Source organism: Arachis hypogaea, chromosome 6 (assembly GCF_003086295.3).
Source record: "Arachis hypogaea cultivar Tifrunner chromosome 6, arahy.Tifrunner.gnm2.J5K5, whole genome shotgun sequence".
NCBI lineage: Eukaryota > Viridiplantae > Streptophyta > Magnoliopsida > Fabales > Fabaceae > Arachis > Arachis hypogaea.
Genome location: NC_092041.1, coordinates 28,344,044 through 28,416,132, shown reverse-complemented (window position 1 = coordinate 28,416,132; position 72,089 = coordinate 28,344,044). Strand labels below are relative to the sequence as shown.

At 36.5% G+C, this 72,089-nt stretch overlaps 2 protein-coding genes, 1 long non-coding RNA gene and 2 other non-coding genes across 7 annotated transcripts; 1 reads left to right on the top strand and 4 right to left on the bottom strand.

Moving 5' to 3' along the window:
* Positions 1–9,766: 9,766 nt before the first annotated feature.
* LOC112805480 (uncharacterized) lies at positions 9,767–11,518 on the top strand. The gene is made up of 4 exons (XM_025847859.3): positions 9,767–10,189; positions 10,503–10,594; positions 10,701–10,761; positions 11,289–11,518. Exons 1-4 carry the CDS (start codon positions 10,033–10,035, stop codon positions 11,516–11,518), a joined length of 540 nt encoding a protein of 179 aa, XP_025703644.1. The 5' UTR covers positions 9,767–10,032.
* A 1,970-nt stretch (positions 11,519–13,488) lies between these two features.
* LOC112700018 (small nucleolar RNA R71) lies at positions 13,489–13,596 on the bottom strand. Its single transcript, XR_003152944.1, has one exon. It is a non-coding gene; the product is annotated as a small nucleolar RNA R71 (small nucleolar RNA).
* Positions 13,597–31,187: 17,591 nt separating this feature from the next.
* On the bottom strand, positions 31,188–31,296 carry LOC112700286 (small nucleolar RNA R71). The gene has a single exon (XR_003153196.1). It is a non-coding gene; the product is annotated as a small nucleolar RNA R71 (small nucleolar RNA).
* Positions 31,297–35,393: 4,097 nt separating this feature from the next.
* Positions 35,394–41,407, bottom strand: LOC112696508 (uncharacterized). 2 transcript variants are annotated; one of them, XR_011862258.1, is made up of 3 exons: positions 39,897–41,407; positions 39,673–39,806; positions 35,394–36,061 (listed from the first exon to the last, which is right to left on the bottom strand). It is a non-coding gene; the product is annotated as an uncharacterized lncRNA (long non-coding RNA). The 2 variants fall into 2 exon arrangements; XR_011862257.1 differs by lacking the exon at positions 35,394–36,061 and having other exon boundaries at positions 39,404–39,806.
* A 5,161-nt stretch (positions 41,408–46,568) lies between these two features.
* Positions 46,569–49,047, bottom strand: LOC112696507 (zinc finger protein JACKDAW). Of its 2 annotated transcripts, XM_025749305.3 has the most exons (4): positions 48,738–48,938; positions 48,314–48,542; positions 47,841–48,237; positions 46,569–47,760 (listed from the first exon to the last, which is right to left on the bottom strand). In XM_025749305.3, exons 2-4 carry the CDS (start codon positions 48,477–48,479, stop codon positions 46,860–46,862), a joined length of 1,464 nt encoding a protein of 487 aa, XP_025605090.1. In that variant the 5' UTR covers positions 48,480–48,542; positions 48,738–48,938; the 3' UTR covers positions 46,569–46,859. The 2 variants fall into 2 exon arrangements, with proteins under 2 accessions (XP_025605090.1, XP_025605089.1); XM_025749304.3 differs by having other exon boundaries at positions 48,314–49,047.
* Between the last annotated feature and the right edge of the window lie 23,042 nt (positions 49,048–72,089).

Genomic DNA, 72,089 nt, shown 5'->3' with positions numbered 1-72,089 from the left:
AATCACTCTTGACACACATCCAACATTACCTAAAGCTCCTGAATACAAGCCTAAGATACCATATCCTCAGAGACCTCAAAAGGAGACCAAGGACAAGCAGTTTTCAAAATTCTTGGAAGTCTTCAGAATGTTGCAAATCAATATTCTTTTTGCTGAGGTTTTGGAGTAAATGCCTCTCTATGTTAAATTCATGAAGGAGTTATTGTCAAAGAAGAAGCCTTTAAAGGGAGATGAGACAGTGGTCTTGACTAAGGAATGTAGTGCCATAATTCAGAATAACTTGCCAAGGAAGGTGCCAGATCTAAAGAGCTTTCAAATTCCATGTACCATTGGGAGCACCACCTGTGAGAAGGCCTTATGTGATATGGGTGCAAGCATAAATCAAATGCCCTTGTTTGTGATGAACAAATTGCAAATCCAAGAGGCACAACCCACAAGGATAGCATTATAAATGGCAGACAAATCTCTAAAGCCTGCATACGGATTAGTGGAGAACGCCTTGATCAAATTGGGTAAGTTCTTCTTCCCAACAGATTTTGTGATTCTTGACACGGGAGGGGATGAGGATGCCTCTATAATCCTAGGAAGACCATTCCTAGCCACTGGGAGATGTCGAAGAATGTGAATTAGTGCTTAGAGTGCATAATGAGCCACTGATCTTTCATGTCTTCAAAGATATGCATTCAACAGGTGAAGAAGAGAGGTGCATGCAAACTGAGCTTATTGATCCAAACCCTCAAGAACCCCCTGATGATGCACAACAAAATCTGCAGCTCAGACCTCCTTTGGTGACAATCAACAAAATTTCCCCTGACATCAAACCTAAGTTTGGTGTCGGAAATGCATCACCCACCAAGGAGGAGGTTCTCAAAAAAAAAAAAGAATACCCAGGGGATGGAGAAATAAAAAGATTCCCACTGAAGACTTTTCCCCAAGAATGAAGGAGGTGATCACTACATGCTCAATCCTGCCTCATACAGCGAACAGGATCCTGTCTCTTGAGCATATAGAGTTGATCTATTAAAGCACAGGAAAGAAGTTCACAGTGAGCAGTGAAGAGCTAAGCCCCTATGATTCTCCTCCTTCGAGGAGCAGACCGTCAAGCTAGTAACGGTAAAGAAGCGCTTATCGGAAGGCAACCCAATATTTTCGTATCCTTAAGTTTGATTTTTTATTTTTGATTTTTCTTATTTTTAATTTTATTAGTTTTGTTTGAGTTTCTACTATTTTTCTTTTATTTTATGTATATTTTGATCATGCAAAATATTAAGAATAGGAACCAGTAAACTTAGAAGGAATTTTGACCACCCTAAAGAGTTTGATTCGGCCTGGGTGGCGCTAAACTTGGGATTTCCAAGTTTGGCACCACATGATGCGCATACATTGGAAAATTGTTCTGGAGGGGTGGCGCCAAACTTGGAAAATTCTAAATTTGGCACCACATTCGGTGTAACTTGGTGGAATTGAGGAATGGGGTGGTGCCAAACTTGGCTTCTTGGAGTTTGGCGCCACCATCAAGCATTACACAAAGATATCTCTCTGCCAGGGGCACTAGACTTGGCCCCCTGAAGTTTGACTTCATTAAAAATAAAAACAAACATCAAGGGTGGTGCCAAACTTGAAATACAGTTTGGCGCCAGGTGAAGCTATTTTTACTGAGCATGCGGCGCCAAACTCCAACTTTTCCATGTTTGGCGCCTGCATGCGAATCCATTCCCCATTTATTCCACAAATCAAGCCCCTTTATATATACACATATACACGTCCCCCTCCCTTATATATATACATATATAAGTCGCCCCCTACCCCCCTCTTATATATATATATATATATATATATATATATATATATATATATATATATAATTTAAAAAAATTTTAAAAAATACAAAATATATACATTTAAATTATTTTAACCCCTATTATCCTTTTATCATTTTATTCTTCTTTTGCAATAATATTTATTTTTACTCCTTCGTGCGTCTTTTTATATCCCTCCTTATTTTCAGTTCTTCTTTACTTGAGGACAAGCAAACTTTGAAGTTTGGTGTTGTCGCTTCGATTGTGGCTTTTCTGTTTATTTTAATGGCACCAAAGAGAGGTGAATCATCTTCACGGAGGAGCACAGCCTGAAGAATGAGACGGCCACTATGATAACCGAGGTGGTTGAGTTCCTTTTATTCTATATTTTCTCCTGTTCTTATTATGTTAGATTCTTGTTTTCTGCTATTTTACTTGGTTTCTGCATGATCCTTTGTTATTTTAATTCATAGGTTCTAGTTTGATTTGCTATTTTAATTCTGTTATTTGCTTTAAGTTCTAAAAAGTTGTTTCATGTATCGCCCACTGAGCTTAAATTCAAAAGAAAAGAAAAGAAGTGATGTATTGCATGAGAAATTGAGTTTATATTTAAGAGTAGTCTTATTTACTTAAATATGGTGGTATTATTTGTGATTCTGAATGCATGATATGAGCAGTGCATAGTTTAATTTGAATCAAAGGATGTTGGTGCATAAGGAATAGGAATTTAGAGAACTGTTATGAATTATCTGAATTAAACAAAAGCTTAATCCTTGAAGCAAAAGAAATAGCAAAAGAAAAATAAAAGAAAGGTCCAAAGCTCTGAGCATCAATGACAAGGAAGGTCAGACATGATTAAAAGCTCAAAGAGTTGTTTTCCTAGTCATATGCTTGTGGTGTAATTGTGTTAAGTAATCCTTGAGACAGAGCACTAAGAGTCGAGATCAAGTGCATTTAATAGAGTATGCCAAAGGTTTTGAGCACCACTGTCTGGGAGTAACTGAAATAAAAATCATAACCAAAAGAGAGTTCTCCAGTAAAGTGCTTGTGGTTGATGAGCGGATAATTTATACGCTTTTTGGCATTATTTTTAGGTAGTTTTTAGTAGGATCTAGCTACTTTTAGGAATGTTTTTATTAGTTTTCATGCAAAATTTATATTTCTAGACTTTACTATGAGTTTGTGTATTTTTCTGTGATTTTAGCTATTTTCTGGCTGAAATTGAGGGATTTGAGCAAAAATCTGATTCAGGCTGAAAAAGGACTGCTGATGCTGTTGGATTTTGACCTCCCTGCACTCAAAATGGATTTCCTGGAGCTACAGAACATTAAATAGCGCGCCCCCAATTGCGTTGGAAAGTAGACATCTAGAGCTTTCTAGCAATATATAATAGTTCATACTTCATTCAAGTTTAGATGACGCAAACTGGCGTTTAACGCCAGTTCCATGCTGCATTCTGGAGTAAAACACCAGAAACACGTCACAAACCAGAGTTAAATACCAAAAACACATTACAACTTGGCGTTTAACTCCAAGAGAAGCCTCTGCACGTGTAAAGCTCAATCTCAGTCCAAGCACACATCAAAGTGGGCCCCGGAAGTGGATTTCTGCACTTAGACTTATTTCTGTAAACCCTAGTAACTAGTTTAGTATAAATAGAACTTTTTACTATTGTGTTTTCATCTTTGATCAGTTTATGCGATCTTAGACATTGGAGGCTGACCTTCGGTCATGCCTGGACCTTGTTCTTATGTATTTTCAATAGTGGAGTTTCTACACACCATAGATTAAGGTGTGGAGCTCTGCTGTACCTCGAGAATTAATGAAATTACTATTGTTCTTTTATTCACTTCAAGCTTATTTTTAATCTAAGATATCACTCGTATTTCAACCTGATGGATGTGATGATCCGTGACACTCATCATCATCCGTCCTTATGAATGCGTGCCTGACAACCACCTCCGTTCTACAATCAAGAGCTAGAGTGTGTATCCCTTCCTTGGATTCCTGATGTACGACGCATGGTTGCCCTCGCCTTACAACCGAGCCTTCCATTCCATGAGATCAGAGTCTTCGTGGTATAAGCTAGAACCTATTGGCAACATTCTTGAGAATCCAGAAAGTCTAAACCTTGTCTGTGGTATTCCGAGTAGGATTCAGGGATTGAATGACTGTGACGAGCTTCAAACTCGCGAGTGTTGAGCGTAGTGATAGACGCAAAAGGATCAATAGATCCTACTCCGACATGATCGAGAACCAACAGCTGATTAGCCATGCGAGAAACTGTAGAGGACCATTTTCACTTAGAGGATGGGAAGTAGCCATTGACAACGGTGACACCCTACATACAGCTTGCCATGGAAAGGAGTAAGAATGATTGGATGAACAATAGGAAAGCAGAGATTCAGAAGGAACACAGCATCTTCATGCACTTATCTGAAATTCCCAACAATGAATTACATAAGTATCTTTATCTTTATTTTATGCATTATTTATCGTAATTTTCAAAAACCATTATAACCATTAGAATCCACCTGAGTGAGATTTAAAAGGTGACCATAGCTTGCTTCATACCAAAATCTCTGTGGGATCGACCCTTAATCACGTAAGGTTTATTACTTGGACGACCCAGTACACTTGCTGGTTAGTGATGCAAAGTTGTGAAGAAAGTGTTGATGATCACAATTTTGTGCGCCAAGTTTTTGGCGCCGTTGCCGGGGATTGTTCGAGTTTGGACAACTGACGGTTCATCTTGTTGCTCAGATTAGGTAATTTTCCTTTTGTTTTCAAAAAGTTTTCAAAAATTTTCTTTTCTTTTTTGTTTTTCCAAGAAAAATTTTTTTGAAAAAAATACAAAAATCCAAAAAATTAATAAAATCATAAAAATAAAAATAAAAAAATATATTTTATGTTTCTTGTTTGAGTCTAGAGTCAATTTTTAGGTTAGGTGTCAATTGCATATTTTGTATTTTTCTCAAAAAAATTTCGAAAACTCATGCATGTGTTCTTCATGATCTTCGAGTTGTTCTTGGTAAGTCTTCTTGTTTGATCTTCATATTTTCTTGTTTTGTGTCTTTTGTTGTTTTTCATATGCATTTTTCATTTGTTAGTGTCTAGGCATTAAAAATTTCTAAGTTTGGTGTCTTGCATGTTTTCTTTTCTTAAAAATTTTTCAAAAATAAGTTCTTGATGTTCATCATGATCTTCAAAGTGTTCTTGGTGTTCATCTTGACATTCATAGTGTTCTTGCATGCATCATGTGTTTTGAACTAAAACTTTCATGCATTGAGTTATTTTTGTGATTTTCTCTCTCATAAACAAATCAAAAAATATCTTTTCCTTATTTTTCTCACAATTTTCAAAATCTTTGGATTGACTTAGTCAAAAAATTTTAAAAATTTGTTGTTTCTTGTTAGTCAAGTCAAGATTTCAATTTCAAAAATTCTATCTTTTCAAAATCTTTTTCAAAAATCAAATCTTTTTCATTTTTTATTATTTTCGAAAGCTCTTTAAAATTGATTTTCAAAAAACTTTTTCTTAATTTTATCTTTTATTTCACTACTAGAAACTAGTTATTACATATGGATATTTCCGACGGATTTTATCCCACTGAAATACAGAGAGAATTTCAGAGGGATTTTTTTGTCGGAAAACAAAAAAAATGGATTAGCATAAATTACAGACGGAAAAGAGAATCCGTCAATAATTCCGTCGGAAAAATTAATTTTTTCAGTGAGAAATGGTTACAGATGAAAAATCCGTCTGTAATTAAATAGATAAAATACTGCGTTTTATTAAATTATTACAGACGGAAAATCCGTCTGTAATTTAAAATTTTCCGTCGGAAAAATTGAGTTAAGCTTATTTTATCCCACCCTCTGGATCCATTCACAGTCACACTCCACAGTCCACACAAATCAAATGAGTCTCTCCGTCACCAGTTGCTTCTTCTCTCCATTGCACCAGCTTCTCCCACCACTGTCGCCGCTGCTCGCGTCACAGGATCTCTTTGTGTCATCCCTTGCGTCACACGGGCTCCCTCCGCCGCCGCTCTCATCGCATCTGGAGCGATTCATGAAACTTATCTCAACTCGGTGAAAACTCGGTGGTTATTGTTGAATGGCGAAGCTTGAAGCGAAGCTTGGAATGATAGTTGACTCCGTTGGTAACTTCTTCTCCGGCAAAGACCAGCTTCTCCACTAACCGAATCAAATCGAATCAAACACTTTATATATAGGGTTAAATAGATCTTCAATCTTTTGATCTATTCGCACTCCACTAACCAAGTTAGCCCTAACTCCATCCCTTGTTTCTCTCGCTAATTTTTCATTCCAAACGCGTTATTGTGCAGTGTCTTGCTCTAGTCTCAAAATTTGATTTGAAATAGTACCGATTAGTGGTTAATTGCTATCAATTTTGTATAGTTGAACATATCTCGAGAAAAACTGTCTAATTTGCTAAATATGAGAAGTTAATGAGGGCCAAATATAATTGGAATGCTTAGAAAAAGTAGTTCTTATTTTTTTAAGACTCTTAGGGTTTTCTGAATTCAGCATCGTGAAATTGTGATCATTTGATTCTGCCATTACTTGTTCTTTTTTGTTCTTTTTTGTTCTAATTAATTGTTTATGGTTGTGGTATTATTTATTTTCAATTGATTGAACCTCACTTTGGCTGCTTTTGGTTTTGCTTTAACACTTGGAATATCATAAAACTGAAAAGTGATAAGAACATAGTGATAAGCACAGCCTTTGTGTTGATGTGATGCTATTTTTGCTTTTGCTTTAGTTAGCATTATCATTATTGTTATTAATATTGTTTTTTCCTAAGTATATATATATATATATATATATATATATATATATATATATATATATATATATATATATATCAGACTAATTTGGAAACTGACTTAGCATGGTGGAGTGTTGTGTGTGTTATCATGGATATCATTTCTCTCTGTTGCTACTTAATTTGATAGCTCAAGATAGTGCTGCCATGACTTGTCCCATTTACTTTCACCTGATTCCTTTTTTTCCTCTTTATTATTCTAGTGTACGAGCTGTGACAACTGCACTTTGGTGTAACTTTCTTGTTTTCTCTCTCATGTTTGGAGTGTATTTTGCTACCTCTATCCATGTTATGTGAGTGAATAACATGCACTACTTATCATTCATTATGATGTAAGAGACACAGATCTGAAATCCATTTTCACATGATTTTATGCTGAATTGACCATGCAGGTAGCCATAATTCTTATCCAGAGAAATCGACATGCTATTAAAACAATTAATTCTGATGATGGTTTCAAAACAGATTTTAATGGAGTTATGGTGGTGCAAAATTATGCTACCGGAAATGTTTTTGTGCCTAAGGTTTGCCTTCGAACATAATTTAATAAGTGTTTCTAGGATTCCATTTTATGTTGTATAGTTTGGTGCTAATTTATGTGCTCTGCTAATAACAATATCTTGTGATTCTTCAAGTTGAAAACTTCTTACAACTTAGACATAATTGCTGATGTCGAGTCATTTAATATGTATTAACCTAGTTTTGAAGTCAGAGTCCCTACACACACTACAAATAGTTGATTCTGATCTTGTTGATCCATCTTTTGAGCCACTAATACTAGTAGAAGATTCCACTATATAGCTTGTAAGATCAACCATCCGGTTCTCGAGGTTGTCTTCTGCACTTGTTGAAGCTGTTAGCTCTCCCTCACTTGGAAGATTCCTCGGCTGTAAGTGTCCATTTTCCTCAATCGGATGAATCCTTTCCAAATAATTTGGTGATGTTGTGTCTTTGTCCCTCTGGTCCTTGCCACCACTAGATTTTTTAGATCTTTTTGTTTTATCCTTTGAGTTAACTATGGGGTATACTGGAAGAAAATTGGATGATGTGTTTTGATAGCGGAGAACATAAGGTTGTAAAAGAGGATGGCGTAACAATTCAGCAGCCTGGTAACAAAGAAGCAAAATCAGAATAAAATCACTGGTTCCATCCAAATTATAACACAAGACTAGCTTTAAAGATGAAATTCACTGTTGGTCTATGTTCTGGGTTTTTCCTCAGCATGCTCTTAATAAGTTGTTTCTTGTTGCATGCAAGTCGGCTTCAAATGTTATCATTATAATGAAAAGGCTTGCTTGGCTTGAATGATTTCATATTCTCTTTAATGAAAAATGGAGAAATGGAGGATCTGTTAATTTTATTAATAAGTCCAGCCATATCCTGTTTCATTCATTTAATCTCAAGTGTCACACATTTTCTTCAATTAGCTCTGCCCATTTCACCATAATGTTGTGAACATCTCCTTTTTCTCCAGTGTTGGATTTGGAGTATATGTATGCTTATTACTGAGTGAATCACAAAATGCCTAGCTAGGTTTTGTTGTTCATTTTGATCATGCTTAGGTGTGTTTATGTGTGCTTATATGGTTTCATGGTTTCTGTGTCTTTCAAAGCAATTATTAATTGGGAGTCGTAAAAAATTCCTCTGATTCTTTCAATGATTCTGTTAAAAACATAAAATCATTTTTCAGGTATCTACTTTGAATGAGGCAAGACCAGGAAGTGTTAAGTCAGTTTATAAAGCTTGGGAGGAGCATCTGAATTCTTCTGGGGTAATACATTCATGCGTTATATTAGTTAATGATATTAGTTGGATAAAACTCTTTCTAGTGATACTGAATAATTTGAAACATACATTGAAAATAAAGCTTGTCAGAGTTTGTAGTTTAAGTTGGAAAGGGGGACAAATCTGTGGGGGACATATCCGTGGAGTTAGAGGCTGTTCTCAAAGAAATGTGGATTTGGTAACATAGATCTGGATTTTAGCTACATATATTGTACATAAGCATAACTATGTAAGAATTCCCAAATTTTCCATTCTAATTCCAGGAAGAAGCAACTGAAGTAATTACTATTGTTTTGGTGTTTTTTTATTTAATGTTAAGCAGGTGTTTAGCGTGTAATTATCTAATTAGGACTAAGCTAGCGTTTGCCTTTGATTTAGTCTCTTCTGAGGAAGAAAACACTATGTTGGTTTAGTCTCTTCTTGAAGGTGAGGATATAAATATGAACATTTCACATGTTGCTGATTCTATTGGTTTGAAAGAGATGCCAAGATATGAAGTTAAAATTATTGAGGAGGATGACTGGATGAAAGGAGCTCATGTCAGTTTGCTTCTTTTCTAGATCAATATCTACGCAACTTCCTTGCTATTGAAGTTCTACATTATTATGCTATATTCACATTTCTTCAGCCATCTAGTCTCTGTTCTATGATATTCACATTCTGTTTCTGGTGGTGTTGATGAGCAGGTAGCCAAGGATACACAATTGATAGATTCCATTGCTGAAAAACAATCCCAGATATTTTCAGAAAAATGTAAATTATTTCCAGCAGATGTGCAGATTCAGTCCATATATCCATTGTAAAGGATTGCTTCCTTTAGTTTTTCTATAAATTGCAAATATATACTATGGGAATCCAAGAATCTAATAGAATACACTTTTTTCATTTTTATTTATTTTCATTTCTTTTATTTCACTTCTGTGATGATGACAGTTGAGCTTTCTATGTTTTCGGGATACATCTTTCCTATTTTTTTTAATGTTCTTGCAAATGCCAAATTACTGGTGGAAAATGATTTAGGAAAATATCTGTTTTTACTTGTTTGGTATAATAATTACATGATCAATTTTGCTAAATTTCAGGTGCTCATCCTATGGTTCATGGAGGGATGGGGGTTGCCACTAGTGCATACCCAATGACTGAATCAGTTCTCTCGAGTTCAATGCGGCATGGTGGGATGCTTGGGCATTATAGTGGAAGTTCTACTACTTCAGCTGATAAACCTAAAATAGGCCTGGTATTTGTCGTATACTTGTATATAATGCTGGAGCTCAGGATTTCTTATTTATATGATGGGTGAAGTATGCCCTTTTTGCTCCATTTTTTTTATCAATACATGTATATTGCCTATTCAGTTCCAACTATCACGCTAGATTTTTGGAATTGATGTTTCAACTGAGGAATCTATATTATTACTGTTTATTTACTGGACATGGTGCCATTTTGTCGTTTTGAAACTTGGAGGAGGAAAAATAAAATAATAAATAAAAATTATATGAAAATGCTGTGAAGTTGGTAATGATAGGATTAGTTTAATTTAGTTAGGATGAAGTATGAAGTATCAACTGGATTTGGTGCACTGTTGTGATTAAATGTAATGTGGTTTTTACAGATATGCTTGCGGTGTCGACGGCGTGGTCACCGAGCTAAGAATTGCCCCGAAGTTCAAGTTGGTTCCAATTATGACAAGTATTGTTACAATTGTGGAGAAACTGGTCATTCACTTGCAAATTGTCCCCACCATGTTCAAGAAGGTTTGTTATCTATCATGCCTTTGTGATATATATTGGAGCTAGAATGGTTTAACTTTAAACAAGATAAGTTGTGAATGATATAACATGAACATTGTTAGTTTCAGGGTTTTCTCTTGAAAAATGGAATTCTTATTAAGCAGTTTACCACAGATTTATAATCATACTCTTGGGCTTTCTAGTTTACTGAACAATGAAACATTGTTACTTAATGTCGTACCTTTGATAGAATATTAGAATGACTTTTTTTTGTTAAGCTTTTGGTTGTGTTCCAATTTGTTTTCTTATGAGATGAAGTGTTTCAATGGTGATGCAGGAGGGACAAAGTTTGCAGAGTGCTTTGTCTGTAAACAGCAAGGACACTTGAGTAAAAACTGCCCTCAAAATGCTCATGGCATCTATCCTAAGGTATTATTGTTTCTCTTTCTGGTTTGCCTTGTCAAATATATGATGATGTATTAGCCAAACACTTGAATCAACTGTCTAATCTATATTAAGTAATTGTTTATACTAGGGTGGTTGTTGTAAAATATGTGGTGGCGTGACACATTTGGTAAGGGATTGCCCCGAAAAAGGCTTGTATATTAGGATTTCTTGTTTGCATTTCCAAACATACATCTGATATTGTTTATGTTTTGCTGCTATTTAGCTGCATTTAGATCCAGTCTGCAAGTAGAATAATGATTGACCATAACCTCAAGTACATGCAAGTGGTGCAGGTGCACTGCTTTTGCTTGTTCATCACCTTATGATAACTAAAAGAACTGCTGCTAAAAAAATTAGTGCTATTGTTTGCTCTAAATCTAATTTATTCTCTTGTTGGGTGTTCTAAATTGATACTATGGAGCCATAAGATATCATGGCATGGCTAATCATTTTTTATATTGGTGGTTCTAGACTCACAAATTATGCTTTAGTTTCCACTGTGAACTCAAATTGCATATCCCAAACCTTAAATTAGAGGAAATAATTATATGTTTTGGAGTAAAATAGGTACTTCAAATGTGATTTCTTGCAACTCTTTCTGTATTTCTCCAGTTTAATTGCATTCATTAGCTGATCTCCTGATAAATTGAATTGCTAAAAGTTTTATATCTTGAAGAATGGTACTTGTATTATGCAAAGCTTATAACTCCATTTCTTCCTTCAGCAATGAGACTGAGAAATGAACAGAGGCCTTGTGGAACGGTAACCAAATTTGTGAGTGGGGATGACATTGAGGATGACTTCATGATAGATGACATAAATAACAGAGACAAGGACAAGTCCTCAAAGTCCAAAGACGGTCAAGCAAAACCAAAAAAGGGTCCTAAAGTTGTGAACTTCAGCTAATGACCATTATGGTTATGCTTTCATTTGTTATGTGGATATGGGCTATCTCATACCATTTTTTCTTATTCTATGGCTAACCGCCAGATACAAGGTCCCTCTTACTACTATTCGTTGCAGTTTGCAGACTCACTTCCAGGATGAGCATTAAAAGCTTCTGCAAGTTTGAAGTTGCCTAAAAGTTTGGAGAAGAAGTTACAACATAACTAAAGTACAATTTCATATTTTTGATCGTTAATCTTAGCAGAGTTATGAAAAGGGAAACAAAATGTAACCATAGTTTTTCTTTTTTTGCTACAATCACTAGATTACTGTCGCTATTTGTATTATATTGGCTTCCTTGTAAATTACTTTTTTCTTTCAATTTGATAATACAATAAATTTGTTTCTTTTTTGAAATATTATAAATATTCGAATACAAATTAGATAAAAAATTTTATTTATTAAATTTATATTTATTTTGTATGAAAAAAGGTGTATTTTGCAATGAAAAAATTCAAAAAAAAAATTACCTTGCTGATGGATTTACAGACGGATTTTCTGTCTGTATTCAAAGTTTGAAAAATCCGTCTGTAATTACAGACGGAAAATCCGTCGGAAAGTTCGTCGCCTTCGAAAAAATGGATGCAGAATTTACAGAGGAAAAATCCGTCGGTAACTGGTAAAAATCCGTCTGTAATTTTCCGACGGAAAAAAATCCGTCGGTAAATAATTTCCGACGGGGCTTTTACAGAGGGACAAAATCCGTCAGTAATTTCGTCGGTAACCAAAAATCCGTCTGTAATAAAGACTAAATCCGTCTGTAAATCTATCTGTATTAATCCATTTTCTAGTTGTGTTTTCGAAAATTATGCTAACAATTAATGCGATTGATTCAAAAATTTCAAGTTTGTTACTTTCTTGTTAAGAAAGATTCAAACTTTAAATTTTAGAATCATATCTTTTAGTTTCTTGTTAGTCAAGTAATCAATTTTAATTTTAAAAAATCAAATCTTTTTCAAAATATCTTTTCAATCAAATCTTTTTCAACCATATCTTTTTAATAATATCTTTTTCAAAAATTTGATTTCAAAAATTTTTTTCTAACTTCTTATCTTTTCAAAATTGATTTTCAAATCTTTTTCAACTAACTAATTGACTTTTTGTTTGTTTCTTATCCTTTTCAAAACCACCTAACTACTTTTCTATCTCTAATTTTCGAAAATCACTAACCATTTTTCAAAAACAATTTTCGAAAACTCCTCTCTCTCTCTCATCTCCTTCTATTTATTTATTTACTAACACTTCTCTTCATCTAAAAATTCGAACCCTCTCTTCTCCTCTGTGTTCGAATTTTTCTCTTCTCCTTCTTCTATTCTTTTCTTCTTCTACTCACATAAAGGAATCTCTATACTATGATATAGAGGATTCCTCTTCTTTTCTGTTCTCTTCTTTTTCATATGAGCAGGAGCAAGGACAAGGACATTCTTGTTGAAGCAGATCCTGAACCTGAAAAGACTCTAAGGAGGAAGCTAAGGGAAGCTAAAGCACAATCCTCTGGAGAGGACTTGACAGAAACATTCAAAAAAGAAGAAGATATGGCAGCTAAAAATAACAACAATGCCAGGAAGATGCTTGGTGACTTCACTGCACCAAATTCCAACTTACATGGAAGAAGTTTCTCAATCCCTGCCATTGGAGCAAACAATTTTGAGCTAAAGCCTCAATTAGTTTCTCTGATGCAACAGAATTGCAAGTTTTATGGACTTCCATCAGAAGATCCTTTTCAGTTCTTAACTGAATTCTTGCAGATCTGTGACACTGTTAAAACCAATGGGGTTGATCTCGAGGTCTACAGGCTTATGTTTTTCCCTTTTGCTGTAAGAGACAGAGCTAAAGTATGGTTGGACTCTCAACCTAAAGACAGCCTGAACTCTTGGAATAAGCTGGTCACGGCTTTCTTAGCCAAGTTCTTTTCTCCTCAAAAGCTGAGCAAACTTAGAGTAGATGTTCAAACCTTCAGACAAAAAGAAGGTGAATCCCTCTATGAAGCTTGGGAAAGATACAAGAAACTGACCAAAAAGTGTCCTTCTGACATGCTTTCAGAATGGACCATCCTGGATATATTCTATGATGGTCTATTTGAATTGTCTAAGATGTCATTGGACCATTCTGCAGGTGGATCTATTCACCTAAAGAAAATGCCTGCAGAAGCTCAGGAACTCATTGATATGGTTGCAAATAACCAGTTCATGTACACTTCTGAAAAGAATCCTGTGAGTAATGGGACGCCTCAAAGGAAGAGAGTTCTTGAAATTGATGCTTTGAATGCCATATTGGCTCAGAACAAAATATTGACCCAACAAGTTAATATGATATCTCAGAGTCTGAATGGATTGCAAAATGCATCCAACAGTACTAAAGAAGCATCTTCTGAAAAAGAAGCTTATGATCCTGAGAACCCTCCAATGGCAGAGGTAAATTACATTGGTGAAGCCTTTGGCAACACCTAAAACCCTTCATGGAGAAATCATCAGAATTTTTCATGGAAGGATACACAGAAGCAAGGCTTCAATAATAACAATGGTGGAAGAAACAGGTTTAGCAATAGCAAGCCTTTTCCATCATCTTCTCAGCAACAGACAGAGAATTCTGAGCAGAGCCCCTCTAGCTTAGCAAACATAGTCTCTGATCTATCTAAGGCCACCTTAAGTTTCATGAGGTACAGATACAATAGCAAAAAGTCCTATTTATAGTAAACTAGTGACCTAGGGTTTACAAGAATGAGTAAATGATGTAAAAATTCACTTTCCGGGTCAACTTGGTGTGTGCTTGGGCTGAGCATTGAAGCTTTCATGTGTAGAGACTTTTTTTGAAGTTAAACGCCAGCTTTTGTGCCAGTTTGGGCGTTTAACTCCAACTTTTGTGCCAGTTCCGGCGTTAAACGCCGGGAATTCTTTAGCTGATTTGGAACGCCAGTTTGGGCCATCAAATCTCGAGAAAAAGTATGGACTATTATATATTGCTGGAAATCCCTGGATGTCTACTTTCCAACACAATTGAGAGTGCACCAATTGGGCTTCTGTAGCTCCAAAAAATTCACTTCGAATGCAGGGAGGTCAGAATCCAACAGCATCTGCAATCCTTTTTCAGCCTCTGAATCAAAATTTTGCTCAGGTCCCTCAATTTCAGCCAAAAAATACCTAAAATCACAGAAAAACACACAAACTCATAGTAAAGTCCAGAAAAGTGAATTTTAAATAAAAACTAATAAAAATATAATAAAAACTAATAAAAACATACTAAAAACATACTAAAAACAATGCCAAAAAGCGTATAAATTATCCGCTCATCACAACACCAAACTTAAATTGTTGCTTGTCCCCAAGCAACTGAAAATCAAATAGGATAAAAAGAACAGAATATACTATAGACTCCAAAATATCAATGAAACTTAGCTCCAATTAGATGAGCGGGACTAGTAGCTTTTTGCCTCTGAACAGTTTTGGCATCTCACTTTATCCTTTGAAGTTCAGAATGATTGGCTTCTATAGGAACTCAGAATCCAGATAGTGTTATTGATTCTCCTAGTTAAATATGTTGATTCTTGAACACAGCTACTTCATGAGTCTTGGCCGTGGCCCAAAGCACTCTGTCTTCCAGTATTACCACCGGATACATACATGCCACAGACACATAACTGGGTGAACCTTTTCAGATTGTGACTCAGCTTTGCTAGAGTCCCCAATTAGAGGTGTCCAGGGTTCTTAAGCACACTCTTTTTGCTTTGGATCACGACTTTAACCACTCAGTCTCAAGCTTTTACTTGACACCTTCACGCCACAAGCACATAGTTAGGGACAGCTTGGTTCAGCCGCTTAGGCCAGGATATTATTCCTGTAGGCCCTCCTATCAACTGATGCTCAAAGCCTTGGATCCTTTTTATTACCCTTGCCTGTTGGTTTAAAGGGCTATTGGCTTTTTCTGCTTGCTTTTTTCTTTCTCTCTCTTTTTTTTTTGAATTCACTGCTTTTTCTTGCTTCAAGAATCATTTTTATGATTTTTCAGATCCTCAATAACATTTCTCCTATTTCATCATTCTTTCAAGGGCCAACAATTTTAACATTCTTGAACAACAAATTCAAAAGACATATTCAGTGTTCAAGCATACATTCAGAAGACAAAAAGTATTGTCACCACATCAAAGTAATTAAACCAATTTCAAAGATGAATTCGAAATCCTGTACTTCTTGTTCTTTTGTGATTAAAGCATTTTTAATTTAAGAGAGGTGATGGATTCATAGGACATTTATAGCTTTAAGACATGAACTTTAAATTTTATTAATCATGGAATAAGAACAAGACTCAAAGATAATTATAAGAGAAGACTAATAATAATAGAAAACAGAAAATTAAAAACAGAAATTTAAATGACTCTAAAATTGATTCCTAATGATAGAGGTTATCACAAAGTTAGGACTCAACAACCTTGATTTTGAGAAGTGGATGCTCCCTCAACTTGTGGGGTGTTTGACCCTTCAAGGGAGAGCTTCTGGCGCTTCAAATCCTGTAGCTCACGCCCCTGCTTCTCTTGTTCCTTCAGCAGTTTGCAGAGCATGCAGTTTTGATTTTGCTGTTCTTTCTTAAGTTGTTCCATAGCTTCTTGCAGCTTGGCAACAGATGCTTCTAGGCGGGCCCAGTAGTCAATTTCATGAAGTTCAGGGGGGAACTCCTGCGGCATCCTTTTGATAGAGTTATCTTGCATTTGTCCTTCTATTGACTTCTTGGTGATTGGATATTCAATTGGGATGAATTCATCTACTCCCATCCTTACCCCAGCATCTTTACATAGCAAAGAGATTAAGCTTGGGTAAGCCAGTTTGGCTTCAGTGGAGTTATTGTTTGCAATTGTGTAAATCTCACAAGCAATCAGATGATGAACCTCCACTTCTTTTCCCAGCATAATGCAATGAATCATCACTGCTCTGTTGATAGTGATCTTAGAACGGTTACTAGTGGGCAAAATAGAACGCCCAATGAAGTCTAGCCATCCTCTTGCAACTGGTTTGAGATCTCGCCTCTTGAGTTGGTTTGGGACACTTTTTGAATTGGTTATCCACTTAGTTCCAGGGAGGCATATGTCCTCTAGAACTTGATCCAACCCCTTATCTACTCTCACCATTCTCCTATTAAAGGATTCAGGATCATCTTGTAGTTGAGGTAGTTTAAAGACCTCTCTTATTTTGTCCAGATGGAAGTAAATAGTTCTCCCTCTGACCATGGTTCTGAAGGTATGAAAAGTAGTTCCAGTCGTTCTCTGCTTATCTATCAACCATAGATTTGAATAGAATTCCTGAACCATGTTTCTTCCAACCTTTGTTTCAGGATTGGCTAGAATTTCCCATCCTCTATTTCGAATTTGCTCCTGGACCTCTGGATATTCGTCTTCTTTCAGATCGAATTTAACTTCCGGGATCACTGACCTTAGACCCATTATTTTGTGGTAATGGTCTGCATGTTCTTTGGTTAAGAACCTCTCTTGACTCCAAAGATTCTTTGGAGTATTCTCTTTCTTGCCTCTTGAATTAGTTTGTTTTCCTTTCGAAGCCATGGTCTTGATGAGCCTTAGCTTAGTGATCACGGAAAAGCACACCAAACTTAGAGGTTTGCTTGTCCTCAAGCAAAAGAAAGGAAAAAGGAGGGAGAAGAGGAGAAGCAAATTCGAATGGTGAAGAGAGGGGGATGGCCGAATGTGTATTTATAAGGGAGGGGGAGGGATTTTTTTCGAAAGTTTTGAAAGAGATTTGAGAAGATATAGAAAGAATTTGAGAAAATACTTGAGTTTTTGAAGAAGATTTGGAAAGGATTTGAAAGAGATTTGAGAAATAATTTAGAAAATTGTTGAATTTTTGAAATTTGAGGGTGAATGATGAAAATTTGTAACATGTTTATGTAGAAAATTATGGGTCAAAACATGAAAGTGTGAAAAAAATTGAAGTGAAAAGCAAAATCTCCTTCCCCTGCCTTTCTGGAGTTAAACACCCAGAATGGTATCCATTCTGGCGTTTAATGCCCAATTGGTGGCCATTATGGGCATTTAATGCCCAGCCAGGCACCCTGGCTGGCGTTAAACACCAGAAACCCCTTTATCACTGGGCGTTTTGTTGAATGCCCAGGATGCTGCAATTCTGGCGTTAAAGGCCCAGAATGGTGCCCATTCTGGCGTTTAACGCCTAAAATGGTGCCTTTATTGGCGTTAAACACCCAGAATGGTATCCATTCTGGCGTTTAACGCCCAGAATGCCCTTTACTGGCGTTTTCTTGCCAGCAAGCTCCTTTTCTCTGCTTATTTCACTGAATTCTTCTGTAACTCTGTGAATTCCTTCAATTTCAATGATCAACCTTGAAGAATATATATCAAACTTTTATTAAATAAAATAAATAACCTGCTAATGACTGGGTTGCCTCCCAGCAAGAGCTTCTTTATTGTCTTTAGCTGGACCTTTACTGAGACTCATTCAAGCCTCAGTTTTGAGCATTCCTGCTCAAAATTGCTTTCAAGATAATGTTTGATCCTTTGTCCATTAACAATGAACTTTTTGTCAGAATCAATATCCTGAAGCTCAACATATCCATATGGTGACACTCCTGTAATCACATAAGGACCCTGCCACCGGGATTTCAGTTTTCCTGGGAATAGTCTGAGCCTAGAGTTGAAGAGCAGAACTTTTTGTCCTGGCTCAAAGACTCTGGATGACAACTTCTTATCATGCCACTTTTTTGCCTTTTCCTTATAAATTTTTGCATTTTCAAAGGCACTGAGTCTGAATTCCTCTAGCTTATTTAACTGGAGCAATCTTTTTTCACCAGCTAACTTAGCATCCAGGTTTAGGAATCTGGTTGCCCAGTAGGCTTTATGTTCCAGTTCCATGGGCAGATGACAGGCCTTGCCATACACAAGTTGGTATGGAGAGGTTCCTATAGAGCTCCTCACCTCCAACCATGGGGTTTAGAAACTCATGCCGTAGAAGATACAATGTGAAACATGTAATGTGTCATGAGATACAGATACAATAGCAAAAAGTCCTATTTATAGTGAACTAGTGACTTATGGTTTACAAGAATGAGTAAATGATGTAAAAATCCACTTTCGGGGTCCACTTGGTGTGTGCTTGGGCTGAGCATTGAAGCTTTCATGTGTAGAGACTTTTTCTGGAGTTAAATGCCAGCTTTTGCGCCAGTTTGGGCGTTTAACTCCAACTTTTGTGCCAGTTCCGGCGTTAAACGCTGGGAATTCTAAAGCTGATTTGGAACGCCAGTTTGGGCCATGAAATATCAGGCAAAGTATGGACTATTACATATTGCTGGAAAGCCCTAGATGTCTACCTTCCAACACAATTGAGAGCGCGCCAATTGGGCTTTTGTAGCTCCAGAAAATCCACTTCGAATGAAGGAAGGTCAGAATCCAACAGCATCTGCAGTCCTTTTTCAGCCTCTGAATCAGATTTTTGCTCAGGTCCCTCAATTTCAGCCATAAAATACCTTAAATCACAGAAAAATACACAAACTCATAGTAAAGTCCAGAAAAGTGAATTTTAAATAAAAACTAATAAAAATATAATAAAAACTAACTAAAACATACTAAAAACATACTAAAAACAATACCAAAAAGCGTATAAATTATCCGCTCATCACAACCCAATTTTATTTATCTATATTTCTATTTCTTATTTTATGTTTTATTAGGTTTATGATCATGTGGAGTCACAAAACAATTGCAAAAATTAAAAACAGAATCAAAAATAGTAGGAGAAAAAGCACACCCTAGAAGAAGAGGTGTCTGGCATTTAAACGCCAGAAACAAGCACTAAGCTGGCGTTTAACACCAGAAACAAGCATCAGGCTGGCGTTAAATGCCAGAAATAGGCTACATTTGGGTGTTTAACGCCAGAAACAAGCTGCAGTATGGCGTTAAACGCCAGGATTGCATATAGAGGGCGTTTTACACGCCTAAAGGGTGCAGGGATGAGAAATCCTTGACACCTCAGGATCTGTGGACCCCACAGGATCACCTCAGGATCTGTGGAGCCCACAGAATCACCACCTACCTTTTCCCTCTCTCTCACACCTTTTCATAACACTCTTCCCCAAACATCATTCACCAATCACCTCAATCACTCTTCCCCATCACCTCTCCACCACTCACCTCCACCCTCTCTTCCCTATAAACCCCACCTACCTTCAAATTCAAAATCTCTTTCCCACCCAAACCCACCCTACATGACCGAACCCTTACCCCTCTCCCTCCATTATATAAACCCATTCATCCTTCTTCATTTTCACATAACACACACCTCTCTCCCTCTATTCTTTCTTCTTTTGATCGAGGGTGAGCAACATTCTAAGTTTGGTGTGATAAAAGCATAGCTTTTTTGTTTTTCCATAACAATTGATTGCACCTAAGGCCAGAGAAACCTCAAGAAAGAGGAAAGGGAAGGCAATTGCTTCCACCTCTGAGTCATGTGAGATGGAAGGATTCATCTCAAAAGCCCATCAAGACCACTTCTATGAAGTTGTGGCTAAGAAAAAGGTGATCCCTGAGGTCCCTTTTAAGCTCAAAAAGGGCGAATATCCGGAGATCCGACATGAGATCCAAAGAAGAGGATGGGAAGTTCTCTCCAATCCTATTTAACAAGTCAGAATCTTAATGGTTCAAGAGTTCTATGGAAACCCATGGATCACTAGGAACCATGATCAAAGCATGAACCCAAACCCAAAGAATTGGCTTACAATGGTTCGGGGGAAATGCTTAGACTTCAGTCCGGAGAATGTGAGGTTGGCATTCAACTTGCCTATGATGCAAGAAGACACACGCCCCTACACTAGAAGGGTCAACTTTGATCAAAGGTTGGACCGAGTCCTCATGGACATATGTGTAGAAGGAGCTCATTGGAAAAGAGACTCAAAAGGCAAGCCATTTCAATTGAGAAGACTAGACCTTAAGCCTGTAGCTAGAGGATAGTTGGAGCTCATCCAATGCTCCATCATCCCACTAGCAACCAATCCGAAGTAACTGTGGATCGAGCCATCACTAAGAAGAGGATGGAGCAAACAAGAGAGCCCATTCATGGATCTCAAGAGATGTATGAGGAAGCTCATCATCAAGAAATCTCTGAGATGCCTCAAAGGATACATTTTCCTCCAAACAACTATTGGGAATAACTCAACACTTCTCTAGAAGGATTGAGTCATAGCATGAACCAATTAAGGGTGGAGCACCAAGAGCATTCCATCATTCTCAATGAGATTAGAGAAGATCAAAGAGTTATGAGGGAGGAGCAACAAAGGCAAGGAAGAGACATAAAGGAGCTCAAGAACACCATTGGTTCTTCAAGAAGAAAGTGCCACCCTTACTAAGGTGGACTCATTCCTTAACTTCCTCGTTCTTATCTCTCTGTTTTTTGATTTTATGCTTTATGTTTGTCTATGTTTTGAGTCTTTACTACTTGATCATTAATATTTAGTAACTATGTCTTAATGCTATGAATAATTCCATGAATCCTTCACCTTTCTTAAATGAAAAATGTTTTTAATACAAAAGAACAAGAAGTACATGAGTTTCGAATTCATCCTTGAAATTAGTTTAATTATACTGATGTGGTGACAGTACTTTTTGTTTTCTGAATGAATGCTTGAACAGTGCATATTTTTTATCTTGTTGTTTATGAATGTTAAAAGTGTTGTCTCTTGAAAGAATGATGAAAAAGAGAAATGTTATTGATGATCTGAAAAATCATAAAATTTATTCTTGAAGCAAGAAAAAGCAGTAAATAAAAAGCTTGCGAAAATAAATAAATAAATAAATAATAAAAGAAAAAGAAAAAGCAAGTAGAAAAAGTCAATAGCCCTTAAAACCAAAAGGCAAGGGTAAAAAGGATCCAAGGCTTTGAGCATCAATGGATAGGAGGGCCCAAGGAAATAAAATCCAGGCCTAAGCGGCTAAATCAAGCTGTCCCTAACCATGTGCTTGTGTCATGAAGGTCCAAGTGAAAAGCTTGAGACTGAGTGGTTAAAGTAGTGATCCAAAGCAAAAAGAGTGTGCTTAAGAACCCTGGACACCTCTAACTAGGGACTTTAGCAAAGCTGAGTCACAATCTGAAAAGGTTCACCCAGTCATGTGTCTGTGGCATTTATGTATCCGGTGGTAATACTGGAAAACAAAGTGCTTAGGGCCATGACCAAGACTCATAAAAGTAGCTGTGTTCAAGAATCAACATACCTAACTAGGAGAATCAATGACACTATCTGAACTCTGAGTTCCTATGGATGCCATCATTCTAATCTTCAAAGGATAAAGTGAGATGCCAGAACTATTCAGAAGCAAAAAGCTACAAGTCCCGCTCATCTAATTAGAACTAATATTCATTGATATTTTGGGATTTATAGTATATTCTCTTCTTTTTATCCTATTTTATTTTCAGTTTCTTGGGGACAAGCAACAATTTAAGTTTGGTGTTGTGATGAGCGGATAATTTATACGCTTTTTGGCATTGTTTTTAGGTAGTTTTTAGTAGGATCTAGCTACTTTTAGGGATGTTTTTATTAGTTTTCATGCAAAATAAATATTTCTAGACTTTACTATGATTTTGTGTGTTTTCCTGTGATTTCAGGTATTTTTCTGGCTGAAATTGAGGGATCTGAGCAAAAATCTGATTCAGGCTAAAAAATGACTGCTGATGCTGTTGGATTCTGACCTCCCTGCATTCGAAATGGATTTTCTGGAGCTACAGAACATTAAATAGTGCGCCCCCATGTGCGTTGGAAAGTAGACATTCAGAGCTTTCCAGCAATATATAATAGTCCATACTTCATTCAAGTTTAGACGATGCAAACTGGCATTCAACGCCAGTTCCATGATGCATTCTAGAGTAAAACGCCAGAAACACTTCACAAACCAGAGTTAAACGCCAAAAACACGTTACAACTTGGCGTTTAACTCCAAGAGAAGCCTCTGCACGTGTAAAGCTCAAGCTCAGCCCAAGCACACATCAAAGTGGTCCCCGGAAGTGGATTTCTGCACTTAGACTTATTTCTGTAAACCTTAGTAACTAGTTTAGTATAAATAGAACTTTTTACTATTGTGTTTTCATCTTTGATCAGTTTATGCGATCTTAGACATTGGGGGCTGGCCTCTCGGCCATGCCTGGACCTTGTTCTTATGTATTTTCAATAGTGGAGTTTCTACACACCATAGATTAAGGTGTGGAGCTCTGCTATACCTCGAGAATTAATGTAATTACTATTGTTCTTTTATTCAATTCAAGCTTATTTTTATTCTAAGATATCACTCATACTTCAACCTGATGGATGTGATGATCCATGACACTTATCATCATCCGTTCTTATGAACGTGTGCCTGACAACCACCTCCGTTCTACAAGCAAGAGCTAGAGTGTGTATCTCTTGGATTCCTGATGCACGATGCATAGTTGCCCTCGCCTGACAACCGAGCCTTCCATTCCGTGAGATCAAAGTCTTCATGGTATAAGCTAGAACCCATTGGCAGCATTCTTGATAATCCAAAAAGTATAAACCTTGTATGTGGTATTCCGAGTAGGATTCAGGGATTGAATGACTGTGACGAGCTTCAAACTCGCGAGTGTTGGGCGTAGTGACAGACACAAAAGGATCAATGGATCCTACTCTGACATGATCGAGAACCAATAGCTGATTAGCCATGCGGGAAACCGTAGAGGACCATTTTCACTGAGAGGATGGGAATTAGCCATTGACAACGGTGACACCCTACATACAGATTGCCATGGAAAGGAGTAAGAATGATTGGATGAAGCAGTAGGAAAGCAGAGATTCAGAAGGAACACAGCATCTTCATGCACTTATCTGCAATTCCCACCAATGAATTACATAAGTATCTTTATCTTTATTTTATGCATTATTTATCGTAATTTTTGAAAACCATTATAACCATTAGAATCCGCCTAACTGAGATTTACAAGGTGACCATAGCTTGCTTCATACCAACAATCTCTGTGGGATCGACCCATACTCACGTAAGGTTTATTACTTAGACGACCCAGTACACCTGCTGGTTAGTGATGCTAAGTTGTGAAGATAAGTGTTGATGATCACAATTTCATGCACCAGTGGTATTTTTGTGTCAAGCAAAGCCTGAGACAAAGCACTTAGGCTGCGTTTGTTTGCAAAGACAGGACACTGAGATAGGGACACTAAGACACAAAATCGTGTTTGGCAGAGGAGACATGGACAGAGACAATGTGTCCAGAGACACTGAATTAGTGTATTTTGTGTCCATCCTGACAGGAAGGACACGGAGACACTAACAAGGGACACAACTTATTTTTTATTTTTTCTTTCATTATTCTTGTTAATTTTTCATAATTATATTTTTTATTGTTATATTTTTTATCTCATTTTTTGAATGAAAAAAAATGAGAATAAATTAAATTTTCATAATTTGTTCTAGTTTATCACCAAACAGAATAATAGAACACAAAATTTTTTGTCTCTGTCCATCAGTGTCTTGTCCTGTCCTGTTCTCAGTGTCTTATCCTGTCTTGTTCTTAGAAACAAACGCAGCCTTAAAGTCACGGCTAGGCTCAAGGTTCACAGCACCAATAAAAAGAGAATGAAGAAATTTTGCTGTGTTCAAGGATTAGACCAAATTATAAAGGATTAGAGAATTCATAGTATTATTCGGATTCTAACTCCAAATGACAATGACGTTCCTCTGATTCAAAGGAAAGTGAGATGCCAAAACTTTTCAGTATTGTAATAGATAAACCCCACTTCAAGAAGAGACATGAGCCTAAGAGAACTCTCACTCCTCATGCAAATTCACAGCTTAAACATGTATTAGTTTTGGTTGCTTGAGGACAAGCAACAATTCAACTTTAGTGTTGTGATGCGTGAGCATCTTTTCTATCTTTTCCTAGTGAATTTGCAATTGAATTATTAAGTTTAATCAAGATTTAATTACTTTTAGCCACTATGAATACTACTTTGAGTTGTTTGCAAATTCTGTTTATTTCAGGTAGCATTCGGATGGATTTGACGGAGTTTTGTAGCAGAAAAAGAAGAAAGCAAATGATGTTGTCAACCTCGACCTCCTTGCACTCAAACAAGTATACCTTAAGCTAAGAAAGCTAACTTTCAGCGCTTTCCAACAATATATAATAGTCTATACTTCTTTTCTAGAATCACTGCCTTGTTGGCGCTAAACTTGGGATTCTCCAAGTTTGGCGCCATGATCACTATAAAGCTCCCCTTCTGCGCTGCATTGGTGGCGCCATACTTCGGATTTTCCAAGTTTGGCACCAAGATGAAGAAAAAGCAAGAATTATAAGTGGGTTGAGTGGCACCAAAATTGGTTCAACAAATTGGAGTGGTCCCCACGTCTCTAAGAGCTAGCAGCGAAGATCCTCTATTTATTTTTTATTAAACTTTATTTTATTTTAAAATAGGAAAAGATATTATTTAGTTCTAGGAAATATATTTTACATTAATTAGGATTAGATATAAAAGGAAAAATAATCAGCCCTTCAGGCTCTTCTCAACTCTTCTCTTACCTCATTCCGCACTTTAGAGTTTTACAGAATCATTATTTTCTCTCTGAACCATGAGCAACTAAACCTCCACTGTTAAGGTTAGGAGCTCTGTCTATTGTATGGATTGATACTATTACTTTTTTCTATTTTAATTCATGTATTGATTTCAATTTCAAGAATTTTTTTCGTTCTTTATCTTATGAATTTGGGTGGAACGGAAGTATGACCCTTGTTCTAATTGAGTTCTTGTATAACTTGGAAAAGCTCTTTACTTGAACAACAGCTTGAAAACAATTTCTCCTAAATTTATAATTATCTAGACTTAACGGGATACATGACATATAATCCTCTTATATTTGGGCAATTAGGATTTTTGTGGCATATAAACTAGAATTGAACTTCACCCTCTAATTGGAATTCAGTGACCAAGGAATTGATGGTTGATGAAGGTTAGAGGAGACTAAAAAGGTTTAAGAAATTAGGGTTTAGTCACATATAGTTTGCCATGAATTGCATATTGCATGATTAAAATAGTTAGTAAGAAAAGTCAATCTAGAAGATAGATATCTCTGAAGCCTTAATTGTTTTCTCCCATATTATTCACACCAATTTACTGCTTACTTTCTGATATTTTGAATTTACTGTTAATGCTTTTGAACTCTCAACACTCTTTTTTTTTGTCTAACTAAGTAAATTATTTAACCATTGTTGTTTAATCCATCAATCCTCGTGGGATCGACCCTCATTCACTTGAGGTACTACTTGGTATGACCCGGTGCACTTGCCGGTTAGTTTGTGGGTTATAAATTTTGCACCAAGTTTTTGGCGCTGTTGCCGGGGATTGACTGTGATTGACAACTACTGGTTGTTTGATTTCTTAGATTAGGCGTTTTGCTTTAATTTCATTTAACTTATTTCTTTAAATTTTTGAAAAAAAATTGATTTATTTTATTTAAATTTTTTTCTCTTAATTTCTGAAATTAAGTTTGGTGTCCCCTTAGTTGTTTTATTCTTCCTAGCTATTTTACTTATTGAGTTTAAATTTTATACTCCTTTTTTCTTATTAGTTATTTTATTTTCTTATTATTCAGATTACTTTCTTTATTTTATTTTTCTTTTATTTTTGTTTTATTTTATATTTTATTTTATTTTTCTTTATGTTCTTTCTTCTTTACTTGCCTGTTTACCACATGGTGCGTTTAATTCTGTTTGGTGCTTTGTGCTAAGAAAAAATAATGGAGAGAGATCACATGGATTACTACTCACGTCCAAGGAGTGATTCTTATTATTATGGATAGAGGAACTACCCGAATTTTGGTTAGCAAAGTCAAAACCAAAGAAACTTCAGTACTCCATGTTCCAATTATCAAGAACCACCATCTCCATATTCATACCAAGAACCACCACCTCTCTATCCATATCAAGAACCATCATCTTTCTACTCATATCAAGAGCCACCATCTCCCTACTCATACCAAGAACCATCCTCCTCCTTTTATTCATATCAAGAACCACCATCTCGTTATTCATATCAAGAACCATCAACTCTTGAGCTTCTCATGAAAGAATGTATACATGATATAAGGATGGGTGTCAAAAATATAGAGAAATATGTGTAGTTGATTATCAAGCCCCAGGAAGAGGAACAAGAAAATTCCTTCCCAAGAGATACAATGCAAGATCCTATGTAAGAAAGTGAGAAAATCAATCAAAGGAGTTCATACTCCAGTGAATTAGAGAACTTTCCACCCTCACACATGGAAGAAGAGGAAGATGCACAAACAAAGAATGAAGATGCACAAATAAAAGAGGTTGTAAATGATGAAAATAATTATGGGAATATACACTCCAATGAAGTAGAGAGTGGCATAGAGAGTGAGTTTATTGAACCATTAATTCAAGAAGTTCTTGATGAAAGGTACACTCCAACCATCACACAACACCCAAATTTTGAAATCAAAAAAGTGAAGGCAACCAAGGAAAGCACTAAAAAGGGGATTGTAACCAAGAAACAGAAGAAAATATCCATGAAAAAGAGAAGGTCAGAAAAAAATAATCCAACCTCTACCCCAACAAGCAAGGTGAATCAAGCTAATCACAATCAAAGAAAGCTTGTTAAGAGGAATTTATCTCAGGAGGAAATAATTTTCTCCTCTTCTCCCTCGGAGTCATTTCTTTTAACCAACTAGAAGAAGAGAAAGAAAAAGCAACAATCAACCGTCAAGCTAGTGATGTTAAAGAAGCACTTATTATGAGGCAACCCAACTACTAGTATCCTTGGTTTTGCATTTACTTTGGTTTTGATTTTATAGTTATTTTGATTTTAGCATTATAGTTATTTTAGTTTTGGTTTTAAATTCCTTTATATCAATTTTTTTTAGAATTTTTCATGTTTTACATGTGTTTTGGTCATGCAGAGTGATTAGAACAGGAACAAGAGCAATTAAAAGAAATTTTTGACACCCTGGAGTTTTTCTTTGCTTGGAGACAAGTAAACTTTTAAGTTTGGTATTGTAGAGTGTGCTCTCTGTTTTGCTTATCGGCAGTGGCACCATGGGGAGATGAATGTTCTTCATGGAGGAGCACAGCTAGAGGAAAGAGATGGCCACCAATATACTGAGGTGGTTGAGTTCCTTTCATTCTATTTTCCCTTCCGTTCTTATTTTGTTGTCTTATGTTTTCTGTTACTTTCATTGCCTGCATGATCTTTAGGACTTTCAATTCTTAGATTTAGTTTCATTCTGTTATTTGCTTTTAGTTAAAAAAATTGATCTCATGTACCACTCACTGAGCTTGAATCTAAAAAGAAAAGATAAGAAGTGATGTATTGCATGAGAAATTGAGTTTATATTTAAGAGTAGTCTTATTTACTTAAATGTGGTGGTGCTATCTATGATTGTGAATTCATGATATGAACAGTGCATATTTGAATTTGAATCAAAGGATGTTGATGTATGAGGAACAAGAATTTAGAGAACTATTATGAATTCTCTGAAGTAAACAAAAGCTTAATCCTTGATGCAAAATAAACAGCAAAAAAAATAAAGAAAAGCAAGGTCCAAGGGTCTGAGCATCAATGACTAGGAAGGTCAATTATGATTAAAAGCTCAAAGAGTTGTTTCCTTAGTCATATTCTTGTGGTGTAAATGTGTCAAGTAATCCTTGAGACAGAGCACTAAAAAAGTTGAGATCAAGTGCATTTAACAGAGTATGCCAAAGGCTTTGAGCACCACTGTCTGGGAGTAACTGAAAGAAAAATCAGAACCAAAAGAGAGTTCCCCAATTAAGTGCTTGTGGTATTTTTGTGTCAAGTGAATCTTGAGACAAAGCATTTAAAGTCATAGCTAGGCTCAAGGTGCAAAGCACCAAAGAAAAGAGAATTAAAGGAAATTTGCAATGTTCAAGAGTTAATCCGAAGTAAAAAGATTAGAGAATTCATAATACTATCCGAATTCTAATTCCGAATGACAGTGACACTCCTCTGATTCAAAGGCTATTGAGATGCCAAAACTATTCAGATTGCAGTGTATAAACCCCACTTTAAGAAGAGACTGGAGCTTAATTGAACACTCACTTCTCATGCAAATTCACATCCTAAGCGTATATTAGATTTGGTTGCTTGAGGACAAGCAACAATTCAAGTTCGGTGTTGTGATGCGTGAGCATCTTTCCTATCTTTTCCTAGTGAATTTGCATTTGAATTTGTTAAGTTTAATCAAGATTTAAGTATTTTTAAGCCACTATAAATGCTACTTTGAGTTGTGTGTTCAGTTTATTTCAGGTATCATTCGGATGGATTTAACAAGGTTTGTGTAGAAGAAAAGGAAGAAAGTGGTTGATGCTGTCAACCCTAACCTCCTTTCACTCCAATGGACATAACTTGAGCTATAGAGGTCCAATTGACGTGATTCTAGCGGCATTGAAAAGCTAACTTCTATATCCTTCCAATAATATATAATTGTATACACTTCTCTCCCAGAATGTACGGCCTTGGTGGCTCCAAACATGAGATTCTCCAAGTTTGGTGCCATGATCATTACAAGCCCCCCATTTACGCTGGTATGGTGGCGCCAAACTTGGGATTCTCCAAGTTTGGTGCCAAGATCAAGATAAAACCACATTTTTCCACGGGAAGGGTGGCACCAAACTTGGGATTTTCCATGTTTGGCGCTAGCTCTAGGATTTTGAAAGTGGTCCCCACACCCAAAAGCCAGCAACGAAGATTTGATTTTTATTTTGATTAAAACTTTATTTTAATTACAAATAGAAAAAGATATTATTTAGTTTTATAAAATCTATTTTATATTAATTAGAATTAGATATAAAAGGGAAAAGATTCAGCCTTCGAGCTACTCGCTTCTCTTCTACCTCATTCCGCAAATTACAGTTTTTCTAAATCCTAGTTTTCTCTCTGAACCATGAGCAACTAAAGCTCCACTGTTAAGGTTAGGAGCTCTGTCTATTGTATGGATTGATACTATTATTTTTCTATTTTAATTCAAGTACTGATTTCTATTTCAAGAAGTGTTTTCCTTCTTTATCTTATAAATCTGGGTGGAACGGAAGTATGACCCTTGTTCTAATTGAGTTCTTGTATAACTTGGAAAAGCTCTTTACTTAAACAATAGCTTGAAAACAATTTCTCCTAAACTACTAATTATTTGGACTTAACAAGATACATGACATATAATCCTCTTATATTTGGGTAATTAGGATTTTTGTGGCATATAAACTTGAATTGAACTTCACCCTCTAATTGGAATTAAGTGACCGAGGAATTGGCGGTTGATGAATGTTAGAGGAGATTAAAAAGGTCTAAGGAATTAGGGTTTAGTCACATATAGTTTTTCATGAATTGAATCTTGCATGATTGAAATAGTTAGTAAGAAATGTCAATCCAAAAGATAGATATCTCTGAAATCTTAACTGTTTCTCCATATATACTTCATAACTTGTTTACTGCTTGCTTTTCTAATTATCTGAGTTACTGTTTAATGCATTTGAACTCTCAACACTCTTTTCTGTTTATCTAACTAAGCAAAACACTTAACCATTGTTGTCTAATCCATCAATCCTCGTGGCATCGACTCTCATTCACTTGAGGTACTACTTGATACGGCCCGATGCACTTGCCGTTTAGTTTGTGGGTTATAAATTTCGCACCATATTTTTGGCACCATTGCTGGGAATTGACTGTAATTGACAACTGTTAGTTGTTTGATTACTTAGATTAGAAATTTTAGTTTTCAATTTATTTAATTCTGCCTTATAATTTTCAAATTCTTGTGCTAGTATTTTTCTTTAATTTTTTAAATTAAGTTTGGTGTTACTTAGTTAATTTTATTTTGATTTTTCTATTTAATTTTCTTATTGAATTTCAAAATTCCTAGCATGATTTTGGTCATTATTTTCGAAAAATTTAGCCTTAATTAGTAAGTATTTTTATTTTATTTTTTTACACAGGTTACCTCACTAGGAATTCTCTACACTCTGATGTAGAGAATCCCATTTTTCTTATCTTCTATCTGTTTATGAGCAGGAACATGGACAAAGAACCTCTTATAGATTTTGATCCTGGACCTGAAAGGAATTTGAGGTGGCATTTGCAACATGTTAGACTTTACAAGGCTAGTGAAAATCTGAGTGGAACTCTTGAAAGGGAAGCTATAGAGTCCACAATGGATCAGAATCGTACTGTGAATGCCAATATGGCAAATTTGAATAAGAATGAGTAGCCTAGAAGAGTGCTTGGCTCATACACTACTCCCAATGCAGATCTTTATGGAAAAAGCATTGTGGTACCTCTTATAGCTGCAAACAATTTTTAGTTGAAGCCACAGCTGGTCACTCTTATGCAACAAAATTGTTAGTATCATGGACTCCCTCAAGAAAATCCAAATCAGTTTATTTCTAATTTTCTGCAGATTTGTGATACTGTGAAAACCAATAGAGTGAATTCTGAGGTATACAAACTCATGATCTTCCCATTTGTTGTGAGGGATAGAGCAAAGCTGTGGTTATATTCTTAACCCAAGGAGAGTCTGGATACTTGGGATATGGTGGTCACTGGCTTTCTGACTAAATTTTTCCCACCACAAAAGCTGACTAAGCTGAGGGTGGAGGTTCAGACTTTCAGACAGAAAGATGGTGAGACCCTTTATGAAGCCTGGGAGAGATTCAAGCTACTGACTCGGTAATGCCCTCCGGACATATTTTCTAAATAGACTTAGCTAGATATCTTTTATGAGGGCTTGTGTTAAATGTCTAAGATGTGTTTAGATAATTTTTCAGGTGGTTCACTGCACATGAAGAAGACACCAGAGGAGACTACTGAGCTTATTGAATTGGTTGTTAACAACTAATATTTATACTTATCTAACAGAAATTCTGTGAACTCTGGGACTCCTCAGAAGAAAGGTGTCATGGAAGTAGAAGCTTTTGATGCTCTTCTTGCTCATAACAAAATTTTGTCTCAACAGATGAATTTAATTACTCAACAATTGAGTAGGATGCAGGTTTCAGTTATCAATACTCAGAATGCACCTCAAGAGGCCCCTTATGACATGATTGGTAGCTCTATGCAAGGTGAGAATTATGTCAATCTTCTACTGAACAGGTCAATTACATGGGGAATGCTCCTAGACACCCCAGTAATGATCCATACTCTAAGACTTATAATCAGGGGTGGAGGAATCACCTAAATTTTTTGTGGAGAGAGCAACCTCAAGGATCACAGAATTTTAACAACAATTCTCAGGGCAGTTTTAAGCAGAACAATCAAAATAATCGCCAGTTTTAGTCTCATCAACAACAACCACCTCAGTAGGAAAATTCTCAGCCCCAGAAGAACATTGATTGGGAAACACTACTGAATAATTTTATGCAGGAAACTAGAGCTTCCATCAGAAACCTGGAGGTGCAAGTAGGCCAGTTGAGCAAATAAATACCTGAGAGGCCTCCAAGTACATTTCCTGGGGATACAGTGGTGAACCCAAGAATAGACTGCAAGGCCACTCAATTAAGAAGTGGTAAAGTAGCTGGTTCTGAGACTAAGGTCAATGAAGAGTTAGTTGAAAAAGAAGTTCTAAAGGAGAAGAATGAAGAGGTGGAGCAAGTCCCTCCTAGGCGTACAGATAATCTATTCCCAATCTCTCTTGACACTCATCCTACATTGCCAAAGGCTTCTGAGTACAAGCCTAAAATGCCATATCCTTAGAGGCTTCAGAAGGCTTCCAAAGACAAGCAATTTTCTAGAATTTTAGAAGTCTTCAAGAAGCTACAGATCAATATTCCTTTTGCTAAGGCCCTTGAGCAAATGCCTCTCTATGCTAAATTCATGAAAGAGTTGTTGACTAACAAGAGGAATTGGAAAGAACAGGAGACACTAGTGTTAACAAAGGAGTGCAGTGCTATTATTCAACATAACCTTCTTGAGAAGATGCAGGATTCAGGGAGCTTTGTAATTCCTTGCACCATTGGAGATGTCACTATTCAGAGAGCCTTGTGTGATCTTGAACCTAGTATCAATCTCATGCCACTTTCAGTTACGAAAAAGCTCTAAATTGAGGAGGTAAAACCCACTCGTATTTCTCTTCAACTTGCTGATCTTTCTATTAAATTTCCTATAGGGGTTGTTGAGGATTTACTTGTGAAAGTAGCGCCATTTATTTTTCCTGCTGATTTTGTTATATTGGATATGGAAGAGGATAACAAGTCCTCTATTATTCTTAGAAGACCCTTTTTAGCTACAGGTAGAGCTCTGATTGATGTGCAAAAGGGTGAATTAACCCTGACGGTCAATGAAGAACAGGTGGTCCTTAATGTATTTAAAGCCCTCAAACACCCTAATGATTCTGAAGGGTGTATGAGAGTTGATGTTGTTGAACCACTTATTCAAGAGGTACTAGAAGCCGAGGTACTTGATCATATTCTAGATACTCTCTCTGAGTATGAATTACTTGAGATTGATGATTCACCACCCCAGAAGAACTTGGTAAACACACCTAAGGTGGAGGAAGAAGTCCCTAAGCTTGAGCTTAAGCCTTTGCCTCCTTCTCTGAAATATATATTCTTAGGTGAAAATGACTCATATACAGTGATTATTAGCTCTTCCTTAAAGCCTGGTGAAAAAGAGGCGCTTATTATAGTGCTCAAGAGCCATAAAATAGCTCTTGGGTGGACCATTGGTGATTTAAAGGGGATTAGTCCAACCACGTTTATGCACAAGATCCTTCTTGAATATGATGCTAAACCGGTTGTGAAACCACAAAGGAGACTCAATCCAACTATAAAAGAGGTGGTCCAAAAAGAGGTAATGAAACTATGGGAAGCCGGCATTATATACCCTATTTCTGACAGCCCTTGGGTGAGTGTTGTGTAGGTAGTTCCCAAGAAAGGAGGGATGACAGTGATCAAGAATGAAAAGAATGAGCTAATTCCTACAAGAACAGTCACAGGATGGAGAATGTTCATAGACTACAGGTGGCTCAACACTGCTATAAGGAAGGATCACTTTCCCTTGCCTTTCATTGATCAGATGCTTGAGAGGTTAGCTGGTCATGCTTTTTATTATTTTCTAGATGGATATTCTGGATATAACCAAATTACAGTGGACCCTCAAGATCAAGAGAAGACAGCATTCACATGTCCTTTTAGAGTATTTGCTTACATGAGAATGCCATTTGGACTCTGTAATGCCCCAGCAACTTTTAAGAGGTGTATTCTTTCAATTTTTTCTGATATGGTTGAAAAGTTTATTGAGATATTTATGGATGATTTTTCTATTTTTGGTAATTCTTTTGAATCCTGCCTTAAGCATTTATCTCTGGTCTTGAAACGGTGTCAATAATCAAACCTTGTTTTAAATTGGGAAAAATGTTATTTTATAGTTACAGAAGGTATTGTTCTTGGACATCAGATTTCAAGCAAAGCATTGTGGTTGATAGAGCCAAGGTGGAGGTAATTGAAAAATTACCACCACTAACTAATGTTAAGGTAGTCAAAAGTTTCTTGGGTCATGCATGATTTTACAGAAGATTTATAAAGGATTTTTCTAAAATTGCTAAACCATTGAGCAACCTCTTAGTTGCTGATGTTCCTTTTGTATTTGACACTGAATGTCTGTATGCTTTTGAAACTCTAAAAGCAAACCTAACCTTTGCTCCCATCATAGCTCCCCCTGACTGGATTTTCCATTTGAATTAATGTGTGATGCTAGTGATTTTGCTATAGGAGCTATTTTAAGACAGAGGCATGGCAAGCTTATACATGTTATTTAGTATGCTAATTGTGTGTTAAATGATACTCAGAAGAATTACACAACTACAGAAAAAGAATTATTAGCTATTGTGTATGCTATTGATAAGTTTAGGTCCTATTTGATTGGTTCTAAGGTTATGGTTTATACTGATCATACTACTTTGAAGTACCTTCTAACCAAACAGGATTCTAAAACAAGATTAATCATATGGGTGCTTGGTGGACGAAATTGTGATTGCCCTCTTTGTATTTGCATGAGATTTATTTAATGGCTCTTTGGCATATGTGATCACAACTACGTTCAACTAACCAGCAAGTGTACTGGGTCGTCCAAGTAATAAACCTTACGTGAGTAAGGGTCGATCCCACAGAGATTGTTGGTATGAAGCAAGCTATGGTCACCTTGTAAATCTCAGTTAGGCAGATTAAATAGTTTTGGGTTTCGAAAATTAATAAATAAATAGAAAATAAAAGGGATAGAAATACTTATGTAAATCAATAGTGGGAATTTCAGATAAGTGTGTGAAGATGCTGTGCTCCTCTCGTATCTCTATTTTCTTATTACATTCATCCAATCCTTCCTACTCCTTTCCATGGCAAGCTGTATGTAGGGCATCACCGTTGTCAATGGCTACATCCCATCCTCTCAGTGAAAACGTTCCTATGCTCTGTCACAGCACGGCTAATCATCTGTCGGTTCTCAATCAGGTTGGAATAGAATCCCTTGATTCTTTTGCGTTTGTCATCATGCCCAGCCTTCAGGAGTTTGAAGCTCGTCACAGTCATTCAATCCCAGAATCCTACTCGGAATACCATAGACAAGGTTTAGACTTTCCGGATCCTCATGAATGCCGCCATCTATCTAGCTTATACCACGAAGATTCTGTTGGGGAATCTAAGAGATATGCGCCCGGCCTGGAGTAGAACGGAAGTGGTTGTCAATCACGCGCGTTCATAGGTGAGAATGATGATGAGTGTCACGAATCATCACATTCATCAAAGTTAAGTATAACGTATATCTTGGAATAAGAATAGAAGAGAATTGAATAGAAAGTAATAATAATTGTATTGAAACTTGAGGTACAGCAGAGCTCCACACCCTTAATCTATGGTGTGTAGAAACTCCACTGTTGAAAATACATAAGTAAAAGGTTCAGGCATGGCCGAATGGCCAGCCCCCTTGAGTGATCAAGAGACCGAATAATCAAAGGCTAAACAGTCAAGAGATTAAACTGTCAAAAGATGTCTAATACAATAGTAACTTATCCTATTTATACTAGACTAGCTACTAGGGTTTACATGAGTAAGTAATTGATGCATAAATCCACTTCCGGGGCCCACTTGGTGTATGCTTGGGCTGAGCTTGATCTATCCACGAGCTGAGGCTTTTCTTGGAGTTGAACTCCAAGTTATGACGTGTTTTGGGCGTTCAACTCCGGATCATGACGTTTTTCTGGCGTTTAACTCCAGACAGCAGCATGTACTTGGCGTTCAACGCCAAGTTACGTCGTCAATTTCCGAACAAAGTATGGACTATTATATATTTCTGGAAAGCTCTGGATGTCTACTTTCCAACGCCGTTGAGAGCGCACCAATTGGAGTTCTGTAGCTCCAGAAAATCCATTTCGAGTGCAGGGAGGTCAGATTCCAACAGCATCAGCAGTCCTTTTGTCAGCCTTTTTCAAAGTTTTGCTCAAGTCCCTCAATTTCAGCCAGAATTTACCTGAAATCACAGAAAAACACACAAACTCATAGTAAAGTCCAGAAATGTGAATTTAACATAAAAACTAATGAAAACATCCCTAAAAGTAGCTTGAACTTATTAAAAACTACCTAAAAATAATGCCAAAAAGCGTATAAATTATCCGCTCATCAGTGCTACTCCTTTAGGAGTTTGATATTGAGATTAAAGACAGGAAAGGGTCAGAAAATTAAGTAGCTGACCACCTTTCCAGGATTAAACCTGAAGAGGGAGTGCAACCACCCACAGCTGTGACTGAGACAATTTTAGATGAGCAACTGTTCCTCATTCAGCAGGCTCCATGGTTTGCAGACACTGCAAATTACAAAGCCATGAATTTCATCCCAAATGAGTACAGTAAACAACAAGTGAAAAAGCTACTAACTGATGCAAAGTACTATTTTTGGGAGGAACCATACCTTTTTAGAAGTTGCTCAGATGGTATAATCCGGAGACGTGTTCTAGATGAGAAAACACAGCAGATTCTTTGGCACTGTCATCGCTCTGATTATGGAGGCCACTTTGGTGGTGAAAGGACAGCTACAAAGGTCCTTCAGAGCAGTTTTTACTGGCCGACTCTCTTCTGGGATTCAAGAGCATTTGTGAAGAACTGTGACAGATGTGAAAGAGCTAAGACTCTCCCTGCCAACCATGAGATGCCACAACAAGGGATTCTTAAGATTGAGTTGTTTGATGTGTGGGGTATTGACTTCATGGGACCTTTTCCTCCCTCATATTCCAGCAACTATATCTTGGTGGCAATTGATTATGTGTCCAAATAGGTGGAAGCTGTGGCTCTGCCCACCAATGATGCCAAAGCGGTGATGAGCTTTCTTCAGAGATATATTTTCAGTCGGTTTGGTGTCCCAAGGATACTCATTAGTGATGGTGGAAGTCACTTCTCTAATAGAGAGATGGACTCACTTCTACAGAGGTATGGAGTCTGCCATAAAGTGGCAACCCCCTATCACCTCAGACAAGTGGACAGGTTGAGGTCTCTAACAGAGAACTCAAGAGGATTCTGGAGAAGACCGTCAGTATCTCAAGGAAGGACTGGTCTAGGAAGCTTGATGATACTCTCTGGGCATATCAGACAGCTTACAAGACTCCTATTGGCATGTCCCCTTATCAGTTGGTCTATAGTAAAGACTGTCACTTGCCAGTGGTGCTGGAGCATAAAGCTTACTGGGCAATCAAGTTTGTGAACTTTGATGCTCAAACTACAAGAATAAAGAGAATGCTTCAGTTGAATGAGCTTGATGAATTCAGATATTTAGCCTATGAGAATGCCAAGCTCTATAAGGAGAGAACTAAGATATGGCATGACAAAAAGATTGGCATCAGAGTCTTTGAGCCAGGTCAGAGGGTGCTTCTGTTCAATTCAAGGCTCAAACTCTTTCTCAGAAAGCTGAAATCCCAATGGTCAAGACCGTTTTTGGTTACCAGAGCATCACCGTATAGTCATGTGGAGATTCAAGAAGAGAATTCTGACAGAAAGTTTACAGTTAATGGCTAGAAGTTGAAGCACTATCTTGGAGGTGAGATTGATCGCTATAGGTCCGCTCATCTGCTATACTAGTAGAACTAACCGTCAAGCTAGTGATGTTGAAAAAGCGCTTGTCGGGAGGCAACCCGATGTTTTCGTATCCTTAAGTTTGAATTTTAATTTGATTGTGTTTATTTGTTTAGTTTTGTTTGCATCCCTACTATTTTTCCTTTGTTTTACATGTGTTTTGATCATGCAGAATATTAAGAACATGAACCAGTACATTTAGAAGAATTTTTAATCACCCTGGGAATGTCTACTATAGACTAGGTGGTGCCAAACTTGGACTTTCCAAGTTTGGCGCCGGACATAACGCGCAACTTGGCAATTGCACTCTGGAAGGGTGGCGCCAAACTTGGGATATCCAAGTTTGGCGCCACATGACATGCACAATTTGGAGGTGGCAGTCTGGAGGGGTGGCACCAACTCCAAGTTTGGCGCCACTAACAAGCCTTTTATGGAGCATACTTTCTGCCAAGGGGCACCAAACTTGGCTCCCCTGGAATTTGACTTCAGATTTCTTAAAAAAAAAAGAATAGGGGTGGCGCCAAACTTGGGCTGCACCAAGTTCGGCGCCAGGAGGAGCATTACCTTTCGGGGGTTATGGTGCCAAACTTCCACTTTCCTGAGTTTGGCGCCAGACACACAATTTTGGCCAATTCCAAACCAAATCCCACATAATCCAACCAATCTTACCCCAAATCCTTTCATCTGGTCCCCACCCATCAAAACCTTCCCAAATCAATTACCATATACTCTTTTTTTCAAAGCCCTCGCCCATTTACCAGATACCCATGACCTTGTCCTCTTCCTCATTCAGGCCAACCCGTGACAAGCTCCCCTCCCAACCCCACTCCGTGAAACCTTCCTAGACCCAAGACTCACCCGTGACCCCCCCCCCCCAATTCCCATATACAACCCTTCCTTATTCCCTTCCCCAATTATTCTTTCCATTACCCAATAGCCTCTTGTGATTCCTCCCTCACCAAACACCCTCCTGATTCGCTTTCCCTTATTTCATTCCCCACACATCCCTTTCCAACCATAACCGATCCTATGTATGTCACGTATCCTGTTAAGTCCAAATAATTAGAAATTTAGGAAAAATTATTTTCAAGCTATTGTTCAAGTAAAGAGCTTTTCCAAGTTATACAAGAACTCAATTAGAACCAGGGTCATACTTCCGTTCCACCCAGATTCATAAGATAAAGGACAAAAACAATTCTTGAAATCGAAATCAGTACATGAATTAAAATAGAAAAATAATAGTATCAATTCATACAATAGACAGAGGTTATTATCTCTTGTCTTATACACCTCATTCCGCAATTTACAATTTTTCAGAATCCTGGTTATCTCTCTGAACCATGAGCAACTAAACCTCCACTGTTAAGGTTATGAGCTCTGTTTATTCTATGGATTAATATTATTACTGTTTTATTTTAATTCATGTATTGATTTCAATTTCAAGAATTATTTTTGTTCTTTATCTTATGAATATGGGTGGAACGAAAGTATGACCCTTGTTCTAATTGAGTTCTTGTAAAACTTGAAAAAGCTCTTTGCTTGAACAACAGCTTGAAAATCATTTCTCCTAAATTTCTAATTATTTGGACTTAACGGGATACGTGACATATAATCCTCTTATATTTGGGTAATTAGGATTTCTGTGGCATATAAACTAAAATTGAACTTAACCTTCTGATTGGAATCAAGTGACCAAGGAATTGGCGGTTGATGAAGATTAGAGGAGACTAAAAAGGTCTAAGAAATTAGGGTTTAGTCAAATATAGTTTGCCATGAATTGAATGTTGCATGATTAAAATAGTTGGTAAGAAAAGTTAATCTAGAAAATAAATATCTCTGAAGCCTTAACTGTTCTCTCCATATATTTCGCAACCCATTTACTGCTTGCTTTCTGATATTCTGAATTTACTGTTAATGCTTTCGAACTCTCAAAACACCATTTTTTGTTTGTCTAACTAGGTAAATCATTCAATCATTGTTGCTTAATCCATCAATCTTCGTGAGATTGACCCTCACTCACCTGAGGTATAACCATCATAAGAAGGTGCCAATAAAATAGGTTTTTACTTGCTCCGGAGCCTCTTTGCTCACATGGTGCCAATTTCCATCAAAATCAATGTATGTTAGAGCAGTCCTCTTAATTCCAGCTTAAGCCTGGTCAATCAAAACATTAAAATTATGAGTTAAATTAAAACATTTTATATGTGTTCTTCTTGTCCTAAAGAGTGGTTTTGCTATATTTACCTCCTTTGGATCAGCAAGCATCCTAACAATTGCAGCATCTATAGCATCTTGATTTTCGGTCCTAGAGGCCCTTGCAGCAAGAAGGATAACATACTCCTTCTCAACACCTTAGCAAATACCTCAATCAAGTTTCTATCAACACTGAGCTTATTCAATGTCAAGGTTACAGTTTTGTCACTGCGTAGGACATCCATCCTAGCCATTTCCTCAATAGTCATCAAACATTTCGTGCATTTGAGCAAATGAAGAAGTTACCAATTGCTGTAAGCACTTTCTAGAAGTGTCCAACTTGGTTAGTGCTGTCCACCAAGTAAGCCGCTATACCAAAGGAGGTGTGTAGACCAGTGGCCATCACAACTGCTTCTATCTCATCCTTCTTAACTGTTGATCTAGAAAATACTTCATCAGTGGGGTTCTTGGTCACTAGAAGAGATTCTTCTGTTAAAGCAAACTAATCAACACTTAGAAGATTGTCCTCGAGAAGACAAGCATCGGCCGGAATGATATCTCCTAATTTAATGTTGATTATGTCTCCTGGTACTAAAATTGCCGCATCTTGTTCACTCCAGTGGCCATCTCTTAAAATACGCAATAGAAAAAAGATAACTTGCACTAAATAAATAACAAAGTAACAATAACTAATTGACCATTTAATTAGATCTAAAATCATTTAGAATTTTGACAAAGAAAATAAGAAATATTTTAAAAGTAAAAGTTAATTTTCCATAAGGTTTCAATTTGTGATACAAGCATATATGATTAGATGCGCCAGAAGCAGTAAGTAAAAACTCATAGTTAAACGTAACCTTCATAAATAAATTTATGTTTTTAGCACAAATAATTAGAACTAAAAATTATAACCAGATAATTAGAAAAAAATATCAGAACCAAAAAAATAGAATGAATAACAAAAACAATAAGAACATAATCAAAACCCTAAACCAAAACTCAGAACCAAAAATAAATATTTATAACAAAATTAAAATTTAAATCTGTTTAGAATCAACAATAATAACAGAACCATGAGAGATGCAGAGATTTCAGAAGACTCCAAATACAATACCAACAGTGACAAGAACATCAAGCAGGACCGCCAGTGATGCAACCGGTAGCAGCAGCAGCCACTGCACAAAGCTTATGGCAAAAGAAATCAAAGAGCGGTAGAGAGATGCTGGATGGTGAGATGACGGAGACGATGGGGCTAAAACCGAAGAGACAATGAAGACGCTAGATGGAAACCATGACAGTGCTAGAAAAGCAGCAACGCAAAATAAAATGCACGAGCGCATTGTGGGCTGGATGAGGGTGCGACTGTAATGGAATCTGCCATCGACAAAGAGTGTTGAGCCTCTAGTGGGAGCGTGAGAAGTGTGAGAAACCTGGAGAGTGAAAGCTGGAGGGTGCGGCGCTGGAGTGTGATGTGTATGTTAAGGTTAAGTTTTAGTGGGGCAAAGGATAGTGCAGTAGTGCAATAGTGCGGGCTAGGCATGGTTAGCCACAATAGATGAGGAAATTACTAGAGATAATGAGATTTTTATTTTTTAATTTGAAATAGTGAGAAGGGCACCTATATGCGTTTTCAATTTTTGAAATTAAATGTTTTTTGAATTAATATAACTTATTTTATTTTTTGAAATATTATTTTTTTGTTTTTAAATTTTTATTTTAATTTTTTAAAAAGAATTTACGTTTTAAAAAATCTTTTATAAAATAAATAAAACTTTTTAAATAAATATAAAAAGATTTATATAAATATCAATGATTTTATATTAAAATAATTTATATTATTTTTTTAATTTAAAAATATTTTTATATTTTATAATTTATATTTCCACCACCAAATCTCAGAAATAAGTTTAATATAAATATAAGCTATTAGATATTTTGTATATAATAAAATTTATTTAAAGTATAATTTATATAATGATATATATCGTATAAACAAATAGTAGGCAAGTATTCAATATTCAAATTTCATTTCGTATTTATAACAATTTATGGATTAATAATAAACTGTTAAATAGAACTCTAATCATTTGTCAGGTTAGTAAGGAATATCATAAAAACTAAAAATAGTAAGAATATATATGAGATATGTTATTTTGCCAATAAAAAATAAGTTTGTATATATGTTAAATAGACGAAGACTTTAAAATATTTTTTGACTTTTTAGTTTAATCTTAATCATCCATATAAAATATTTAATAGGTCATATATATCTTATTTATATTCTAATATATTTGTCAATACTATATATATATATATATATATATATATATATATATATATATATATATATATATATTCTTGTAGGTATTGATTACTTCTTATATCAATGTAGTTTAGTTATTGAAAATTCTTTATTTATGGACTTCAATTTTCTAGTTATCCCGAACAATTTATGGTTAGAGTCCAATCCGATAAATTTTTTTTATTAGATATTAGAAAAAAATTCCAATATTTTTGGCTGAGCACTTTAAAAAAAAATATTAGCTAAAAAAACTTTTTAAGTTAATCGTGTTACTTTTTTTTAGGGTTAGTCGAGGTCAGGTCACAAAATGAATATATTAGCTTATTTTTCAAAAAAAGAAAAGGAAAAAAATAAAGAAAAAGAGGCACCCGTTTAGCTCAAGAATCGACCAGCTTAATTTGCTATCTTTTTTAGTTAATCGAGTTAAGTCGTTTAGGCTCTCTACTTTTCTTATGAATTTGATTTTAGAGTCAAATAACCATCTATTTAAGTCAGGTAAATGAGCTAGTCCGACGAATTTAGCCTATTTTAATGATCCTAATTAATTCAAGAGCTAGCTCAATTTAATCTTTATTGAATGAATTCCTAAATGATTCTAATTAATAATAAAACTTGTACGATCATATGCAAATAAATCCTCATATATAACATTTTAATTATCTTTTTTATTATATATTTTTTTAGTGTATTTTGTGATTGAAAATTATCATTATGCTCTCATTTCTTAAAAATATTGAATTTTTAAATTTGTCTTTACATTATATTAAATTTAAACTTCAATTCAAATTAACAGCAAATTTTCCATTAAAAATAACAACAAATTTGTGATCTAATTGCGACAAAAATATTTTTTAAGAAAAAAGCTTTTTATTTGAGTTGTTTGTAAGATTTTTTAGAATCGACATCTTGCTAGAATATTGTAAGTTATTAATTATTAAAAATTAGCTAGCTAATTAGTCACGATTTTGGAACTTTAATTATTCTCTCATTTAAAATAGCTTTAGATTAGTGACAAAATTGTGACAAATTACATTAGCTTGTTTGGCAAATTTGCTTCAAACTATTCATAAATTTTTCATGGGTTTATATAGAGGTTAGCGATTAGTAGTAACATGTAAGAAAGGAATAAAGACTAATATTTTTCCTCACAAATTAGTAGCAACAAGAAATATGCGAGAAAAGTATATCAGTTATTAAGCGGTCACTAATTACTCACTAAATAAGCTTTTGATTAGTGACTCAATTGCGACCAGTTACTTCTAAAATGTTCACGATTAGATTTGTATTTGTTATAACCCTACGATGAATTTCCAACAACATTAGCGAGTAATTTGCTACAAAATAGGTAGGATATAGCTTTTACTTTGTGACAAGATTGCAGTTACCAAGTCGCTCGCTAAATTAAACTTGCGATAACTTAGCAACAAATGTATTTCGCCCGCTAATCAACGACTTGAAATCAATGAACGAAGTATGTCAGTTGTTAAACGGTCGCAAATTTCTCGCTACTTAGGTCCTACGCGCTCAATATCCGTATTTCCACTTTAGCGACTAATTAGCAAGGAACACTTCCGTAGTTGAATGATTTATCCGTTGCGACGAGTTAGCAATGACTATTTTCTGTCGCTATCCTAATTTTGAATTTTAAAATATTATGCAACAAATTAGCGAAAAACTAGTTGCTAACTAAAAATGAAAACTTTGGTGACAAATTAGTTAGAAAATTGTCCATCACAAAATGCATTTCAAGTCTTTGTGACGGATTAGCTAGTAACATTGTTCCTCACTAATTAGCCTTTTTTGCACAAAGTTTATTTAGCGACAAACTAGTGTGTGAATTGTTTCTCGCTAATTGTATATCAAACACTTGTGACGGAATAGTGACAATAATATCACTCGCTATTTTACTTTTATTTGATTGAACCCCTAAAAGACTGATTTGCTAGAACATTGTCACTCGCTAATTAATTTGTGACAAATTAGCAAAAAAATTTCTCTCTCTTTTTTTAGCTACAAAAGTCAATTTACAAAAAACAAAGTTACTCATAAATCTCTCGCTAATCAGTCACTTTTCTCAAGTTCGGATATTTTATAACCACTCATTAATTATGTCGTTAGTGTGTCACTAATTCCTCACAAGTTAGTGACGGATTAGTGACAAAAAATATTTTCACAAAAATTTATCACCAATTTATTAAATTCTTGTAGTGCTTCTGTTGTCACAAGAAACTAAATAAAAAAATTTTCTACTTACCAAGTTATGCATTTTAATTTAAAAAGAATGTCTTGATTTAATTTTTTTTTCCTCAAAGCCTATAAAACCTTCAACTTCTTTGACTATTATTTATAAAAAGAGTTTTGTACTCCTGAAAAGTAGGTCTTGAACAAAATAACCTAAAACTTAAGTTGGTCGAAATTCCATTATTGGACAAGAAAAAAAAAACCATTAAAACAACCTCCTTTTAAACATTACCTATAACTTTAATTAAATCGAGACTGGCATCATTTAGTTCTAACTATATATAAACTTGACATATACTTACCAATGGCAACATAAAAATATGCAAATATTTCTGAGAAGGGTTTCAAACTCCAAAGAAATTGCTACACCGTACCCTACTCAAGTCTCAATAAGCTGGTGGTGACAAGTACCAATAAAAAGGTTGAAATCTTGTTAGTCAATAAAAAAAGGGTCTATAGTACCTTTCCGGGTAGGGTCTCTCGTTTTGTGCATGTATTCAAGGTTCAACTACTGCCTTCTAGCTTGGATCTATAACTCTATATGTCACCAAAGCAAAATCTCTAACTAGTTATTCCCTTTTTGCGTATTTAAATTTTAGTAGTGATCCCTAACCACCTGTGCCCTAATTAAGGGCTAAGACCTACAATCCACATTAAGAAGAAATTCTTTAATATTTATATAGTTGCTTGCTTGATGATCAAGTGGTACTGATTTCGTATATTTCCTTAATAATATTGTTAATTATCATAAATATTTGATATCTACATCGTGTGAAATAATATTTTAAAAGAGAAATACTAAGAAATCATCCGAATTATTATTTTTGGTTATTATTTTGTCATTACTTTAATTCTTTTAATTTAATCTATAATGCACGGACATTGACACGGATACGGGACACGACACGACACGACACGGGACACGTCGACACGCGAATTCTAAAATCTTATAACACATAGGGACACGCATATAATAAAGTATTTTTTAGATAAATCGTAATAATATTTTGATATTTTATTGATATTAAAATATAAATTAATTTTTAATTATTTTTAATTTTTAATAAATAATAATATCTACTATATCTAAATTTATTTCAAGAATATATGTTAAGAATAAAACTGGATACGCTGACACGTGATGGTATTTAGGTGTATCCAAATATGTATAGAAAAGAATTTTTTACCTTTTATTAAGACACGGTTGGACACAGCAGACACACGTGTTGTACAAATATCAGTGAATGTCGTGTCCAAAATATATCCGACACATGAATCCGATAACTCAACAAAGTGTCTGTACTCCATAAAATTTAATAATTCAACAACATACTTTATTCTATATTTTTAAACATTAATAACTAACGAATGACTAAAAATAATAAATTTAGACCATCATCTAACATATTTTATTTTAAAAATATCTAAAATAATATATATAATCGATTTAGTGATATTTTATTAACTAGGGACTAATATAATGCTAACCTAGCATCTAGATTCTGGCTACTTAATTACAAAAAATTTTAAAAAATAATATTAAAAAAACTTATGTGCATGGCACTTGATATATCTATCCAAAGAGCCACCAAGAGACGTATAAAGCCTTACCTCTTAATCTTATTATTAAACTTTCCTTGAATTATTAATATTATCATTAACAAACATTAGTAAGGAGTAGTTGATGTTGGTAAGAAATGAATCAATTTTCAAACAGTTCTGGAGGAATTATCAGTCATCATTCCATAATATAATGCATGTGGACTGGATCGGACATATGTTTTAATTAAGTTTATAATTAATACTTATGCATGTACTTGTGTTTACTATTACTACTTCTTATGGCCTTGTTAAAAATAATATAAAATTCAACAAAAAAAATTGTATATCCAAAAATTTTAAATTATATATTCAAAATTTAAAAATTATATGATTAAAATTTACATTACTGATCTTTATGATTTATTGTAGCTCCATTTTTTTCTTGTATAAGTTTGTCTTACATTCGTTTTAACCACCATGGTTGACGCGAGAAACCTAGCTTTGACCCACAGTCAACTATGTTTAGTAGCACTCTTGAGATTTTCATTATTTTATAAGTAATATCTTATTGATCCTCTTCCCTAAATCAAAGAATATAGAGAAGCCGAAAACGATAACAAGGTTAAGACAGAAAGACAGGCCAACAACAACAACAACAACGTAACTAGTATTATTATTATTTCAAGGAGAAGAACATGGAAGATCATATCTCAAACATGCAGTGGGTCCCCCATGCTAGCCTCTTCGACCATATGACAACACAAAAGTGCTATATTGTTTCCCAAACAAAAAAGAGCATAGGCCTCAAAATTTGATGTCATGCACATTTTACACTATCCGGTATATAATTCACATGATCATCTAAAACTGGGGTAATAATAATAATCCATGAATCCATCCATGATGAAATTAAGGACTTGATGACATGTTCATTGATGGGTTGCGCTAGTAGTGAATTGGGTCAAACCCATTGATGAGCCTACGGAAGCAAACTTTGCTAGCTCTTGGGGTAGGAATGGTCCTCTACTCATGCCAAGAAAGTCTCTTGTAAAATTATTGTTATGCCCCGCAGCACTTGATGAACCAGGATGATGATTACTCAAAAACTGATCATCAAAACTTTGTGACGAATGCATTAATGCGCTAAAACACTGATCTGGCTGCCTAATACTCTGATCAATTCTTCTTCCCTGTTGGTTTTGGTTTGAATTACTAGCAGTAGTGGTTTGAATGGAAGATGAAGAGGTCATGAGCCCAAAACTTGCACTGAAAGTTGAAGGGTTGTTGGTGGACCCAATTTGCGCTGCCTTCTGAAGAAGCGCAGTGGCTGACATCGGAGAATAAGTTGAAGGTGAAGGTGCCTTTGATGATTGCTTGCTTTGATTCTCAGAATACATAGATGCCAAACCTGAATTATGATCTGAGCCCCCACCTTCTTCCGATACCTTTGATGAATTGGGAGCAAGCATTCCAAAATCATTAGGCAACATAGGCATAGGCATGTGCATAACTTGATGATGAGAGCTTGATGAGGATGGCATATCAAATTGATTAATCTGATGACGGTTGTTTCCATGTTGTTGGTTCAACCACAGTGACAAGTTTGGCCTCATAATTTGTTCTTGTTCTGCACCAACCATTCCCATTTCATTATTGAAATCAAATCGAAATCCAACTCCGCCCCCAACATTATTATTCAGAACTCCCTGCTGCGTTGTTGCCTCTTCGCTCTTGAAACTCAGATTCGTCGACGTAGAAACCGAGTTCAGCCTCGCACTCTCCTCAGCCAATGCATCGCAAAATGCTCTGTGAGTAATAAAGCTATCCTTCCTATATATTCATAGTTTCACATTTAATAAATAAAGACTTTGTTGAGCTTAGTATGTATTTGCGTATTTCATGTTACGAACCTGGAAAAGAGGGTGCCACAGTCACATTTATATTCTCTGGTGCCGCAGGTTTTGGAGTGAGCTTTCCAATCAGATTGGACAGCGTACTTCTTGGAACATTTTTCGCACTTCCACTTTTTCTCGCCATGCTTTCTGCTGAAGTGCTTCTTGATCCCTGTCAGGTCGCCCAGCGCCCTTGCCGGCTCGTGGTGGACGCAGCTCTTCTCCGGGCAGATGTACACCTTCTTCTTCACCTCCTTGTTCGTCCTCTGTCTCAGCTTCCATGGCAGGTTGTGTCCCCTCCTGTGCAGCTGAAGATTCTGATCCCTCTGGAATCCTTTGTTGCATATCTCGCAGATGAATCTGTTCGTCGCCATGAGCGTCTTCGGCGAAAGAGCAATGACTTCTGCATCTGGATCTGTGTGTTTATAATGCAACCAACTTGCTCATTTCATCTATAACAATATGCTATTTAAATGAATCTGATTAATTACCTGGTGTTCCTGGAAGGTTTCTCTTCTTCTTGTTGGTGGCTGGAGGGGGATTACTATTAGGTTTAGGTTTAGGGTTAGGGTTTGCGATGGAGTTTAAGTTTTGGTCTTGGGTGAACCCAGCAGCAGCGAGAGAAGTGGATAGCGAAAAGGGGTCACCGGGCAACATTAGATATAAATTGATAATAACTAGCTATATTTGAAGAAAGCAGCAGTAGCTAATGAGACTAGTCTGCAGAAGCAAACAGCAAACTTTCAAAAGAGGGTTTTTCAGATAGTACAAACCAAACCATTAAGAAGAAAACAAACGAGTTTTGTTTTTAGAGCACAGCCAAGGAGGAACAATCAACATAAATTCTTTTGGAGCAGCTTGATTTTTCAGCCAAAAGACAACAAGCGAAGAAGAAAAAAACTTGAACCGACTCACCAGAAATATTAATAAACTAAGTGGTTAGTCGTGTGTATATAGTATTAATGCACACAAGAGCTTCCAAAGCGTGTTGGCCTGGTTTTTTCTCTCTTTTGTTTGATTTTACTTACTTCACTAAGATTATAGAACGGGTATATAGATAACTAAACGTAGCTCTCTCTCTTTTGTGTTAACTGTTACGCGCGCCTAGTCTCTTTCTGAACATCATGTTTTACTGCCATCATATATCTTCCTTCAGCTGTGGATTTTAATGGGCCACCACACTCTCTTTCTTTTTACAGTTCACATGCAACTTGCATACGCAGACATGGACTAGCAGACACACGACTATATATATATATATAAATAATTTCTATTTTTCTCAGGACAATCACAAACCACAACACGCACATTTGTTGAAGAGTTTACCGATTTGTGTGTTCGAGGAGGACTGCCTTTTCTGTCTAGTAAACAAGTAATTTTAATGTGTAGAATGGGGAATAGTATTACTAGTATTTCCTTATTATTATTCTCCTGTTTTTTATTTCATTCAAGACAAGAGTATATGTTAAGGTTAGTAGTTAAAAAATTTATAGAAAATATATAAAATTTAAGTTTTGCTAATAATAATTTTAGCAGACACATATTAACAAAATTATTTAATTAAATTTAATAAATTAATTAATTAGTAGGGTCATATTAACACACTCCAACAATGTTGGCTTGAAAGACGAAATTACTACTACTATTAATAAAAAGGCTTTTAAAGATACTAAAAGCAATACCTTGGAGAAGTGATCAATTATTGGAGTATTAATAAAGTTTCTTTGGTAGTTTAAGGTGCATAATTTATATAAAATATCGAGAGCTGAAAAGTAGTGCTATTACTAACAAAAATTATTTTTAGTTTTAATAATAATAATAATATAATAGTTATTACATATTTTATTTAATTAATATTTTTGTGATAATTATATATTTATCATTATTATTATATATTATAATGACAATTATATACTTTTTATGATTATTAAAATTTTTTTATCGGTAATTACACTTTAACGATAAAACATATAACGATTAATATCTAATTTTCGGTAAATATATCAATGATTATTTTTATTATTACAAAAAGTAAAATAAATAGTTATTAAAAGTAATTTTTTTAATAGTGTATCGGTATCAACAGTTTTTTTTTTTCAAGTTTAACTGTCAACAACATAAGATCATTATAAAAGTTTTAAATATATATATTGTTTTGAAAAGTTTTAAATATATTTTTAAGTCTTAAATAACATTAACAAAAGGCACTCCTTAATAAAGAAAATTAAGGTTATGATAGTTTGAAAGAAGAAAGAAATCAGGATTAAAACGAGGGGGTGGAGGAAAGATATTGAGAAGAAAAGTTGAGGAGGGGTAACAGAAAAGTTACTTGCCTTTACAGTGGGAATGCATCATGATGATGAGTATCAGGCTATCAGGTATGAAATGATTAAACCATAATTACAGTGAGGGGGTCCTTTTTACTCGTTAGCATGGTGATGAAAACGAGAGTTTGTCTGTGTTTTGTGTTTTGTATGCATGTGTGAGTGGGGGACTGTGGGGCCAAAAAAACTCATAAGAATAAGACTATAGAGTATAGTGTTTCTCTTTTCCCAATGCATAGTGATAGGACCGTCCGTGATACCTCTGTCTCTGTCCCCCTCCTCCTGGGGGCCCCTGCTTACACCGCCCAACGTCCCAAAATGTGCGACCCCTCCCTGCTTGTCTTCAACTCCAACAAATATTCATGCTACATAAACATCTTTCACCCCTCTTTCACTAATACTAGACAAAAAATTCTATGGTTAATGTACAAAATAATGTGTAGGTTAGTATTTTATATATTTAAATTTTGACAATAAAATTATTTACATTTTCTTTTTTTTTTAGTTATGTAATTAGTTGTTATTCATATTTATATTTTAATATATTTTATTAATATTTTCAAACAAATGCTAAAAAAATTAATAATTTTTATCAATATTAGTCAATACCTTAATTTTATACTATTATAATTTAAGTTTAAGAATTTAAAATTTAGTTTTTAGTATTTAAAGTTAATTAAATATTAGCTAAAAATAATAAATTTTATTGATTATGTAGCATTATTTATCTTTTTATTCAATTCACATGAATAATACTTTAGCATTTTCTTTCTCATTATAGTTCTTTTTCTTTAATTTCTCATTTCTCTTTCTTTTAAAAAAAATTAGATAAATATATTTAACAATAACTTAACATCATTTTAATATTAAAAATACAAGTTTACGTTAACATTTTCTTTTAATTTTTGGTTCCTTATTCACACGCAACAAATTTTAACGGATATTTTGTTTACTCAAGTTTTTCCTTTTATTTTTACATTAATGAAATACACACTTTCAAACAAACATAAATAAATAAATAATTTGATATTAATTGAATCACTTATATATACAAAAGAGTGAAAACTAAAAGGCGGTATATAATTAAGTAGTATTGTTCTTAGGGTTATTTAAAATTGAGTTATTTTGGGCTTGTGAGGTCCAGGCTCTCTTCAGGCAGCATTCGACTTCTAGTGGTGCCGAGGTGCCATCGATCGAGTTCCTCATAAGGAGGTGGGGTGGTACCTGCAAAATACTTTGAAGCTTAAGTTAGTAAAGATTTTAGTAGGGGTGTTCATGTATTGGATCATATTCGCACGCAGATCTGCGGTAAATATCTGCATCCAATCCGAAAATTGCGGATATGATCTGATCTGCAGACTGATCGGATTGAATATGATCCGATTCGCACCCTTTAAGAATCCAATTGCAGATATCTGCGCTGCATCCGCATATCCGATCCACGGATTCGCAGATCCGCACAATAATAATTAAAAATAAATTAATATATATGTTAGTTACTTAGTTTCTCAGCTACCTGACCTAACCTTAATCTCATTTCGCACTTCACCCTTCTTTCAGGGCGTTGAAAGTCTAAAACCCCAAATCCCCAATCTTTCACCCATTCACCCTAATCTCTCAAACTCTCACCCATTCAGTCGTTCACCCCCAATCTCTCATCCCTAATCTCTCACGGTCTCACCTATTTAGGCATTCACCCAGACACACATAGCTGCAACTAATCCAACCATTCACCTATTCATCCCCTTCGTCGTGTTCTTGTTGGTCACGCTGCTTCCTACGTGTTTGTAGTGGTTCGTGGTTAATGGTTCTCGCTGGTGTTCTCGTCCCCTGGCTCCCTCGGCTTGACAAGTGACAACTTCCGTTCTCTGTTCTTAACCTCCTCCATTCTCAGTTCTTCGTTCTCAGTTTCTGGAGTCCTCTATTTCTAGAATCAACATCCTCTGCTTCATTACTTGTTAAATCATTGTTTAGGATATTAGGTAATTTTTTAATGAACATCATTTGCAGTTTGAAGTGCAAGTTGCATTAGTTTTGTGTTTTCATTGGAGTAGTGGTTTTTATTGATGAGTAGATAGAGAGAGGGGAGGTTAGAAGGTGGTTGTTGTTATTTGAAAGAAAATTTGATTTTTGGTTACATAAGAATGGGAATTGAAATGCATGTCATGAGATGCTTACGCTAAGCAAAGGGGGGTTGCATTGCAGTTGCAACTTGCAAGTGGATCTTTAACTTGCCCGTACTCTATTTCTCTATTCTGTATTTGGACTCGATTTTTTCAATACACAATAGTAACCTGCTGTAACTACCTTTACTGTTATTGTGTTTTCTAAAGAATTTTGCTTCTGTTATTGTTTATATGAATTATGTGAGATGTTGCTGTTCTGATTTATATTTATATGATTTATGTAATTATGTGAGATCCTCAAATTCAAAGTCAATTACATCCTCCTAAACCATCTTAGGTAATATAACTAAGTACTTGTATTAGTGTATAATAACTTAGACTGTTTTTTTTTCAATTTATTCTAACATGTTTTACTAATTTTTCAATTGGTATTTTTTTTAATAGGAATACATGGTTGCTGCTGATGGCTACTGATTTAAGGAGGGATCAACTTGTTTTATTATTGTTTTATTTTAATCATTTGTAGATTGTTTAAACTTTAGTGTGTTATAGTGTTGCTATTTTATTTTAAATGAGATTTTTAGTATTCTAGTACTTGTTGTCTTCACTTATTATTGCAAGTGTTTGTTGGAATGTTTGGTATTATATTTACTTCTTTGTTGGTTTTTATGTTTTAGTTAATAGTTATTATTCACATATTGTATTATGTTATTTTTGTCATTTAGGAAAAGTTTGATTAAAATTATTTTAGGTACAAATAGGTTTAAAAGTGTGAAAGAAACATTTTTATTGAATATTTTACATAAAAATATGATTAAAAAGAGAAAGTTCAATTATACGAATATATCCGATATCCTATCCGACCCAATCCGCAAATGTGCGGATCGGATCGGATCGGATCCGACACTAAAAAACGCAGATATCATATCCGATCCAATCCGATGGGATTGTGCAGATCGGATCATTATTTTTGGCCATATCCGATTTGATCCGCGTACAATCCTAGGTTTTAGGCAGGTTTTTAGTAGATTAGGTTTTTGAATATACCTGAAAGTATCAGTATATTTTATAGTAGGATAGATAATCACCTTTTTAGAGTAGTTTCACCTTTGAGGATGGATGACCGTTCCTGTTTTTAGGAAAGTTGTTGAGATCTCCATTCTAGATGAATGAGAGATATTTAGGAAAGTAATTACTTATTTGAATAAGTTGAGCTTTGCACAACTGTTAGTGCACCCGACCTCTATGAGGTCAGGTAGGTGGGGGGGACTGACCTCTTGTGCAGGCCTCCATTCTTTTTAGGTATGGCATTACATTTTTGGCTTAGGGTATGAATAGTATCCCTACTTGAGTCCAAGATTTTATGAGGTTGGGCTCGAGCATTTTGTGGATTTGACCCTTCACATCTGGTAAACAGCCTTTCTAGGGTAGGTCAGATACTCGACGTGCTTTTGAAACGTCATGTCTATTTGTAACGTCACACACATTCTTTCTACAGTTACCTTGTAACTGTGCACGCCATTAATGCGGGGTGCGAATGACACTTTTGCTCTTAGTGTCTTATAAATACTCCATTCTCTTCCCTTTCTTCTTTTTTCGCTTTTCTTCTGAAATGTTTATGCCCCTTTCTTCTTCTTCAATCCTTTCAACTTCCTCTCTTGTGTTCAAGATTTCTTTACCTAAATTCTTGTTTGGCTGTTTTCGTTCATACAATAGAGACTTTGGATCGTACATACCTTAATTGATGAAGTGCTATGTTTCATATTTTTTCTTTCCAATTTGGATTTATCTTCTTCCTGCTATGTTTCTTGCGTTCTTCTTTCTTGTTTTGCTTTTACCCTGCTGATTGCAATTTTTATTCTGGAAATATGCTTGCTTTCTTTTGTTGTTGCTACGATTCTGAATGTGAGATTTTATTCTGTATTGTCCCCAAATGGTGTCATTTTCTTATAGAAGATGGCATCATTTTCACATTTTGGAGATGTAGCGTAACTATTGTGTGTTGGAAGGGTTTTGTGATGTTCTTGGTTGACGTTGACCCGACTTCTTTTGAATTTGTAAATGCTTATGTATTTTATTCTTTACATTCGGGAGGTTTATGACGATCTTTGAAAACGACCCGACCTCTTGATATTTTGTCTTGATTCTTGTTGTTGTTCAATTTGTGGTGATGAATTTTTTTTATTGTATTATAGATATTAGTTTTATGTCTCGGTCTATAATTCACAACATGTCGTCTAAAAGTCCTGTCCGACCTGACTTGGATAGATATATCTGTTCTTACTCCTGTCCTTGGTAGTGATAATGAGTATGTTGAAACTTTTCGTAGACATCATAGGTTGTGTTTGAATCGAGAGGATGAGAGGAGTTATGAGATTGTGGTTGTCAATCCTGAGGAGAGGGTCTATTTCTCCTGACTTGATAGGTCGGAGCATCAATGATTGCTTTTTTACCAAGTTAGGGATTAGCCTTCCCTTTTCCGACTTCGAAAGTAAGGTCCTTAAGACCTGTAATGTTGCCCTTACCCAATTACATCCCAATTATTGGAATTTTTGAAAATATACCAACATCTTTGTTGAAAACTTGATGTCTGACCTTCTCTTAAGGTCTTCTTTTATTTTTTTGTAACACCCTACCATACAGAATCTTATGCTTAAGTCATAATTCAGAGATGGCAAGGTATTAAAACCTCTAAAATAAAATTTAGTATGTATAATAGTGTGAAAAATGATTATAACTAGGAGCTTTTAAAGAAAAAGGGATAAGACAAAATCGTAACTTGAAAGCGCAATGTTCCGATCGAAAACGTAACGAATGAAGGATAAGCTAACGCGAGATTATATATATATGAAGGAGTGCCAAAAACAAGAATATCAAAACTCAAAATCCGGTTGCAAAGATAACCGGTCCGAGCATAGAAATATATACATGTAAATAAAATAAGAAACCCTAAGGAAACCCAAAGGGACATAAATACAGAAAATCTATTCTCCAAAACCTCCTCTAAGAGGAGTCATCATAGTTTGTATTATTTAATGGAGATAAAAGTATCTAAGCAAAACATAAAACCAAAGTAAAGTCCCGAGAACCAAGGATCTTCGCTAATCCAGAAGTCTCCAGCATGCTTCAATGAGAAGCCTCACGTCCTGCATCTGAAAATCACAAAATCCGCATGAGTGAGAACCGGGGGTTCTCAGTATGGTAACAATGCCCACATATCTAACATGTAATGTCCTGGGAAAGCCAAAGGCAATCCTAGAACTTCCAACAGATAATTCAAAGCTTATAAACAGGCTAAACCATAAATGACAACTGACTAAAGATCTTCAGTCTAACTAATACTTCCCTTTCCAAATCCTTCAAACCTCCCAACCACTAGCAGGAGTATAATGTAGCAAACACAGTTATATCAAACAAGAGATATACAAATAGGAAACAGATACGGCATTTAGATAATTAGCAAGTAATATGCATACAATTAGGCAATCTCAAACAATTCACATAATATGCATATGATGTATGCCTGTCCTAATGGCTGATGATATCATCTGTCGGTTATATAGCCAACCCGACAAGTCCTGGTAGCTAACCATTAGACTGTCCCTCTGTCGTGCATCCCCAACTCGAGTTATACTCAGTTTAATTCATAATTCATATCCAACACCCTCACTGGTGTATATTCACGGGGGCGAACTCATCCGGAACATTCACAGTTTCCGGCCACACTTACGACATAGGGTCAGCAGAGTATCGAATCTCCACCTGAAACACATGGTGGCTAGCTGCTGCTTTCATCCAGGGAAACTTGTATCTCAGATAGTGGAAGTGCAGCATTCATATTTCATTCAATACGTATATATGCAATCATACTCAGCCATAAATCAATAATGGCTCCGCCATAATTCGGTAATAACTCAGCCATCCGGCTCATAGTTCAATCTAGAACCAGCCAATTTATCAACAAATACAGCCCTTCGGCTCATGGCACATAAAGCACTTCCACCGCCATCCTCCGTATCTCATATAATCATCTTTGATCATCATTGATCATAAATTTTCCCATTCTTCATCTACAAGTTACCACATCCCCTAGTTCCTTTCTCATTGCTAGGCATATCATAATGATTTAAGACATAAGGGGTGAGATCGGAGGCTTAGAAGTATGAAATTTGGCTTTTAAAACTCAAAAATCAACTTTGGGATGAAAACAGGGTCACGCTTGCCCGTCGCCCATGCGTACGCGTGAAAAAGCCAAAAAGTGCATCGACACGTATGCTTCGCCCACGTGCACGCATAGATGGAAAAACAGCCAAGTGACGCCTACGCGTCAGCCACGCGTACGCGTGGGTGCGTTTGTTCCCCACGCACCAAACTGGCACATTTCTCGCACAACTCTCGGGAAATAGGATGGGCATTTGATGCAGCTCACCGATGCGTACGCATCGGCCACGCGCACGCGTGGGTAGTGAAAACGACGCGTACGCGTCGGTCATGCCTACGCGTGGATGCGCGTTCTGCCAAAAAATTTTCTAAGTTAAAAGCTGTAGAATTTACAGATTCAACCCCTAATCTTCCGACAGACATAACTTCTTCATTTCAAATCATTTTCGCCCGTTCTTTGAACGGCATGAACATCTTGAATCCAATTTCATTTCTAAACAAGTTTGGCACAAAACAGGGATCCGGAGTCCAAGTTATGCCCCATCAAATTATGCCTAAAAACCATATTTTTATACAAAACCACAAAGTGGCATTTTCAAAACAAACCAATTTCAACCCTTTTCAGAATCAACCAAAAATACCAATTTCAATCCCTTTTTGAATTCAACCCGAAACATACCAAAAATCAACCTCAAGCCTTCTCAACTCATATATTGACATTTTCATCAAATTCACAACCACCATCTCACCATTTTAACCCATCTTAATCAAATGGCTAAATTATAAACACATTAACATGTCATACATTCTTCCTCATCCCAATTTCCAACAACACCATCTCCAATCAACCATCATTATACATAATCAATATCATACTCACCATCAACATGGTTTCACCCACAAATCAACCTCAATCATTCATCAAGCATATATCACAACATGTATTTTTCTCATACATCATACCACTAAGGCATCAATACTCATAATCACATATATGACCACATCATATATCTTAACCATTCAACAATATCAACAATTCAATGCCTATCTTAGGGCTTTTAGCCTAAGTTTTCACACCACATTACATTTTAGATACAGAAAACCGAGACCATACCTTAGCCGATTTCCCACGCTCAACCGGAGCACTTCCAAATCACTTTTTCACAAGCTCTCAAGGTCTCAACACCTCCAAGAGAAATTTTTGAACACCAAAGCCCTTTTTCCAAGTTTTCCAAAATCTCAATCAAGCTTCAATATTCACATACACACTTCCTAAGCCACAATCATGATACCCAAACACAATATCTCAATACCCAAACATCATAGAACAACAAAATTACACTAGGATTGAGAATCTTATCACACCCAAGGTTCAAAGAGACAAGATTAATCTTCTTCTTCAAGAGAGTTGGATCCTATAACATCAAAGAGCCAAAAATCTCAATATTTTCCTCCATGAAATTCAAAATTAAGGGATGAAGAACTAAAATGGATTCGTGGCTTACCTCAAGAATAAAGTATTGGGTTTTGTAGAGCTCTTTGCAGTGAACGTGTGGCGGCAAATGGTGCGACAATCGGAGCTCTAGATCAAAAGTTATGGTGGTTTAAAGATCAACCAAGGGTTAGAACTTGAGAGAGTGTTCTTCCCCCTTCTTTTTTCATTTTCAGCGTGAATGAGAGCCTAGAGAGGAGAGAGAGTGCTGAAATAAGGGTTTTAGGTTTAGTTTGGTTAGGCCAAGGGCCCAATATGGGTTCGATTGGCCCGGTTTAACCCGTTCGATTCAATCTTGGTCCGATTTCTATAAAATTGGTATCGAAATTCTTGTCTCAATCTCCTCTATCATATTAAGCCAAAAAATAACATTTTTGGCTTTCTAGAATAAATTTTCATTTATGGGTTAATCAGCCATTAATTAACTGGATTTTTAATAGATTGGGTTCTGAATATACCTGAGAGTATCAGTGTATTTTATAGTAGGATAGATAACCACCTTTTTAGAGTAGTTCTACCTTTGAGGGTGGATGACCGTTCACTTTTTTTAAAAAAGTTATTGAGATCTCCCTTCTATATGAGTGTGACATATTTGAGAAAGTAGTTACTTATTTGAATAAGTTGAGCTTTGTACAACTGTTAGTGCACCCGACCTCTATAAAATTAAATAGGGGCTCACCTCTTATGCAGACTTCTATATTTTTTGTGCCTGACTTTATATTTTTTGATCAGAATATGAATAAAATTATTGTATTAATATAATAAAATATTAGATAAAATATTAGAGAAAGAATATTAACTAACAGAAAGAAAGACTAGTAAAGTAATTAACATAATTTAATATAGAAGAAAGAGTGCGACTTTTATGTTTAAATCAAAATGCGTAGGATGATAATCTACGATGGTTATGGTTATCATACCTAAATTACCTATGAAATCGTTTTTTTTCTCCTATTATCCATGACAACTCCTTAGGAAATCCTCATTTTCATTTTGTTTAATTTTATTTAATTAATAATGACTCCCTATTCAAATTTTATAGACACACATTTTTACTTTTTAATTCAGTTTTTTCATTAATAAAAAGAAATATCATTATTCGATATAAAAAAATATTATTAATAACTTAATATTCAAAAGTAATTTTAATGACTAAATGTAACACCATATCATACAAAGTCTTATGCTTAAGTCATAATTTAGAGATGGCAAAGTATTACGACCTCTAAAATAAAAATTTAGTACAGATAGTATTGGAAAATATGATTATAACTAGGAGCCTTTTTAAGAAAAAGGGATAAACAAAAATAGTAACTCAAAAGCGCAACACTCCGATCGATAACGTAATGAACAAAGATAGACCAGCGCGAGATTATATATATACAAAAGAGTGTCAAAAATGGGAATATCAAAACTCAAAAGCCGGTTGCGAAGATAACCGGTCCGAGCATAGCAACATATATATATATATATATATATATATATATATATATATATACAAGTAAATAAAATAGGAAACTCCAAGGAAAACCCAAAGGGACACAAAACTGAGAACCTATTCTCCAAAATCTCCTATAAGAGGAGTTATCACAATTTGTATTATTTAATGGAGATAAAAGTATCTAAGCAAAACATATAAACTAAAACAGAGTCTCGAGAACAGAGGATCTTCGCTAATCCAGAAATCTCCAGCATGCCTCAGCGAGAAACCTCACGTCCAGCATCTGAAAACCACAAAATCCGCATGGGTGAGAACCAGAGGTCCCCAGCATGGTAACAGCTTCCACATATATAATACATAATAATAGAGGAAAGCCGAAGGCAATCCTAGAACTTCCTTCAGATAATTTAAAGCTTATAAACAAGCTAAACCATAAAGAGCATCTGACTAAAGATCCTTCAGTCTAATTAATACTTCCCTTTCCAATTCCTTCAGACCTCCCAACCACCAGCAGAAGTATAATATAGCAAACACAGTTGTATTAGACAAGAGATATACAAATAGGAACAAGTAAGGCATTTAGACAAATAGCAAGTAATATGCAGTCAAATAGGCAATCTAAATCAATTCACATAGTATGCATATGATGAATGCCTGTCCCTAATGGCTGATGATATCATCTGTCGGTTATAGAGCCAACCCGACAAGTCCTGGTAGCTAACCATTGGACTGTCCCTTTATCGCGCATCCCCAACTTGAGTTATACTTATCATAAACTTGATCATAATCATGATCCATATCCATCACCCTCATTGGTGAATATTTACGGGGGCGAGCTCATCCAAGGCTTTCACAGTACCCGGCCACCCTTACGACATAGGGTTAAAAGAGCTTCGAGTCTCAACTTGGAGCACGTGGTGGCTAGCCATTACTTCCTCCCAAGGAAACTCTCATCTCCAATAGTGGAAGTGCAACATTCACAATTCATTCAATAGCATATATGCATTTATACTTAGCCATAATCATGGCTCCGCCGTAACATGGCAATAATCTAGCCATCCGGCTCACGGTTAAATCCAAAACCAGCCAATTCATTAACAATTACAGCCCTTCGGCCCATGGCATAACAAGCACTTCCACCGCCATCCTCCGCCTCTCACATAATCATCTTTGATCCTCATTGATCATTCATTTTTCCCTCGCTTCACTCGCAAGTTACCACATTCACTAGCTCCTTTCCTCATTGCTAGGCATATCTTAATGATTTAAGACACAAGTGGTGAGATCAGAGGCTTAGAAGTATGAAATTTGGCTTTTAAAACTCAAAAATCAACTTTGGGATGAAAACAGATCCACGCGCACGCGTACTCCACGCGTGCGCGTGGATGGCCACAAAACTCATCAGCGCATATGAGCCCTTCACGCGGACGCGCGGATTGAAAAATAGCCAACAACGCGCACGCGTCAGCCACGCGTACGCATGGGTGCTCTTGCGCCCCAGGCACAAAACTGGCACAATCCTAGCATAACTTTCGGGAAAATAGTTGGGCCTTGGGTGTAGCGCATCGGCGCGCCCGTGCACACAACGCGCATGCGTGGATGGCACTTTTGAGAAGAACGGCACATACGCGCCAAGTGCGCCTACGCGCGGGGGGAAATTCTGCTAAAATTTTTCTAAGTTAAGAGCTGCAGAATTCACAGATTCAACCCCCAATCTTCTGACGGACATAACTTTCTCATTTTAAATCGTCTTTCGCCCGTTCTTTGAACGACATGGACATCCCGGATTCAATTTCATTTCTAAAATGCATTGGCACAAAATGAAGACCCGTAGCCCAAGTTATGTCCCGTCAAAGTATGCCCAAAAACCATGTTTTCATATAAAACCATAAAGTGCCATTTTCAAAACAAGTAAATTTTAACTCTTTTCAAAATCAATCAAAACATGCCAATTTCATCCCTTGTCACTGAAATCAATAAAAACATATCAAAGTCAACATCAAGCCTCCTCAACTCACACATTGACACTTTACCACAATTCTCAAAATCACCATCCCATCATTTTAACCCACTTCACCCAAGTGGCTCAAACTCAAATACATTGACATATCATATACTCTTCCTCATGCCAATTTTCAACAACACCATTTCCAATCAACCATCATTATATGTAATCAATATCATAATCACCAACAACATGGTTTCACTCACAATTCAACCTTAATCAATCATCAAGCATATATCACAACATGCATCTTTCTCATACATCATACCATCAAGGCATCAATAATCATCATCACATATATGACCACATCATATATATCAACCATTCAACAACACCAACAATTCAATGCCTATCTTAGGGCCTCTAGCCTAAGTATTTCCTACCACATTACATATTAGATACGGGAAACCGAGACCATACCTTAGCCGATTTCCCAAGCTCAACTACACCACTTCCAAACCACTTTTCCACAAGCCCTCTAGGTCTTAAAACCTCCAAGCACAGATTTTTATCACCAAAAATCTCTTTTCAAACTTTCCAAGGTCTCAATCAAGCCCCAATATTCACATACACACAACCTAAGCCACAATCATCATACCCATACACAACATACCCAAACATCATAGAACAATAAATTACACTAGGGTTGAGAATTTTACCACACCCAAGGTCCAAGGAGACAATGTTAATCTTCTCCTTCAAGAGAGTTGGGTCCTATAACATCAAAGAGCCCAAAATCTCAATATTTTTGTTCATGAAACTTGAAAACAAGGCTGGAAATTCGAAGAGCAAAACGTGGTTTTACCTCAAGATTGATTATATGGGTTTTATAGAGCTCTCTGCGGTGAACGCGTGGCTCTAAACGGTGCGGCAATCGGAGCTCTAGATCAAAAGTTATGGTGGTTTGAAGATCAACCAAGGGAGAGAACTTGAGAATGTGTTCTTCCCTTCCCCTCTACCATTTCAGCGTGTGTGTGTGTTTAATGAAGAGAGAGAGAGAGAGAGAGTGTTGAAAACTAGGGTTTTTGGTTAGTTTAGTTGGGCCAAGGGCCCATTTTGGGTCCGGTTGGCCCGTTCGGTCCAATCTTGGTCCGATTTCTATAAAATTGGTACCGAAATTCTCGTCTCAATCTCCTCTATCATATTAGGCCATAAAAATCACATTTTTGACTTTCTAGAATAAATTCTCATTTATAGGTTAATTAGCCGTTAATTAACCGGGTCTTACATTCTACCCACCTAATTGGAAATTTTGCCCACAAAATTCAAATTCAATTACCTGAGAATAAGTGCGAATAATCCGTTCGCATCTCCGACTCAAGTTTCCAAGTGTGTTCCTCAACTCCGCCTCGACTCCAAGCCACTTTGACTAATGAAACCTCTTTTCCACGCAACCGTTTGATACTAGTATCATCAATTCTAACTGGAGCCACTCGAAGCGTCAAATCTTCTCTTAACTGAACTGATTCAGGTGACACGTGAAACACGTCGTGCAGGTTCGAAAGATGTGGTGGTAGAGCCATCTGATACGCCACCGGTCCAATCCTCTCCAGGATCTGAAATGGACCAATGTATCTAGGATTCAACTTCTTTGCCTTAATCGCCCTACCTACTCCTGTAGTTGGAGTAACCTTAAGGAAAACATGATCTCCTTCCTCAAATTCCAAAGGTTTCCGCCTCTGATCGGCGTAACTCTTCTGGCGACTCTGCGCCGTAAGCATCCTATCTCGGATTTTCTTGACTTGTTCAGTGGTCTCAGCTATCATCTCTGGCCCCAACAAGCCTTTCTCTCCAGCTTCATACCAACATAGAGGAGATTGACATTTCCTCCCATACAAGGCCTCATACGGAGCCATTCCGATGCTCGTATGGTAACTATTATTGTATGCAAACTCCACTAACGGCATATACCGATCCCAACTCACCAGTTGGTCCAAAACACAAGCTCTCAACATATCCTCTAGTGTTTAGATTGTCCTCTCGGATTGACCATCTGTTTGAGGATGGTAAGCTATACTCAAGCTTAATCGGGTTCCAAAAGCTTTCTAAAATGCACCCCAAAACCTTGAAGTGAAACGAGGATCTCTATCAGAGATTATAGTAGCAGGTACACCATGAAGTCTCACAATCTCCTTTATGTATAACCGTGCTAGCTCCTCAAGGGTGTAAGTCATCCGAATGGGTAAAAAGTGAGCTGACTTCGCAGTTGGTCCACAATCACCCAGATAGCATCAAAACCAGTCCTAGTCCTTGGCAATCCCGACACAAAGTCCATTGCAATACTTTTCCACTTCCATTGCAGAACCTCTAAAGGTTGCAACATCCCAGAAGGTCTTTGATGTTCAATCTTTACCTTTTGACAAGTTAAGCACTTTAAAACATATTCTGCCACATCATTCTTCATACCCGGCCACCAAAATATCGCCTTTAAATCATGGTACATCTTAGTACTTCCCAGGTGAATGGAGAATCCGCTTTTGTGTGCCTCCTTTAAGATATCTTGCCTCAAAGTGCCAACATCTGGCACAATAATCATACCCTTGAACCTCCATAACCCATCTTTTTCTTCCGATACTCTCCACTGTTTCCCTTGCTCAATAGCCGGTAACACCTTCCATAACGCTTCATTATTTTGATGAGCCTTTAGGAGTTCAAACTTAAAATCACTTGAGATTTCTAATTGGCTCAAACACAAAGTTTCGGATACTTCTCGAGCACCAATTTTCAGATTTTCAAATCCCTTGAGCAACTTCTCCTCTTGAAGCATCATCCAAGCCGCATATAACGACTTCCGACTTAACGCATCCGCCACTACATTCACCTTTCCCAGATGGTAATTCAACTCAAAGTCGTAGTCCTTCAATAATTCCATCCACCTCCTCTGCCTCATATTAAGCTCTTTCTGATCAAAGAGGTACTTCAAGCTCTTATGATCAGAGAAAACTTGGAACTTAACCCCATAGAGGTAATGCCTTCACACCTTTAGCGCAAACACGACCGCAGAAAGCTCCAAATCATGCGTAGGATAATTAACTTCATGCGGTCTCAACTACCGTAAGGCATACGCCACCATATTATGATGCGCATCAGCACGCACCCTAGACCCTTTAATGAGACATCACAGTACACCTCAAATGATTCGTTTGGCTCAGGTAACACTAACACAGGTGCAGTGGTCAACTTTTTCTTCAATGCCTGAAAGCTCTCCTCGTACTCAGGAGTCCAAACAAATGGAGTGTCTTTGCGGGTTAACTTTGTCAATGGCAAAGCTAATTGCAAAAAGCCTTTGATGAACCTTCGGTAATAGCCAGCTAAGCCCAGAAAACTCCTTATCTCAGTTACTGTGGTTGGTTGCTTCCAACCCATCACAGCCTCCACCTTAGCTGGATCTACGGCTATTCCCTTCTTACTCACCACGTGACCCAAAAACTTCACCTTACTCTTCCAAAACTCACACTTAAACAGTTTTTCATAGAGTTTCTTCTCCTTTAGAATTTGCAACACGGTTCTCAAGTGTTCTGCATGCTCTTCTTCAATCTTGGAGTAAATCAGTATGTCGTCAATGAAGAAAACAACCAATTTATCCAGAAACAGATGGAACACTCTATTCATGTAATCCATAAACACTACAGGAGTGTTCGTTAACCCAAAAGACATTACAGTGTACTCGTAATGACCATAACGAGTTCTGAAAGCGGTCTTAGGGATATCCTCACCCCTCACCCTTATCTGGTGATAACCGGATCGTAAATCGATCTTGGAGAAAACCCCAGCTCCTTGTAACTGATCCATGAGATCATCAATTCTCGGCAAAGGGTACTTATTCTTTATTGTGACCTTGTTCAGCTGCCTGTAATCCACATAGAGCCGCATACTCCCATCCTTCTTCTTTACCAGTAACACTGGAGCACCCCACGGGGAACACTTGGTCGGATAAAGTTCTTACCTAACAAATCCTCTAACTGAGACTTTAGCTCGGCCATCTCTAACGGTGACATCTTATAAGGAGCACTTGAGATTGGTCCCGCCCCAGGCACCAATTCAATAGCATACTCGACCTCTCGGTTAGGTGGAAATTCATCAATGTCATCGGAAAACACCTCCGGAAACTCACACACTACCAGAATCTGATCCAACCTTTGATCATCACCCAAAACACCTGCGGTTAACAACAGGATACCCTGGCATTCGATTCTGGAACAGTTCACCATCATCGAATTCAAGTAATAATTATTCACCATGACCGGCCCTTCTGTATCTTCCGGAATAAAGTACACCGACTTTGTAGAACAATCAAGCAGGACATGGCTCTCAGATAACCAGTCCAATCCCAAGATAAGATCAAGACCAATCATCGGTAAGCAGATTAAATTATAGACAAAATCACGCTGCTTGAACCTAAACGAAACTTTCAGGCATCCTAGCCTAGTTACCATGGCTTCATGGGTAGCATTATACACCTTTAGGTCATAACCTAAGGTTACGATCTTCAATCCTAACTCATGGGCTTTCTCAAATGCAATGAATGAATGCGATGCTCTTGAATCAAATAAAGCATTTAAAGTTTGACCAGCCATTTCATAGTTACCTCGAATGAGTGTTTCGGATCCCTCGGTACCCATAGCTGAGGTGGTGAACACCCGACCAGTCTGTTGTGCTTTTCCAGCACCTTGCTTCTGCTTCTCCGGACAACTTGCGGCTTTATGCCCCGCCTTTTCACAATTGTAGCACAAACCCCATCCGGCCTTGCATGGTGCTCCCGGATGGTGACTCCCACAGCTAGTACAAGTTTGATCATTTTGAGGCTGCTTCCCAAATCTTTTCCCTTGGGAATTGTTGTTGTTGGGCCTCCTAAAGGAACCCCCCTCTTGAAAGGCAGACCTCTAGGTGCAAAGCTCTTCCCTCGATTCTGTGGGAATGATTCTTTGTGACTTCCTTTCTCAGCGGCTGCCCTCTTCACACATTCTTCAGCAACCCTACACTTGTTCACCAACTCGGAGAAAGTACTAATCTCCATTGGTCCCACTGAACTGAAAATATCGCTTCGGAATCCTCCTTCATACTTAACACACTTCCATTCCTCATATTCAACCGGAGTCCCTTGACACATACAAGAAAACCTGAATAGTTCCTCAAACTTGTCATACTCAGATACGGACATAGTACCCTGCTTCAGCTGTAATAATTCAAGCTCCTTGGCCGTCCTAGCAGAAGTCAAAAAGTACTTCTTATAGAACTCCTCTCGGAAGACATCCCAGGTGATATAATCATTGATGCACAGAAAACTTGTCTCTTAACAAATCTCCCTTCGACAAGTATACCGAATTATCGTCAAGTAATAACTCACAAAAGAGTGAGATCGAATCCCACAGAGATTAACGGATTAAGCAATCAATGGTTAATTGATTATCCTAGTTAGACGAATCATATCGGAGTGATAAGCAACAAGGAAATGTAAATGGCATAAAAGTAAAGAAAGCAATAAAGTGCAGAGAAGTAAAATAGCAAGAAAAGTAAATGTAAGAACTAAAAATAAAATGAACATTGGGATCAAGAGATATTGCAATCCTCCAAATCAAGTTTATTCTTATCTTCTTCCACAATCAATGCATTCATTGATCTCCTTGGCAATCTTAAATGATTGGATCCCAATTCCTTGGGATTCAATCTCTCAAATCTTGATCAATAGCCAATTTCTTGGTCAATTGCTCATGAGAAGAGATGAAGTATGGTCACTGATTATACCACATGCATTCCCAAATCAAGTGTTGGCAGGATTATAGTCACATATCCATCCAAACCCAATTTGGTCCAGCATGAAAAAGCATTTCTAGCATAATCTCTTCATTCCTCTTCCAAGGTTCAGAAGAGATCCAAGTATGAATAGCTTCTTTTCCAAGATAACTACCTAATTGGATGAAGATCGAAAGCTCTCTAGTAAAATCAAGAGAAAAGATAGAAGAAGAAGAATGAAAACTAATATTGATCCATTGTATCACAATAGAGCTCTCTAACCCAATGGAAAGAGTTAGTTGATCATTGCTCTACCAAAATAGAAAAGAAAGAAAGTGCAGAAAAGTAAAGATGAAGATTAAAACTAAAATGACAACTTCAAAATTCATAAATGAAAAGTACAAAGAAAAGAAAGAGAAGGAAAAGTGTATGAGGGGAGGGAGTCCAAAGACCCCTCTTCAATCCCCCAATTCCAGAATTAGTCCAGCCTTCTTCCAGAATGTCCCTCAATGTAAAAACTAAGGCCTTTATATAAGCTCTCCTAAATTGCAAAATGAAATTAAAAGCAAATTATAATTAAATGAAAATTCCTATTCTAGATGCCTCTTGTGGCCTTTGATTGGTTGACACTTGTGGGCTTGCTTCCTTGAGGTTGGGTGGTCCTTGAAAGAGAAGTGATCAAATTGAGGCCCATGGTGAAATGCTGCTCAGTTGGTGTTTTTGGGGCTTAAAAGATGCCTCTTGTTTGTACTTCAATTTCATGCCCACTATAGACTATTATATATCTTTGGAAAGCTCTGAATGTCAGCTTTCTAACGCAACTAGAATCACCTCATTTGGAGCTTTGTGGCTCAAGTTATGCGTGTTTGAAGAAGTCATGGTCAGGCTACCAGGTGGGACTTTTGCTACGTTAACTTCCACATTAACTTAATTAACGTAGAAGTTAACGTGGGTCTTTTTTGCCTCGCCAACGTTAGTGGCACTCACTTTTTCCACTAATGTTGGCATCCCCCTTTCCTTCCACGTTAACTACCACGTTAACTTAGTTAACGTGGCTGTTAACGTAGGTCTTTTTGCTTCGCCAACGTTAGTGGCACTCACTTTTTCCACTAACGTTGGCATATACCCCTTTCCTTCCACATTAACTACTACGTTAACTTAGTTAACGTGGGTCTTTTTGCTTCGCCAACGTTAGTGGTACTCACGTTTTCCACTAACGTTGGCATATACCCCTTTCGCAAGCGTTATTGGGACTCACCTTTCCCATTAATGTTGCTTGGTGCCTTTTGTCTCTACGTTAGAGTTCACGTTAATGTAGCTAACGTGACTGTTAACGTGGGTCTTCCTTGCTAACATTCCATGCTCTCCTTCTTCAAAGTTAATGCCACTAACTTTTCTCACTAACGTTGGGGCTTTTCTTCCTTCCACGTTAGTGCCCACGTTAGTGTAACTAACGTAGCCACTAACGTGGCTCTTCTCTTCTTCTTTTGGCCTGAAATCAATCAAACAAAGTGCATCAAAGTCTTGCTCTTAATCATGGGATCATGCATCATCCAATTTATCATTCAATTTATGCATAATTCTCATGAAATAATTCAAAATTCACAATGTTTGCTTGAATCATGGTATGATTGCATTTTCAATCAAATACTTGCTTATTTCCTAAGAAAATGCATGAAACCAACCTAAAGCATACAAAAAAATGGCTAGTAAAACTAGCCAAGATGCCCTGGCATCAATCATCACCCTGCTGCAGGAGACGTCGGATTCCTTGCCACTAATGTGACGCTTCCCCAGTGAGCAAATAGGTAGCGAACTCAACACGCTATCCTTCAGGCACCACCTGCGCTTGTAGTGCTCGTTCCATAGCCTGAAACCATGTATCGGCTTCAGTCGGACTAGTAGTTCCCTTGAACTTAGGTGGATTAACTTTCAAAAAGTTTGCCAATGTCATTGGGCCCTGAACTCCACGTCCGTCATTACCATGGTTGTTCATCTGTTGACCAAGAGCCTCAGTAGTGGCTTGCATAGCAGCAGCCATGTTCTCCAATGCAGTCATAAAGTTCACCGGGTCATTAGGGTTATTCTCCGACGCACGAGCATTCGTATGACCTCTCCCACGGCCTCTACCGCGTCCACAAGGCGCTATCTGGTCCCTATACACACCAAACAAATCGATATTAAGTTGATCAGTCTCATTATCGGAAGTCTAGTGCTTCAAAGTCCCAAATGCATGCTCATGAACGTTTATGCCAATTATATTAAGCAGATACACTAATAGCACATAACACACATATAGAGAATGCATAGAAGTATAGTCAGTTCATCCCTCAGGCTCTACAGGAATGAACTGCTCTGATACCATAATGTAACACCCTACCATACAAAGTCTTATGCTTAAGTTATAATTCAGAGATGGCAAGATATTACGACCTCTAAAATAAAAATTTAGTACGGATAGTATTGGGAAAAATGATTATAACTAGGAGCCTTTTTAAGAAAAAGGGGCAAACAAAAATTGTAACTCAAAAGCGCAACACTTCGATCAATAACGTAACGAACAAGGATAGACCAGCGCGAGATTATATATATACAAAAGAGTGTCAAAAACAGGGAATATCAAAACTCAAAATCCAATTGCGAAGATAACCGGTCCGAGCATAGCAACATATATATATATATGTATATATATATACATATATATGTATATATATATACATATATATATATGTATATATATATATAGGAAAACCCAAAGGGACACAAGACTGAAAACCTATTCTCCAAAATCTCCTATAAGAGGATTCATCACAGTTTGTATTATTTAATGGAGATAAAAGTATCTAAGCAAAACATATAAACCAAAACAGAGTCTCGAGAACAGAGGATCTTCACTAATCCAGAAATCTCAAGCATGCCTCAGCGAAAAACCTCACGTCCAGCATCTGAAAATCAGAAAATCTGCATGGGTGAGAACCAGAGGTCCCCAGCATGGTAACAGCTTCCACATATATAATACATAATAATAGAGGAAAGCCGAAGGCAATCCTAGAACTTCCTCCAGATAATTTAAAGCTTATAAACAAGCTAAACCATAAAGGGCATCTGACTAAAGATCCTTCAGTCTAACTAATACTTCCCTTTCCAATTCATTCAGACCTCCCAACCACCAGTAGGAGTATTGATGTGTGGAAAATGATCCAACACAAAACTCACCGGCAAGTGTACCGGGTCGCATCAAGTAATAAAACTCACGGGAGTGAGGTCGATCCCACAGGGATTGAAGGATTGAGCAATTTTAGTTCAGTGGTTGATTTAATCAAGAAAATCAAGTATTGGTTGAGTGATTTTGCATCCAACAGTAAGTAAATAGTAGAGAATGTAAAGGGAGAGGGAGGAATTGCAGAAATTAAAGAGAATTGAAAGTAAAGGTGCTGAATCTTAAAGAATAAGAAATTAAATGACTGAAACTTAAAGTGCAAGAAATGTAAATTGCAGTAACTTAAAGTGAAAGAAATATAAATTGCAGTAACTTAAAGTGCAAGAAATATAAATTGCTTGAATGGAAAAATGGAGTTGAGGACTGGGAATTCGGAATTTAAGCAAGGGAAATTAAATTGCAGCAATTATCAAAGCAAGAGATGATTTGAATTCTGCCAGATCTCAAACAGAAATGGAAATTAAATTACAGCAGTGATTCAGCAGAAGAACCAAAATGAAAATTGGATCTCAGGACTCCAGAGACTAGATAGCAAAGTCTAGATCTCAATTGCCTTCCCAGATCCAAGTTCACAAAGCAATTAAAGAGAAATTGAAGATTGAAGCAGTAAAGGAAATGTAATTGAACTCAATTATGCAGAAGGGAAATTAAAGAGATCTTGAATGGAGATTGAGACAAAAATTCCTCAATTCTTCACACTCAAGATTCGAACAAGAAAAGTAAAAATGCCCAAGCCAGAACAAGGAAGAAGAGAGATCAATTCTCCTTCCCAATTCTCTCAGATCTCAGTTCAAAGCTCTGAAAGAAAATGAAGTCTCAAAATGTAAAAGTTCAAAAATAAAAAAAGGGTCTTAATTACATCAAACTATCTCCTATTTATACACTTTCTATTCTTGGATTTTAGAATTTGGATGGGCTTTTGATTTGGTGAAGAAATGAATTAAATTGGATTTTTAATCCAATTTTCAGCCCATGAGAAATTAGCTTCCAGGAGGCTACCCTGCCCTTGTGGAGGGCAGAGCAGGAAATTGTGTGATGAAGCCTCATTGCGTGCCCGTGCGTGCGTACTGCTGGCCGAGTGCTCAAGCCCGTGCGTCCATTTTGTGCGCCTGCCATGCACCAAGAAATACTGCCCTGCCCTTGTGGAGGGCAGGGCAATGTTACCAATGGTTAAAGTCCCAAGTTCGAAACTTGGTGGAGGCACACGCTGCTCATTTTTCCTTAGTTTTCTTGGCACCAAAGTAACGCCTAGTTCCTTGCTTCCTCATAGTGCTGTGTTCGATTCTTGGAGATTGAAAACAAGCTAAGTTTTGCTTGTTTTCCTTGTATTTGAGCACTACTCCTTTCCTCCTTGTTCTTGGGTTTAAAACCCATAGGAAACACTAGGAAGCAATTTCCTTTGAATTATTTTTCATGAAAGCCCGATATTGCTCTTGAAGAGGGCAGGGCAGAGTTTTTGCTTCCTTTGGTTCTTGGCATAAAATTGTGCTCCGCCCTTATTGTGGGCAGTGCAGTGATGCTTTTCAAGGCTTGGTTCATTATGCTGCTCTCTTGGAGGGCAATGTGCTCTTATGGAGGGCAGTGTTTGCTTCTTCCTTCTATGTTGCACCACACTTCTCCTCTCTTGGCCACACTTCTTAAGCCACGTTTTTCTTCTTTTCTTCCTTTCTTCACCTACAAGAAACCAAAACAACCAATCAAAGTATCTCTAAACTCATAAGGTTTATATTTCATTAAAAATCAATAAATTTTAGCTCAAACCTCA

What these genes read in the sequence shown, in the direction of transcription:
- LOC112696507 (XM_025749304.3), bottom strand. Translation starts at nt 48,479, where the DNA reads ATGTTGCCCGGTGACCCCTTTTCGCTATCCACTTCTCTCGCTGCTGCT. An exon ending in AAACCTTCCAGGAACACCAG is followed by an intron (nt 48,238 to 48,313) that starts GTAATTAATCAG and finishes ATAAACACACAG; the next exon opens with ATCCAGATGCAGAAGTCATT. An exon ending in TGTGGCACCCTCTTTTCCAG is followed by an intron (nt 47,761 to 47,840) that starts GTTCGTAACATG and finishes ATGAATATATAG; the next exon opens with GAAGGATAGCTTTATTACTC.
- LOC112805480 (XM_025847859.3), top strand. Translation starts at nt 10,033, where the DNA reads ATGTGGTTTTTACAGATATGCTTGCGGTGTCGACGGCGTGGTCACCGA. An exon ending in TCCCCACCATGTTCAAGAAG is followed by an intron (nt 10,190 to 10,502) that starts GTTTGTTATCTA and finishes ATGGTGATGCAG; the next exon opens with GAGGGACAAAGTTTGCAGAG. An exon ending in CTCATGGCATCTATCCTAAG is followed by an intron (nt 10,595 to 10,700) that starts GTATTATTGTTT and finishes TGTTTATACTAG; the next exon opens with GGTGGTTGTTGTAAAATATG.